The sequence below is a fragment of the Miscanthus floridulus genome, chromosome 18 (genome assembly GCF_019320115.1).
Source record: "Miscanthus floridulus cultivar M001 chromosome 18, ASM1932011v1, whole genome shotgun sequence".
NCBI classification, from domain to species: Eukaryota; Viridiplantae; Streptophyta; class Magnoliopsida; order Poales; family Poaceae; genus Miscanthus; species Miscanthus floridulus.
In genome coordinates this window covers 118,346,648-118,405,652 of record NC_089597.1, presented here as the reverse complement: position 1 = coordinate 118,405,652, position 59,005 = coordinate 118,346,648, and the positions used below count along the sequence as shown (strand labels likewise).

General features: G+C 42.4%; 1 non-coding gene and 1 pseudogene across 1 annotated transcript; both read right to left on the bottom strand.

The window, feature by feature from the left end:
• Positions 1-14,670: 14,670 nt before the first annotated feature.
• Positions 14,671-14,777, bottom strand: LOC136525092 (small nucleolar RNA R71). Its single transcript, XR_010776418.1, has one exon. It is a non-coding gene; the product is annotated as a small nucleolar RNA R71 (small nucleolar RNA).
• A 19,449-nt stretch (positions 14,778-34,226) lies between these two features.
• On the bottom strand, positions 34,227-35,332 carry LOC136520735 (cysteine endopeptidase RepA-like; annotated as a pseudogene).
• Between the last annotated feature and the right edge of the window lie 23,673 nt (positions 35,333-59,005).

Here is a 59,005-nt window from a genome sequence, read left to right as displayed (position 1 = left end):
TCTTTAACCATGGGGCTTCTTAGCCTTCACTTGGGTCTTAGGCAATTGAAAGACAGAAGGATCAAGTCAAGCACCATGTCTCAAGTTCTTTGCTCAACTATTATTATTCTAGAGTTTTTATAAGTTTTCAAAAATAAAAGTCAGCGCTTCCATTGTATGACACTCTCGGGTCTCTCAATATATGTGGTATTTGTGGATCCTCACCAAGGCAATAGTGATGTTATGCTTTTCTCTTCCTACAACTAAGGCTGATGTGGAGCTCATAGGAGTGGAGAAAGCATGTAAGAGCATACTTGCAATGCATATATTGTAAAGTCAAACCTTGGATCCAAAGAGAGTTGAGTCATACAATCAAATCAAGATGTGCATGTGTGTGGATGTATGGTATATATATATATATATGTGTGTGTGTGTGTGTGTGTGGTAGCTAACCTAATTCTACTATGTTTTTTGAAAACATGTCTCTCTTTTGAAACTTGAAAACAGCTTTGCAAGAAAACATGGGGTATCTTATTTATCTCTCCTTTTTTCAGGCGAGCATCTAAGTATCTATTATTTTAGATATCTCGGTCACTTGTCCAATTTTTTTCAACTCTTTTTATTTCATGAATAACTTTTGCATAGCCCGTGCCTTTTTTCTACAACAAAACTCTTTAGAGATAGCAACAAGAACTTAGAACATTTATTTGGTGAATATCCTGTCAAACATATTTTTGGTATTTTCTCTCAGTGTAGGAGTAAAACATTTTTTGGGTAGATTTAAATGGAATGACATGTTTTTGCGCCTACCCTGGTGTAGGAATAGTGCATATGTGGGTGGTGTGTACGTGATCTTGATTTTAAGAGGATGACAAACCTCTCATAAGGGTCAACAAAGCTTGACTAAACTCAAGACAAAACAAGCAACATATATGAGTGGAAGTTTTCCTAGTCTAAATATCATATTTGGCTCTGATAGGAATTCAAGCTATCATACAGAAAGTCATCATGTAGCATTTTTATGTTTTTCAAAAGATAAATCTACAAAACTTTTGTATCACTTGGAACAAGATAAACAACAGCTCAGACCTTCTCATATCATATCCGTCAACTACCTAGATTTAGATCAAGCATATGCTACCCACGAGTTTAAAGTTCAGAGTAAATTCTTGTATCAAAATAGTCTTATCCAAAACTCGAGAGAATTAAAGGTTGAAAACTAGATACTTGAAAGGAATTATAATAGAGCAACTATTCATCATTTCCATTTAGGAGATTACCTCAGAGTCCTTTTATTTATTCAGCTCTCAAAAATTAAACTTAAATAAATCTAGATATATGGTTTTATTTTGTTTTCATTTTTAAATCGCACCATACTTATATATAGTTATCACAAAGACGACATTTTTATTTTGCTTTTAGTTATGCATTTTTCATTTTTTTCAACTAGCAAACTTAAGAATAACAAAAGGAAAGAAATACTTAGCTAGATACATGGGGAATGCTCTTCCCCCAAGCTGGATGTTGTCATGGTCGAATGTTAAAGTTGAGTGATCCTTCTCAAAGCAGTCTTGTCAGCTGATGGCCTTCTCATTCATCGGGTGAAGTGAGATGGATACGATTGCGTAAAGTTGCTCTTAATCTTGTGCATCATCCTACAAAATGTTAATAAGAACACCAAAACTCGTGGAACGGATTAGGATAAAAGGGTTAGTGGTCTGCCGTTCAGAGATTAGTTGTTCTTGGAATTGGAAATATTCTAGCAGGAAGTCTATCTAATATTTTTTGGATTTTCTGATATAATTGAATGCATGTTTTTTTAATTTTATGCCACCACAGTAAATATTCTTGCGGGTTTTTATACACCGTAGGATTATTCACATGGAGCTTAATATTTTATAATGCATCAATGAATTTTTTTTATTTTCTAAGTGCATTGCAAATGTAAAAAAGTCAATATGCTAAAGTGAAAATAATTCATGCAATGCTAAAAAAAGTAAATATAGATAACTGTTGGTATAAATTAATGCACACAGAATAATCTGCAGATGCACGGATATTATACCGATGTAGCACTTCACCGGGAGTACCCAGTTTTATATCGAACTCGAGGAAACATGTGTGAGAATAACCAAATCTAACTTATCACAACTTCACAACCAAGGCTAGATAATAGGAGCATAGAGGAGACTGCTAAGGTCTTCTAGTTCTAACTTCGGTAAGCTTTGTCTTCTATTATTCAATTTTGGAGATATTACTAAAGAAAACACATGTAGAGTATGTTTTCTATAGCAATAAAGTCCTGCTAGGCCTACTACTCGAAGGTGGACTACAAAGGATTCAACGAGGCTATAAGAGTCACCCTCGCGAGCTACCACCGATCTAGAAAATAGGGTACATCCATGAGTAACCGAGTCTAAGCACCATGCTTACACTACGAATACTACTTTAACCTAGGAGCTACAAGTATTAAAGTACTCAAAAGAGAGTCACAAACCTAAAGAATAATATGAACAAGATGTTTACTTAAATTAGAAGTCGATTACCAGAGAAATCTTAGAAACAAGCTCAAGAAGAACTTGATTCCGCTAGGGTACAAGCCGTAGAGTGAGCACTGATAGGCCAGGACTCCTCTAAAACTCTTCCCTCTCACTCTATCTCTCTATCTCTAATATAAGACTAGATCCTATTGATGACTAATCTTCTCTTGATTGCTAGCTCTGATCCTAGTAGACATATGTATTAGGGTTTCTGACCTTAGGCTCTTAGGACCAAATGCCGATGCCCTAGAGGAGGGGGTGCAGGTAGGTATATAGGCCAAAGCATTAATCCTAAGCCCTCGGATCAAACCGACTTGAATAAACGGCAGAGATGCAATCCTTAAGGCGGTGGAGAACCGACGTAACAATGAGGGACTGCTAGGTGGACCCCATAGGCCGACCGGCCTACAGGTGGGGCTGGCCAGCCCTACATGTCCGGGGCATGAGCTCCATTTCAGTGGAGAGCCTCCTGGAGTCTTCTATAGTCTTCCCACGCTGTTTAAGCTATGGAATTCCATGATTTCCTTTGACGAATAGGTCCTCCTTGGCAGTTTTCTGATTAAATGCTGCTAGAAACACATATTCACCAAAACTCATAAAAATTGTCAGTTAAACCCCCTAAGTCTATGTTGGTGATCCATTTTAGCCATTTATTCAAGTTATATTGATGGTTTATGATGAATGTTAACTACCATCAACAAGCTCCCCCACACTTAGGCTTTTACTCGTCCTCGATAAAAAGGATGGATTACTCAAGACATAACCTTAGGATAAGTCATCAACATAAAATAATTCCTAGTCATACATGCACTGCAGGATTCAAAATGTCTACCATGAAACTTTGGGCGGTTGAAGAATGGAACAGCTTGAAACATATCACCTTTTTCTTTCAATCAAGTCAATTGGAGATACATTTTTTGATTTTGATTAAACAAAACATAGCTTACCTTCTACTCTTGTAGTACTCTCAAATCACTCTGTATATATGGTATTTTTGGATCCTCACCAAGGCAATGATGACTTTGCCTTCTTTTTACCTATTTCTAAAAGCTTATGTGGAGCTTAGGTAGGGATATATATGAGAACATACTTGCATTGCATATATTGTAAAGTCAAAACAAGGATCCAAGGAGAAAGATGTCATACTCTTAGATCAAAATGTGCATGTGTATATATATATATATATATATATATATATATATATATATGGTGGCTAATCTAATTCTAGTATGCTCCTTGAAACCTATCTCTCTTGTTTAAAACTTGAAAAATACTTCGCAAGTAAACATGGGCTATCTTATTCGTCTCTCTTCTTTTTTTTCTTCTTTTTTCAGGCGGGCATCTGAGTACCCATTGTTTTAGATATCTTGGGCACTTGTCCATTTTTTCAATACTTTTTCTCTTTTTCTTTCTTTTATGAATAACTTTTGCATAGCCCATGTCTCTTTTTCTGCAATTAAAACTTTTCAAGAGAGATATTTAAAAGAACTTGGAGCATTTATCCTAACAAACTTATTTTTGTGTGTATTCCCAATGTAGGAGTAGAACATTCTTATGTGGATGGAAAACATATTGCTGTATAGCCCTTGTGTAGGACCAGCACATATATATGGAGTGTACATGATCTTGATCTTGAGAGCATGATAAGTTTCTCAACAAGGGTCTCAAGGTTTGATCAAAACTCAACACAATAGCTAGTAGCATATGTAGAAGGTTTCTCTAATCTATCCTATCATGTTTGGCTCTGGTGAGATGTTGCTTACCACAAAAGAGAGGTGTATCTATTCTTTTTACTTTTTGAAATAAAATTCTCCAATAACAAGACATCAAGAATCAAGTTCTCATTATTCTACTATGTCTCATTCCACAACAACTTAAGTAACATGGGGTCACTAATAATAAGTTTCCAACAGTAACATGACTTCTAGGAAAAGTATTATGTGAGTCTATCCTTTAGTCATGACTAAAATAATCGTTCTTAAGGTTTTAAAATTGTTTTATCAAAGGATTTTCAATTTGGTTCGAAACATAAAGCATAACATATGAAAATAGAGTGTATTGTGCTCAAACCTGACTGAGGACAAAGCTCGGGGCGAGGTGGCACCGTGATGGGCTAGCCGACCCAAAGAGAAGGCCGGGCAGCCTGCTCTAGGGGCTGCTCAAGGCCCGCTTCGTTGTACGTGGTCCTTGATCTATTGCTTTCTGAATTTCATGATTTTCGCTATTAAATTCTGTCTTGTTGTCGCATTGTGTCTCCCCTACACTTGTTTTCCTATATACCTTTATGCACATGTGGAGATAAAACACATATCCAAAAGAAATAGTGTTGATACCAAAATTTGGCAAGTTTACCCTAACATGAACGAGTCAGCTGATGGCGTCAAAGGTAGGAAAGTCTCCTAATTTAAAGATATTTATGAAATGGGGCCAAAAATATTCTTTAATACATTTGGAGGTGTATTTGGGAAAGCTTGACGTCTAGGAGCTCTTCATCAGCCAAGAAACATTGTTTAATATATTCGGGAGAAGCAGATGTCCAGAAGCTCATCACGTGAAGGCAAAGGAAAGACAGGAAAGCCAAAAGATTGTTTAAGCTGAATCATCTCCATTGTCGAGTAAGAAAAGATATGATAATCTAGAGCTGAAGCAAGGCAAATTCTCTCTCGGTGGTTGGATGTTGGCGCCTGGTATGTAAATCAAAGTTCAAGTTCAGCATGCCTTACGTAGGTGCCATATTCTGGAGTCATCAAATTTAATATGGTACGAAATCAAATAATCAATGCAAGTTTAGGCCTAGTGCATGGACTTGTCAGCTTATATACATGGACATGCAGCCAGCTGACCACCTGGTGTACGTCATACATGGTTTGCTTTTGGAGCAAATGTGTTCAGGACGTGTTAAGCCGAGTTAGATTGGATTTGATTCGGCTATCTACGGAAAGAAGCTGATAAATATTATTGGAAGATGGCGGACTCTAGGATATATATCAAGGAAGAATACATCAGCCAAGAAGTTTTATTAGCAAGGATTCTAGAAAAGGGAAATTAGAGTCCATGTACTTTAGTATTTCTTTTTTATTGCTAGGCAAGTTAGGTACATGGCTTGTTAGGAGTTATTAGCCCAGGGTATAATATAAACCCCTGGCTATTATATCAAGGACATCCACACATTAATCAAAATCAGTCTTTACTTTTTGGCTTCACACCAACCCTTAAGAGTAGGAGCAATGTAGCTTTTTGGTAAGTTCTTCAGCAAACAGGGCTGCATCGACTGATCGACCTCCAGCTTGCTTGTGAGTACCGTCACAACTTGTATTGTGCTTGTAAAGCTGCATCAACTGATTGATCTTTTATGAGCCACAATATACGTTAGTTATCGATTTGTATCGTAGTTTGTAAGGCTACATCAACTGATTGATCTCTTATGAATCATAATATAGATCAAAGTTATCGATCTTGTGTTAAATAACTTGTTGTTTAATACAATATCACTAGTTATTGAATCTGCTAAGATTAGTAAGATTTGTCTTGCTGTTTTTGGTTGATTCACCAGTTATCGATCTTGTTATAATTAATATTTTATTAATTATAGCAAATCATCTGATTGAGATAGAGATAGATCGACATCATATCATCTTAATTAGTTGTCCTTTGATCTAGTCACGCTTTAAATCTCATAATTGATGACTTAATTCCGCTAGATCGGCTGTTTTCTCTATTCAAATCAAACATAGTATGTATCCAAAGACATATTTCAATATTGAATAAACTCACTAGTTAATAAGATCTAATTTAATGACACTACCATAGCTGCATCGATCCAGTCGAACCTCACTAGTAAGACTTTAGATTAGAAATTATTGATTAGTGGTTTTGTTCATGATCGAGATATGTACTTTGTTTGTTTGCTATGCCTGCATCGGTTGTTTTAGTCGATTTCCTATGCCCTCACACATATAGCATGTTTTCATGAATCTGTTAACATATAGATGGTTTTATAGATTCTTTGGCTTTAGTTTGCTATCATTATCATAGCTGCATCGATCTGGTCGAACCTCACTGTTGATGATAATAGATTAGATTCAGATTATTTATGGATTCATTTATGGTAAACAGTTGACTGTTCGTGTGTTATACTCTTTTCATCAAACTTATCGGCTCAATGTTTTATATCGATCATGTTGTATTTAGCCAATGATATTTCCTGATTCAAAGATCTTCATTCCATGAATATGCTGGATATCGACTATTTAGTCGATAGCCTCATTGAATCGGCTATTTGACCACAAATTGGAAGTGTCTGGTGGAACACCAACATATTCCACCTTAACTACTGATTATTCTCTCCTTGTCAATTGCAGGGTCAAATTGACTGGCACGCCTTTGGTCCTGAAATCGACCATTCTTGTGTTGAAGCTAAGTAGATCTTTTGGTTTACTTCATCAAGATCATTCGGCTTGCTATGTGTTGATCACATCGCCACATTTTTGTGTTAACAAATAGAGAGCAGATAATAATAATAAGACTCCTTTAATATTATAAGGCACTTTATTACACAAACCAAACTAAGCATAAACTTCTAACAATCTGAGCTAGCAAGTAACCTAAACATACTATTTTTAAACACATGACCTAACCACTTGTGCCTTATTATCAACTACCTAATTCTCACTTCCTCATCTTAGCAACAAAATGATTTGAAGCGTTTAAATCTTGTTGCAAGCTCTTACGATAAACGTGTTCTTCATCGATTCTCTGTTCTAAGGTATAGATAACATCGCTTAGATCTTTAATATTCTTCTCTAAGAGGGCAATGGTCATCCATGGACACTTATCCTCATTCTCTAGAACAGCTGGTGGTGCCTTCCTTTTCTTAGAGGGAACAACCTTGATCTGCTCTAGCATAGCTCGGACTCCATCAATGGTTGTATGTGGGTTGACCGACGCATACTTTGTGCATGTAACATATCCAAACTTATTGGTCTTTACCCTGGTCAGCATCTCATTCACCCTTGGAGGAAGGAGGTTGATCTCCTTCAGGACCTTGATTGTCGGTGGCATGTCGGGTTGACGGGACTTGTCTTTAAGAAGTAGACGTGGTGGCGACGGAGCAAGGACCGGATGATGGATGGTTTGGGCAAAGTAGGATTGGTTGGAGGAAACATGAGCTACTCCTCGTGGTAGGATGATGCTTAGTGGTATGGCTTCATTGACTCTGTAGGGAACGATCTGCTTGTTGGCCATGGGGACTAGAGAGGAGGAGAGCTTTGCTACTATTGGAGAGAGAAGGCTTTGATGGGATGGCTATGGAGGCAGGTAGGGGCTCACTTATATAGTGGGAACAACTTTCAGCAGGGGTCAAGATCTATCCATTAGATGTCTCGTAACGAAAGAAAAATGAATGCATCGAAAAACTATGGGATTGTGGGGAGGAAAGATCTAGAAGGCACGAGAGAATCAATCGGGCATGAGAGGGCTGACAGGTGGGCCAGCTAGCCTGTAGGTGGGGCCAGCTGGCCCCACACATCATCTTCTTACCTGGTTTTTCTTGGGGTGGTTTCTAATCCCAAAAAGTATATTTATGCATTACGAAATGTAAAGAGGATGGCAGAGGTGTAAATCTATGGTAAAATCAGAAAATCTACCTCATCCAAATCCTTAGGTGGCTTTTTAGGTTCTAGAAAGATCTTGAGATGGTGGCCATTTACCCTGAATAACATACCTTCATCATTTTGAAGCGTTGCTGCTCCATGCGACGAGGTGCTTATCACCTTGAATGGTCCTTCCCATTTGCTTTAAAGTTTTTCGTGCCCGAATAATTTCACCCTGGAATTAAAAAGTAATACCTTATCTCTTGGGGCGAACTCCTTCTTGATCCTCTTGTCATGCCATCTCTTTGTTCTCTCCATATATATCTTAGCGTTATGATATGCTTTTTCACGCCATTCATTAAGCTCAGAGAGTTGCATCTTCCTCTTGGTTCCTATGACTTCAAAGTCCATGTTCCATCGCTTGATGGCCCAATGAGCCTTGAATTCTAGCTCAACAGGTAGATGATAGGTCTTTCAGTAGACAAGTTCATATGGTGACATACCAAGTGGTGTTTTATAGGCTATTCTATAAGCCTATAGTGCATCAGGTAGCCTATCCTTCCATGTAGTCTCCATCTCATTGACTGTCTTCTGCAGAATATTCTTGATTTGTTTATTTGATATTTCTGCTTGGCCACTTGTCTGAGGGTGGTATTGAGTAGTGACATTATGATGGATCCCATGTTTTGACAAGTAGTTGTGAAAGTTGTTGTTAGTGAAATGAGTGCCTCCATCACTAATCACCATCCTTGGAACTCCGAATCTTGGAAATATTGTCTCTTCAAACATCTTCTTAGAGTTCTTAGCATCAGCAGCTCTGCATGGCATGGCTTCAGCCCACTTAGAGACATAGTCAACTGCCACCAAGATGTATTCACAATTCTTTGACTTTGGAAAAGGTCCCATGTAGTCGATTCCCCAGACATCAAAGAGCTCGATCTAGAGGTTGTTGGTGAGTGGCATGGCATCTCTTGAATTGATATTCCCGTGCCTCTGACACGCTCCACATCTTCGAATGAAGTCCTTCGTGTCTTCATATATGGTTGCCAAAAAGAATCCACTTTGCTAGATCTTTGAATGAGTGTGGAATGCGCCATAATGTCCTCCATATGGTGATAAGTGGTATCGCTCGATGATCTTGATGTCTTCTTCCATCGGTACACATCTTTTAAGCAGGCCATCGGAGCAGACTTTGAAGAGGTATGATTCATCCCATATGTGGAGATGACTTTCATAGATGAGCTTCCATTTGTTCTCCCCTGGTGGTACATAATCTGCAACCATAAAGTTAACAATATTTATGTACCAGGGGTCGGATTTCGTGACTTTGAAGAGCATGTCGTCCCATAGTGAATCATTGATGGGCAATTTATGTGAATTCTCAAACTGCATTCTAGACAAGCGATCAGCAACAAAATTTTCTACTTCCTTTTTATATTTTATTTGTAAATCAAATTCTTGGAGTAACAAAATCCATCTTATTAATCTGGGTTTAGCATCTTTCTTAGTGAGCAGGTATTTTAAGGCAGCATGATTAGTATAAACAATTACCTTAGCTCCTACTAAGTAAGTTCTAAGCTTATCAATAGCAAAAACAACAGTCAGGAGTTCTTTTTTAGTTGCATAATTAAGTCGAGGTCCTGTCAAAGTTTTGCTAGCATAAGCAATTACATGATGCTTTTTATCTTTTGTTTGCCCCAAAACTGCCCCCACAACATAATCACTAGCATCACACAACGTTTTGCTTTTCCTGTCAAAGTGAAAGGAAAAAGCTTCCATCATAAGGTTTCATCTGTCATGCCTGCAATGCACAAGCATGCATAGGTCTGCTCAAACTCATTTAGGTGGGAATAGGGGTTTTCATCATCTTCACCCGAAAAGGATTGATTTTGAACCATGTTGATTAAACACGGGTGCAGCTCATAGCCAGGTGTTAGGATATGCTTTGAAGACTCTTGTGGCTATAGGCGTGTGCTCGTGGGTGCACCATATTGGTAGATAGGGGTGGATTCTCGATCCATGGTAAAAATAAAAGATAAATGATAAAGGATAATGATACAAGGATAAGCTAGGTTTGAAGTTAACTCAACAATCGTTTCTCCGGCAACGGCGCCAGAAATGTTTGTTGGTATAAATTAACGCATATAGAAGAATCTACAAGCACATGGATATTATACTGATGTAGCACTTCACCAGGAGTACCTAGTTTCATATCGAACTCGAGGAAACGTGTGTGAGAATAATTAAATTTAACTTATCCCAACTTCACAACCAAGGCTAGATAATAGGAGCATAGAGAAGACTGCTAAGGTCTTCTAATTCTAACTTCGGTAAGCTTTGTCTTCTATTGTTCAATTCTAGGAATATTACTAAAGAAAACACAGGCAGAGTATATTTTCTATAGCAATAAAGTCCTGCTAGGCCTACTAATGGGAGGTGGACTACTGAGAATTCAATGAGGCTATAAGAGTCACCCTCGTGAGCTACCACTAATCCAGAAAATAGGGTACATCCATGAGTAACCGAGTCTAAGCACCACTCTTACACTATGAATACTACTTTAACCTAAGAGCTACAAGGATTAAAGTACTCAAAAGAGAGTCACAAACCTGAAGAACAATATGAACAAGTTGCTTACTTGAATTAGAAGTCAATTACCAGAGAAATCTCAGAAACAAGCTCAAGAAGAACTTGATTCCGCCAGGGTACAAGCCGTAGAGTGAGCACTGATAGGATGGAACTCCTCCAAAACTCTTTCCTCTCACTCTTTCTCTCTATCTCTAATATAAGGCTAGATCCTATTGAGAACTAATCTTCTCTTGATTGCTAGCTCTGATCCTAGTAAACATATGTGTTAGGGTTTATGGCCTCAGGCTCTCAGGATCAAATACCAATGCCCTAGAGGTAGGGGGTGTAGGCAGGTATATATAGGCCAGAGCGTCAATCCTGAGCCCTCAGATCAAACCGATTTGAATAAACGGTGGAGATACAATCCTTAAGGTGGTGGAGAACCACGTAACAATGAGGGGCTGCCAGGTGGACCCCATAGGCTAGCTAGCCTGTAGGTGGGGATGACCAGTGCTACATGTCAAGGGCATGGGCTCTACTTCAATGGAGAGCCTCCTAGAGTCTTCTAGAGTCTTCCCACGCTGTTTACGTGACAGAATTCCATGATTTCTTTTAACAAATAGGCTCTCCTTGGTAATTTTCTGATTAAATCCTATTGGAAACACAGATTCACTAAAACTCATAGAATTTGTCACTTAAAACCCCTAAGTCTATGTTTGTGATCCATTTTAGCCATTTATTCAAGTTATATTTATGGTTTATGATGAATGTTAACTACCATCAACAATAACTTCCAATTTTACCTCTTGGCGAGGGTTCGGATTTTTAAGTCCTTTGGATAGGACTTTTCCAGTCTTGATCATTCCTTGGGTGCATCGGTTGGTCCTGAAGATGGAGACCTTGATGGTGGCACCTCTTGTGATGGTGACTCCAATGACGATGCCACCTTTTCCTTCCACACCTATTTGGTCTATGGATTCAAATTTGGCGGAATAGGTTCATCTTCCACAGGTTCTTCATCTTCTTCATTCTCATTCTTTGGGGATTGATTCCTTCGGTGTCGAGTTGATCGACGTCTCCTCTTGGAGCAGATCTTCTTTGGCTGCTCATAATGGTATAACTATTGAAATAGCAGCGTATCTTTTCTCCTAGAAATTAGAAGTGGACTTGTCCAGATCCAACGTAGATGATCGCATTTGTAGTGTTGAGGAATGGTCTTCCAAGGATGATGGGTACGTCGTCTTCTTCTTCTCCCATGTCTAGAACCATGAAATCGACCGAGACATAGTGATAATGTATTCTTACCATGATATCTTTCGGTATTCCCTCTAGAAATTGGATTGATTAATCCACCATCTGTAATTGCATATATGTAGGGAACAAAGATTCATCACCAAATAAGTACTCATATGTTACCTTGGACATTATGTTAACACCTGACCTGATGTTGTAGAAGGTCTTGTGGAATATTCTTTATCCAATGGTACACTCGATTGTTGGCACACCTAGATCGTCCTTCTTAGTAAGGAATGGTGAAGCGAGTAGGTGGTCGTACTTCGATCGAAGTGTGTTTATCATGTTGACTATTTCTTCTTCTGGCTGCCTGGCCTTGTTCTTCTTCTCCGGTTGTTTTTCTTCTTGCTCACTATTGTCTCTTCGGGTAGGTACGGTGTTTGTGGATGACCAGGAGATTGTAAGATACGATTCTTAAAAGTGAACTTCTCCTTTCTATCATTAATAGTGAAACAAATCTTGGCACTGTCCGCATAGATGATGGCTTTTATGGTGCTCAGGAAAGGTTGGCCCAAGATAATGGGTGTCCTTATATCTCCACCTGTTTCTAAAACCACAAAGTCTATAGGAACATAGGATTGTCCCACTCAAACAATGTCGTCTTCAAGAACTCCCTTGGGGTTGCAGAGTGACTGATTTGCAAGCTACAAATGTATGTTTGTGTACAACAAAGTATCTCCATTAATTTTATCATAAATTACGTTAGGCATTGTTGATGGTAGTTGCCATCCATGATGAACCATCAATATAACTTGAAATCATGCATGAAAATGATCACCAACATAGACTTAGGGGTTTAAATTAACAATTTCCATAAGTTTTGGTGAATCTGTGTTTTCAGCAGGGTTTATCCAGAAACCGTCAAGGTGGATCAAAACGACAAATAAAATCACGCTTATACGTGGCGTAAACAACTCTAGAAGGTTCCAGAGGACACCAGAAGACACTCCACCAAAGCAGGGACCGAGAGGCTTCCAAGTGGGGTCGATCAGCCCCACCTGCAGGCCGGCCGACCCCTTGGGCCCACATGTCAGCCTCCGCTCCGATGTCGGTTCCTCCACTACCCCCTAGATTGCGTCTATGTCGTTTATTCAAGTTGGTTTGATCAAAGGCTCAGAATTGTTGCTCTGGCCTATATATACCAGCCCCTGCCCCCTCCTTGAGGCATTCGATCATAAGTCAAGATCAAATCAGAGATTAGGGTTTCTAGAGGGAAGAGAATAGAGCTCCAATTCTTCAAAGTTCTAGTATAGGCTAGCTAGCAAGATTTAAGTAGAGTTTGGGCTATTTCTTAGGATCTCGGATTCGCTGTTTGGAGACTGGTAAAGCCATTGTATCCCTTTATATTTCGACTTTGTGCTACTTCAATACTATGTTTCTATTCATTATGTTCCTAGTTTGCTCTGGTTATATGCTTGATATAGTCATGATTGATGATGAATTTATGCATATGTTCACAAAGTGCTTAGCTCAGTACTTGAGTGGATTAAGTGGTCGACATTATGTAAGCGTGGTGCTTAAATATTGTTTACCTGCAGATGCACTCTACACTCCTCGTTTGTAGAACAAGTAGAACCTGGTTGCGAAGGGAGTCAAGCTCTATTCTTGATCTTTCTTAGTAATATTCCTTATGCATAGATACAAAGTTGGTTATGCTATAGATGAAAGTGTATATACTATAGTGTACAAGAGACTTAGTAAATAAGAAATGACTTAGGAATCTTTTTTCTCTTAATTAATCTCCTACCTAGCCATACTACATTTATGAGTATCTATTTCTATCTCTGGATTACTATCAATGTCTTACACTTATCATTTATTTATCATTTGACTTACCCCTGCTATAGCATGAGAGTTAATGATCTTGTCATAAGTATGCATATTTGTCAATATCTCTGCCACCCCATAGCTCCTACTTGTGGAAAATATAAATAACGATACCTGGCATACTCCTGGGTGAAATGCTACAATGGTATATTATCTGTGTGCTTGCGGATTTCTTAATATATATAAATTTACAAGTGTTCTCAATAATTACCAACAATGCATTTCTGACATCATTGCTAGGGTGACAACTTAGTAAAGAGTGATGCTAAGAAATACCAATAAGCATTTCTAGCGTCATTGCCGGGGAGGGGCACAAGGCTAAGAGAATTGATTAAATAAATACTTATTGATGAAATCATAACTATGCACCTCTGCTTTAGTAGGCTTACCCTTGGTTGTATTTGTTTATATCTTATATAGGGTATTACAAAATTGGTTCTGATTCATCAACAAATTCCATCAGAATCAAATCAATCAAGAGGAAGCTTAACACTAGTTTCTAAAGCTATGGCTGAAAAGACTCTGCACGAATTCTCTGCTCCAAGCACTGAGAACATTCACACTAGACCAACACTCAAAACCAACAACCTTAAGTTCGAACTGAAGCCAAGCCTCATCAACATGGTGCAAGCTACTCCATTTAGCGAAAGGCACATGATGATGCTAGTGTTCATCTTTAGAATTTCCTAGAGATTAGCAACACAATCACCATCAAGGACATTGCTCAAGACTTCATACTACTCTGCCTATTTCCATTCTCATTAGGGGGAAGGGTGAAACAGTGGTTCTACACCAACAAAGATGACATCAACACATGGGCAAAATGTTCAAAGGCCTTCCTAGCAAAGTTCTTCCCTATAGGCAAGACCAATGCCTTAAGAGGAAAGATTTCCAACTTCCAACAACAGAAGGGAGAAACCATTCTAGAAGCATGGGAACATTTTCAAGAATACATTTTTGATTGTCCTCATCATGGGATGGAACATTGGTTGTTCATGCAAAGTTTCTACCATGGGTTAACTCAGAAAGCTCATGAACAACTGGATGCTATTGTTGTTGGATCATTTATGTCACTCACCCTTGGAAAAGCTAAAACTCTCATGGAGAAGATAGCCTCTAACCAAGGCTAGTCTCAATGCAACATCCAAACATGCAATAAGATGTGTGTGCATTGTCAACCAAGATGGACGTACTGTTGAATTAGCTTGAACAATGAGCCAATTACAAGAAAGATCGTCAGGCCATTCAAGATGCTTTTAATTCCAAGAATATATGTGGATAATATTTAGGGGTTGATTTCCCCGAATATCAAGAAGACACAAATATTGTCATCAACAATCCCATTCCACAACAACAGAAACAAGGATGGGGGCAACATCAACAACAACGGTCAAATTCCCAAGGTAAGTACCTAGGTAATTACTATAATTCTTCTAATCCTAAACAACCATCCTTGAGAGATATGCTCTTAAAACAAGCTAAGATTAATGAGAATATTTCTAAGAAGTTTGCTTTTAATGATAAGGTCCTAGAAAACATAAACACTAAAATAGATAGTTTTTCTTCTACTATAAAAGACCAACTTAGCTATAATAAAAAGATAGAATCACAATTAGCTCCATTGATCGCTGCTATGCCTTTTGCCACTAACCTTGAAAAGGTCAACGCCATAACCACAAGAGGTGGTAAATCTACTCGTGATCCTCCATATCTAACAAGGATAGGTAAGACACCGGTAGTAGTACAAGAGGAGAAGAAGGACGATGAAGTTGAACAAGTTGAGCCACAAGCACAGGAAATGATGCAAGATTTTTATGACACTACCTTCCTACTGTTTCCATGCAGAAATTGAAAAGCCAAAATGGATGAGCAATTTGGTAAGTTTATAGAGGTAATTCAAAAGTTATATATCAATATTCCTCTGCTAGATGCCATACAGGTCCCTACCTATGCAAAGTATCTCAGAGACATTTTGAATAACAAGAGACCACTACCTACCACTAAAGTAATCAAGTTAACAGAGGAGTGTAGTGTGGCCATCCTAAACACATCACCTGTCAAGAAGAAGGATCCAGAATGTCCCACTATCAATTGTTCGATCGGAAACCAGAATTTTGAGCATGCGCTATGCGATATTGGAGCAAGTGTTAGTGTCATACCCAAGAAGGTTTTCAACAAGCTCAATTATTCAACACTCATGGCAACATCAATGTGCCTACAACTAGCCGACCAATCGGTTCGCTATTCTACAGGAATCGCCAAGAATAGTCTAGTAAAAATAAGAAACTTCTTTGTTCCAGTGGATTTTGTGGTGCTTGATATGCAGGAGGACATGAAGACACCTCTCATTCTTGGGAGGCCCTTTCTGAGCACTACAAATGCACACACTGATGTCGGAGCTAGAGAAATTAAATTCCATATCAATGGCAAGGAAGAGCGATTCGCCTTTAAGCCAAGACCGGAACAATGTTCTAATTTGGAGTGGCATGAGAAGCAAATGCAACCATCAGGGTCTCCATTTCTAAGACCGACTGATGCACCCACGGAATAAACACGGTCGGAGAAGTCTAGTTCGGTGGATTTCAAATCCCGAACCCTCGCCAGAAGATAAAATTGGTAGTTATTCATATTTACTTTTTACATTGCATTAATCATTTTATCTTAGCATATTTACTTTTCTGCATCTGCATTGCATTTAGAAAAAGTAAATAAAAATTCTCATCATGGCATTATAAAATTCAAGCCCCATGTAAATAATTTTTACGAAGCGTAAAAACCCGTAAGAAATATTTACCGTGGAGGCATAAAAATTTAAAAATGCCATTCATTTATCTTCTTATATTCCATAGTATCATAAAATATTTTAGCATTGCATACATTACATGTGTATACAATAAAAAAACATACAACCAAGACCCACAAGAAACATGGAGGACCCACTCAACCACCACCCATCACCTCCATTTCCACCTCCATCTCCACTCAGGTCATTCCTCCACCAAATTTTCACCGACCGGCCATCCATTCTTCCTTAAGTGTGAAGCAAAGAAATATCTAGAGGAAGAGGAGGCCATTTGGCCACTATATGGGGCTGGCTAGCCCCACCACTTGGCCGGCTAGCCTGCTGCTACGTGGCCTATAAATGGCACTCCTCCTGCTTGCTCTCGGCCTCACACATACTCGCAATCCAGCATCCAAGTTTGAAATTTTGAATCCTTAAGTTTGTAGTTAAAAATCCACTTAATAGAAGTGTTGTTGGGGTTGGGAAAGTTGAGAAGGAGTAAGAGTAAAATTGCTGTCAAAAATTTGAAAAAGAGTGAGAGAGGTTAAGAGTGGAAGTGTTGTTAAAATTAAGAGGAAAATAAAAAAGATTAGGGTGAAAGTTCTGCCAAAATCTTGCTTAGAAAATTCATTTCAAGAATGACTAACCCTCGAATGATTAACCCTCGGACAACTAACCCTCGAACAACTAACTTTTGGATGGCTAACCGCTGTCATTTTATTTTCTAATCCATTCCACGAGTTTTGTTGTTTGCAATTCTGCAGGAAGATGAGCAAGTTTGTGAGCAAGCTCAAGCACGCATCATCGTCTTGTTTAACAAGAAGCTCTTCTTCTAGAACAAGTGCCGACATGCAGATCGACATTCCATCTCCCGCTGTCGAAGCGCCACCGCAGTCATCCTCATCCAAAAAGAACATTCTCCTAGAAGAGAAGCACCTAAAGTTCCAAAACAAGACGGAGAAAGATGCCTTCAAGCAACTGAGGACACAAAGGTTCATTCTTACTCCTGCATATGACCCAGCCCTCCTGCACGCAACAGGTATGGACACTGAATTTGAAATCATATTTAGAACTATTGGATGGGAAATGTTTGGCAAATTGATGAGCCGGGGTCTAAACTCTTAACACTGGAATTTCTATGCACCTTGCAACCCACTGATTCTGAAGTTTCATTTAGACTGTTTGGGAAAGATTTTTCTATCCCTTGGAAGCAGTTTAGTGAGCTTCTAGGATTTATTGCACAGTGCGTAGTTGATGTAGACTCTGCTATGCAAGATTATCATAGAGTAAAATTCTAGAGAGAAATATCCAAAGAACCCAATTGCATCGTCCTCACACTAGTGATATCCATCACCCTACCCTGTGCTTCATACATAAGTGGCTTGGATTTTTTTTATTTCCTAGAAATGACTTTCACACCGTAAGGATGGATGAACTTAAGTTACTTTATGCCATGGTTAAGAGATGAAAAGTTTCACCTATTAAGTTCATGATGAATCAATGGAAGGATGTTTTTGAGCTCAAGGGAGATGTTGGGTGTACCTCTTTGGTCACTCGCATTGCCCAAAATTTAGGTTTATTGAGAAATGCTTAACTTTCTTACATTGATGACATTGATTGCTGGTACATTGATTATGAATACTTTTTCAAGGCTCACATGCTGAAAAAGAACAATAATGGTCAACTTGTCATGATGTATCTAGGATATACAACTAAGATTCTATTACCAGATTGGAACCTCGGTTTGTATGCGGTGAATTCTTTTGTCTTTGATTTATAGGTTAAGGAAGCAGCACCGTGCAGAAGTGCTTGTGTGAGAATAACTCGCAACCCACAGCCTAGGTACCGCGGTGATGACCCGATTCCGGAGAGACCGTCTTTCACCAGCTATGCAAACTGGGATCAGCCGGGATCTTCCCGCATGTACCAGCCCGAGCATGCTGGTTGGGAGTAGCCCGCTCCTCAGCACTCTGAGAGCTCCTAGCAGCAGGGCGCAAGTGAGTAATGACAGTATGACAACTTTGACTACTATCAACAGCAGCCCTATGAAGAAGTTTCAAGCGGCCGCCAGGGAGGACGTATGTCCTCCTCTGCTCGTGGCTATCATGATCAGCTAATGGGCTACCATGACAAGCAGATGGAGCATTCCTTCCTCAACACCTAGTTGACAACCATAGAAGAAACACATCAAGACATTCAGAACACGCTTCACCAGCACTCCTAGTGGCAAGTAGAAGTGGGAGACCGCATCACCAACATCTAGCAGCAGGAGAATGAGAACTGGAACTACCTATTCTAGAAGCTCAACTTCGACCCACCATTCTGATCGACTACAACAACACCCAGCTTGGGGGAGGAGGATCCCCCATTATCTAAGGTAAGTTTTCTTTCCTAGTATTTTATTCCTTTTCTTTATTTATTTTTGAGTTTGTCTTATATATATTTAAAAAATGCATAACTCAAAAACAAAATAAAAATCTGTCTTTAGCTTTTATTTATAGTAAGGTGTGATCTAAAAAATGATGAAAATCAAATAAAAAGAGTGTGTATAAAGTTTGCTTTAATTTCTATTTTTAAGAGTTGAATAAATAAAAAGAACTTGAAGATGATGACTCATAATGGAAATGATGAATAATTGCTCTATTGTAATTCCTTTCAAGTACCTAGTTTTTAGCCTTGAATTCTCTTGAGTTTTGGATGTGACTGTTTTGATATGAGAATTTGCTCTGAACTTGAAACTCGTGGGTAGCATATGCTTGATCTAAGTGTAGGTAATTGATGGATATGATATGAGAAGGTCTGAGCTGCTATTTATCTTGTTCCAAGTAATACTAAATTCTAGAGATTTCTTTTGAAAAACATAAAAGGCAACATGATGAGTTTCTGTATGACAAAGCTTGAATTCCTACCAAAGCCAAACATACTGATATTTAGGCTAGGAAAGCTACCACTCATATATGCTACTTGTTTTGTATTGAGTTTGGTCAAGCTTTGTTGATTCTTATGAGAGGTTTGTCATGCTCTTAAAATCAAGATCACGTACACACCACCACATATGCACTACTCCTACACTAGGGGTAGGCGCAAAAGCATGCTATTCCAACTAGATCCACCCAAAAATGTTTGACTCCTACACTGGGAGTGAACACCAAAAAATATGTTTTATAGGTTTTCCACCAAATAAAATGCTCCAAGTTATTGTTACTATCTCTCAAAAGTTTTGATAAGAGGCATGGGCTGTGCAAAAGTTATTCATAAAAAAAAGAGAAGAAAAAAAAGAAAATATTGGAAAAAATGGACAAGTGTCCGAATTATCCAAACAATGGGTACTTAGATGCCCACCTAAAAAATAAAGAGATGAATACGATAGCCCATGTTTTCTTGCAAATATTTCTAAGTGCCAAAAGAGAGATAAGTTTTCAAGGAGCATAGTAGAATTAGGCTAGCCACTATATATATCCACCATATATCCACACACATGCACATCTTGATTTGATTGTATGACTCAACTCTCTTTAGATCCGTTGTTTGACTTTACAATATATGTATTACAAGTATGCTCTTTCATGTTATCACCATTCCTATGAGCTCCACATAAGCCTTAGTTGTAGGAAGAAAGGCATAACATCATTGTTGCCTTGGTGAGGATCCACAAATACCACATATTTGAGAGACTTGAGAGTGTCATATAATAGAATCTCTGAGTTTTATTTTGAAAACTTATAAAACACACTCTAGAATAATGGTTGAGCAAAGAACTTAAGACATAGTGCTTGACTTGATCGTTCTGTCTTTCAATTGCTCAAGACCCAAGTGAAAGCTACAAGTCCCATGGATGAAGGTAACATGGGTAAGTTGGAAAGTCAAATCAGTTTGTTCTAATCTAGAGGAGAATTCTTGTTTGAACGCATGTGCACTTTTGAGGAGTGAAAATATTGATGCAACTCCTGATCCATTGCTAAATTTGGCATTGCTCAAGGATGAGCAAAGCTTAAGCTTGGGGGAGTTTGTTGACGGTAGTTACCTCCATCATGAACTATCAATATAACTTGAAATCATGCATGAAAATGATCACCAACATAGACTTTGGGGTTTAAACTGACAATTTCCATAAGTTTTGGTGAATCTGTGTTTTTAGCAGGGTTTATCTAGAAAATCATCAAGGTGGATAAAAACGACAAATAAAATTGCGCTTATTAGCGGCGTAAACAACTTTAGAAGGTTCTAGAGGACACCAATAGACACTCCACCAAAGTGGGGATCGAGAGTCCTCTAGGTGGGGCCAACCGGCCCCACCTACAGGACAGTCGGCCCCCTAGGCCCACATGTCAGCCTCCGCTTCAATGTCGGTTCCTCCACCGCCTCCTAGATTGTATCTATGCCATTTATTCAAGTCGGTTTGATCCAAGGGCCTAGAATTGATGCTCTAGACTATATATACCAGCCCCATCCCTCTCCCTGAGGCATTCGATTATAAGTCAAGATCAAATCAGAAATTAGGGTTTTCAGAGAGAAGAGAGTAGAGCTCTAATTCTTTAAAGTTCTAGTATAGGCTAGCTAGCAAGATTTAAGTAGAGTTTGGGCTATTGCTCAGGATTCCGGATTCACCGTCTGGAGGCTGGTAAAGCCATTATATCCCTTTATATTTCGACTTTGTGCTACTTCAATACTATGTTTCTACTCACTATGTTCCTAGTTTGCTCTGGTTATATGCTTGATATAGTCATGATTGATGATGAATTTATACATATGTTCACAAAGCGCTTAGCTCAATACTCAAGTGGGTTAAGTGGTCGATATTATGTAAGCGTGGTGCTTAAATATTGTTTACCTGCGGATGCACTCTACACTATAGGTCATGTGGTAGATCACGAGTGTGACACTCTCATTGAGTCTTTTGTAGTCCACTCCCCATTTGTAGAACAAGTAGAACCCGATTGCGAAGGGAGTCAACCTCTGTTCTTGATCTTCCTTAGTATTGTTCCTTATGCATAGATATGTTGGTTATGCTATAGATCAAAGTTTATATACTAGAGTGTACAAGAGACTTAGTAAATAAGAAATGACTTAGGAATATTTTCTCTTAATTAATCTCCTGCCTAGCCATACTACATTTATGAGTATCTATTTCTATCTCTGGATTACTATCAATGCTTTACACTTATTATTTATTTATCATTTGACTTACCCCTGCTATAGCATGAGAGTTAATGATCTTGTCATAAGTATGCATATTTGTCAATATCTCTAGCCACCCCATAGCTCCTCCCTGTAGAAAATATAAATAAAGATACATGGCATACTCCCGGTAGAAATGCTACAATGGTATATTATATGTGCGCTTGTGGATTACTTAATATATATAAATTTATAAGTGTTCTCAATAATTACCAACAATACATTTTTGTCATCATTGCTAGGGATGACAACTTAGTAAAGAGTGATGCTAAGAAATGCCAACATGCATGATGTTGACACTTGCTCCGAAGTCACAGACAACATCTTGGAAAATATATGGTCCAATGGCGATAGGGATGATAGGTCTTCTGGAATCACCTTTCTTTTCTGGCAAGGAATAATCTATCCACCTTCCCGTCGATGGCTCCATGTAGTAGTATGCTACATTGTGAATATCTACAAGATTTGTAGTTTCTAGATCTTTTGGTTGCCTCAGAATCTTACCTTTGTTAGTCGGAGGAACAGCGGCCAACAGTTGAGCTATTTGTGATTCTATCATTTTATTAAAGCTATGCTGGTTTTTAATGCCAGAGGAGAAACTATACATTCTATTGTTTATGCTTTATAAGATTTTATCAGTGGAAGCTAATTTTCTAGATAAGCCCTCCATAATTTTAGCTTGGCTAGAAATTAACTCTCTCAAGGGTGGTTGATTATTGAAATTATTAAAATTATTACCTTGATAGTTACCTTGGTAATTACCTTGGAAGTTTAGCCTTTGTTGCTAGTTCCATCCTTGATTCTATTGAGGACGATAGTTGTTGTTGTTGATGAAGTTCACATCCTCATGGGTTTTAAGACAATTGTTCCCTGAATGCCTGGTGTTTTCACATTCTTCACAGGTCATGTGGGAATCATGGATGTGCATGACTTCTTGCTTCTCATTAGCTCAATCTTCAAGCTTCTTCATGAGTATATCCATCTTGGCAGACAACATGTCTACCTCTTTAAGTTGATGCATACACCCCCTCTTTTGCGAGTCTAAAGACGTTCTTCATTCTAACCTTGGTTGGAGGCGATCTTCGCCACGAGAGCTGTTGCACCTAGGATTGTGAGTGACAGGAACGCACCTCCTGCAACAACATCCATATTCTCATGGCTACTATTTGTCAACCCATGGTAGAAAGTCTACATGAGCAGCCAATTCTCCATCCCATGATGAGGACATTCTGATATGTAATCTTAAAAGCGTTCTCCCATGTAGAGCATTGGTCTTGCTCATGGGAAGGAACTTTGCTAGGAAAACAGTGGAGCAGTTATCCCATGTAATATTTCTATCTTTATTGGCGTAGAACTATTGCTTCAACTTCCCCAAAAGTGAGAATGGGAAGAGGCGGAGTAATATGGTGTCTCTAGATACTCCTTTGATGGTGAAAGTGCTGCAGATCTCTAGGAAGTGTTAGAGATGAGCACTCTTATCTTCATAGGCCTTTCCACAAAACTGGCTAGCTTGCACCATGTTTATGAGAGTTGGATTGAGCTCAAATCCATTGTCTCTGACATTGATTGCCGGTCTAGTATGGATGTTGGCTGTAGTTGGAGCAGAGAACTCATAGAGAGTCTTATCAGCCATGGCTTCGAAAACTGGTGTTAAGCTATGCCTGGTCTGGTTGTCTTTCAATTCTAAAGCTAAAACTTTCTTGAGTTTAGCTCTAGTTCTCCTGATTAATGCTTCTAGATCTTCAATGTAGTTTGTTAGAAGGTCAAAACCGGTCATACATTACCCTACATAAGATATAAAAAGTAGATAGAACAACGGTAAGCCTATTTGAGCAGAGGTTAATGGTTTTCTCGATCACATCAATAGTGTTGGGGTTGTAACCCCGGGGTGTCTCAAGGCACCGATTAGTTAGCAGGCCATGTGGCCTGCAACGTAATAGTTAGCAAGGGCCCAAATGACCGAGGCCCAACAAAAGCCAAGTGGAGCGGGCCAGACACTAAGGCCAGGGCTAGCTATGACCCCTTCCTCCCGCCTTAGTCGCACGATGCTCAAAGGGTGCACGTCCTCTCCCTAGTCACGACCCCAAGAAGGAACGAGAAGGGTTGAGCCTAGACAAGTGTGCCTACTCTGATAAGAATGAGCACGCCGCACTGACCCTACAAGGACCAAGGGGATGGCAGTCACCTTGGCCCGGTCAGACACCATCCCTGTGCCATGCCGCACCGATGAGAAAACACTGCACAATGGTGGCAATGTGTACAACACCCATCGTCCAAATACAGACGGACTAGACGCTTATACGATCACATCCACTACGGGATAGAGATCCATGACAAGGGGCTCGCCGAAAAGTCCATCTAGACCGGCAGAGTGCCCCGACCTCGATGATCGGGGTCATGGCCCTTATCCCCACAAAGTGACCAAGCAAATGACGACCTGGGGCAGCTACCTACTTTGGGTACGATACCCCTAGGAACCAAGAGATTATGACGAAGTCCATGGCGGACACCGCGTTGCACAGGACGGCTGACGAACCACCGTCGAGGCTATAGTGCCACCATGGTTGGCACAGTAGCGCAATGCTACACCCTATCGCAACGCAACTAGAAGACCATGATGATAGCCATGACTGGACATGCACCAGAAGACGGCATAGCTTGCAAGCCAAGTTAGCTAGGCCCTCCCTCAAGCTCTTGACCCTTCGATCAGGAGAACCTCCACTTTGTATAAGCCCTAGTCCCGAACTTATATAAGGGAAGCTAGGGCACCCATCTTGGGGAAGATTCTAAATCCTCTACCATTCCATTCATTCACCATTGTAGTGGGGCTCCTGGATCTTCACTTCGAGCAGCCCTTCGCCTAGCATAGGACCTTCTACCATTCTTGCACCCCCCATTGTAAGAACTTCAGAGCATTTAAGCGAGGAACACGCACTCGATCATTTCTAAGACTAGACGTAGGGCTCTGGCCTAAACCAATATAAATCCTCATGTCTATTGGATGCTACCATCATCTTCCTAGAGCAGCAAGACAATCATATAAATTTACTAGTTTGGTTTACAAAACACCAACGAATAGGTATAAGTTTATCAATATTTCCTGATGCCCAGCTACCTTCTCCAGCAACGGCGCCAGAAATGCTTGTTGGTATTTATTAACTTATCACTTATTTAAGTAGCCACCAAATGTTGTTGACATTTCTTAGCATCACTTTTACTAAGTTATCATCCCTAGTGATGATGACAGATATGCTTATAGGTACTAGCTAGTGCCACCTCTAGAATGACACTAAGAAGTACTTTAGTATTTTATGTGACTAGAAAGAATGTATATATATGAAAGGTATCAACAAGCGCACAGATAATATACCATTGTAGCACTTCTCCCGGGAGTATTTCAGGTATCGTTATTTATATTTTTACCATAGAGAAGGACGGGCAATTGGAATATATTGATAACTTATACTTTTGATGGAGAAATAAACCATAACCATTACTCTACTCATAACAGGGGTAAGTCAAGAAATAAATATATATGAATGGTAAATGATAACTGATCATTGATTACTCAGAGTACTCATTTCTATGGCATTAGCATGGCTAAGTAGAATATTAGAGGAATAATTCATCATTCTTAATTACAAGTCAAAGCATACGTTGATTAGTGTAATTACACTTAGTAGTCATGGCTAAGATCAACTTCATATCTACACATAAAGGATATTACTAGGGAAGATTGAGAACAGAGCTTGTCTTCCTTCATAACTAGATCCTACTTGTCCTATATTCGGGGAGTGGACTACAAAGGACTCAATGGGAGTGTCACATCCATGATCTACCACATGGCCTAGAATATAAGGTGTATCCATAGGTAGACAACGTATAAGCACCACGCTTACACAATGTTGACCACTCACCCATGGTACCTTAGAGCGAGCACTATACAAACTTATGCTTGAACATGATGATAATCTAACTATACTAAGCATATAATCAAAGTAGATGATGAACATGATAACTAGGAACATGAATAATATTAAGAACAATGTCAATTTAATTGTAGCAAATATATGAATAATGAAGGATACAAAATAAGATACAAGGGGCTATACCAAGCCACGCTCTTGACAAGATCTGGAATCCAAGTGAAGCTTGCCTTTCTCTAGACCTAGCCTACTAGCTATACCCTAGAAGATGGTGGAGCTCTAAGGATGATTAGGGTTTATGTCTTCTTGATTGAATGACTTATGCCTAAGGGAGGGGGGTAGGGGCTGGTATATATAGGCTGTAGCATCAATTCTGAGCCCTCGGATCAAACCGACTTTAAAGGACAACGTAGATGCAAACCCTAAGGTGGTGGAGAACTGACGTTCAAAGGAGGAGGCTAACAGTGGGGCCCATAGGCTAGTCGGCTTATAGGTGGGGCCGGCACGCCCCACCTGGCGGTGTCTTGTGGTCTTCGGTGGTTTGGCTTCTGATGTCCTCTGGAACCTTCTAGAGTTGTTTTCGCCATGGATAAGCGCGATTACTTCTGACATCTAGGTCCACCTTGATAGTTTTCTTGATAAACTCTATAGAAAGCATAGATTGACCAAAACTCATAGAATTTATTAGTTTAAACCCCTAAACCTATGTTGATGATTATTTTCATGCCCTTATTCAAGTTCTATTGATGGTTTATAATGTTTGTTAACTACCGTTAACAATGAGCAATACAAGATTGAGAAGGCAAGACATGCCAAGGCTAGTTAGACCATTGCCTCAATCTTCTCGAAGTGTAAAGAAGAAGAAGAAGAACAAGATGGTGCAATGGGTCAAGGCCATCTTTGGCAAGTGCACCTATGTAGCTGAGAGGTCATATGAGACACAGATGGAGCAGTGAGAGATGCGTGTAGCCACAAATCCCCCACCTCTTCCTCCACCACCACCTCCTCCACATTATGACTTGCCTAGTTTATCAGATTCTATGGAGACTGAAGAAGAGTTTGACTACCAGACGACCTTGCGCTCTATGCGTAGCTCGCATCACACTTTGACCACCCATTGCTAAGGGAGGGTTGTGGTGTCCTCAGACGACGATGACGACAATGATGGCAGTGATGGTCGTGTTGCTAGTGGTGATGATGTTGATTGGGACAACATCGATGAGGATGAGGAGTGAGTGGTTGGCTTCTCTAATTTTCTTCTCTTTTTGGTGCTTAATGCGAAAGGGGGAGAAATTAGAGGAGTCGATTCTTTTTGATGCCATGTTGGTCGTGCTGCAGCAGGAGCTTCATGTCATATTCGTTGAGAGTAGCTTGTTAGGTGTGAGTTTGAGGGTCGCTCAAAACTCTATTTTGTTGCAATAATGCTACCTAAGTACTCTATTTGTATCAATATGGGCATCTATCGTTGTGTGCTATAGCTTGTCATTTACCTATGCTAGTTTGTTGATCTTTTTATATATTATTATTTGTTGTGTGGTGCTTGCCTTAACCTGTGCTATTGTAGCTAGTGCGGCAGTGCCACTTTCTACCTGGTAGTGCCGCTCTATGGTAGAAGAGCGACAGTGCTGCACCCTGTTGCATCAGAAATTCCTTGAGTGCATGAACTGTCATTTGCCTCATGATTATATACGTGACACAGTGTGTAGCACCCCACAGAGCAGGGATGTAGGGGGAGCCCCATCACATTCACTAAAAGTGTTGACCTTGGCCTCTTATGCCAATTTGAGAATTCAGCTCTCCATTCACACATTTAGGGGTAGGCTCTACACCATGGCTCGATAAAATCTCAGCTACATTTCATATCTTTTGTAAGCTCTAAATGGGTTGTCATCAATCACTAAAAATGGGGAGATTGAAAGTGCAATCAATCCCTAATTGTGGCTTTTGGTGATATTGACCACGCAATTAGAGAACTAATGAGATCTATCGATGACAAATAGGAGAATCATAAGAGAGAATGTTGTACATAATGGAGGAGCCCCCAATTACAAAAGATGATGTCATCAAGCTCAAAAGGAGGTTTATCTCATTTTATATTTTGAATTTGAGTATAGGAAAAGTCATACTATAAAGGGGGACACAATGCTTAAGTCAACATATGCAACCAAGTGCTTAATCTTACATAAAAGCATCCTCAAAGCCCAGCCAGACAACCAGCTTAACTCCCTTCTATCCCTTGGTGTCTGGCTTGGTGCGGTAGTGCCGCACCTGAGGCACAGCTATGCTGCATAGTGGTCCGCCGTAGATAAGCCGTGGCACTGCCGCGACTATCTACCATTGGGATCAGGGGAGGTATTTATTCCTCTCTTTTCCCTCACAATGGTCTTCTTCCTCGCCTAGCTCATTTAGACTGGCAGGAACAGACTTGTGCTCACTCTCTCTCTTCTCTATTGGTGACCTTGATCTCCCAAGCTTTCCCTTTGATTTCCCCATCAATCCTTGAGAGAAAAAGGTCCCAAACTCGATTAGAGAGCAGATCCACTGATTTCCCAACCCTAAAGAGCACTTGGTTCACATTTTAGCTAGTGGTTGTATTTGTTACCCTTGGAATGTGCTCCTAGCCGGCTAGAGCGTCGCCCGTCGAGCTTGCCAACTTGTGTGGCAGCCCCGGGAGGTTTGTGACCATCTCTTGAAGCTAGTAACTCACCCATCATCTCAAGAGTTAAGTCTCTTGATGGAGAAATAAACCATAACCATTACTCTACTCATAACAGGGGTAAGTTCAAGAAATAAATTTATATATGAATGGTAAATGATAATTGATCATTGATTACTTAGAGTACTCCTTTCTATGGCATTAGCATGGCTAAGATAGAATATTAGAGGAATAATTCATCATTCTTAATTACAAGTCAAAGCATACATTGATTAGTGTAATTACACTTTGTAGTCATGGCTAAGATCAACTTTATATCTATACATAAGGGATATTACTAAGGAAGATTAAGAATAGAGCTTGTCTTCCGCGTAACTGGATCCTACTTATCCTATATTCAGGGAATGGACTACAAAGGACTCAACGGGAGCGTCACATCCACGATCTACCACATGGCCTAGAATATAAGGGTGTATCCGCAGGTAGACAACGTATAAGCACCATGCTTACAACAATGTTGACCACTCACCCATGGTACCTTGGAGCGAGCGCTATACAAACTTATGCTTGAATATGATGATAATCTAACTATACTAAGCATATAATCAAAGTAGATGATGAACATGATAACTAGGAACGTGAATAATATTAAGAACAATGTCAATTCAATTGTAGAAAATATATGAATAATGAAGGATACAAAAGAAGATACAAGGGGCTATACCAAGCCACGCTCTTGACAAGATCTGGAATCCAAGTGAAGCTTGCCTTTCTCTAGACCTAGCCTAGCTAGCTATACCCTAGAATATGGTGAGCTCTGAGGATGATTAGGGGTTTCTATCTTCTTGACCGAATGACTTATGTCTGAGGGAGGGGGGTCGGGGATGGTATATATAGGCTATAGCATCAATTCTGAGCCTTAGGATCAAATTGACTTTAATGGACGACATAGATGCAAACCCTAAGGCAGTGGAGAAGTGACGTTCAAAGGAGGAGGCTGACAATGGGGCCCATAGGCTGACCGCCCTGTAGTGGGGCCATCTAGCCTCACCTGGCGGTGTCTCACGGTCTCGGTGGTTTGGCTTCTGGTGTCCTCTAGATCTTCTGGAGTTGTTTTTCGCTGTGGATAAGCAAGATTACTTCTGACATCTAGGTCCACCTTGATAGTTTTCTGGATAAACCCTTTAGAAAGCATAGATTGACAAAAACTCATGGAATTTATTAGTTTAAACCCCTAAACCTATGTTGGTGATTATTTTCATGTCCTTATTCAAGTTCTATTGATGGTTTATAATGTTTGTTAACTACCGTTAATAATGAGCAATACAAGATTGAGAAGGCAAGACATGCCAACGCCAGTGAGACCATTGCCTCTCCCTCTAATGTGCCTGAATCTTCTTGAAGTGTAAAGAAGAAGAAGAAGAAGAAGATGGTGCAATGGGTCAAGGCCATCTTTGGAAAGTGCACCTATGCAACTGAGAGGTCATATGAGACACAGATGGAGCAACGGGAGATGCGTGCAGCCGCAAATCTCCCACCTCTTCTTCCACCACTGCCTCCACATTATGACTTGCCCAGTTTATCAGATTCAATGGAGGAGACTGAGGAAGAGTTCGACTACCAGACGACCTTGGGGTCGACCTTGTGCTCTATGCACAGCTCGTGTCACACTTTGACCACCCATCGCCAATGGAGAGCTGTGGTGTCCTTGGATGACGACGACGACGATGATGGCGGTGATGGTCATGTTGCTAGTGGTGGTGATGTTGATTGGGACAACATCGACGCGGATGAGGAGTGAGTGGTTGGCTTCTCTAATTTTCTTCTCTTTTTGGTGCTTAAAGCCAAAGGGGGAGAAATTAGAGGAGTCAATTCTTTTCGCCGCCATGTTGGTCATGCTATAGCAGGAGCTTCATGTCATATTCATTGAGTGTAGCTTGTTAGGTGTGAGTTTGAGGGTCGCTCAAAACTCTATTTATTGTAATAATGCTACCTATGTACTCTATTTGTATCGGATATGGACATGTATCGTTGTGTGGTGTAACTTATCATTTACCTATGCTAGTTTGTTGATCTTTTTATATATTATTATTTGTTCTGTGGTGCTTGGCTTAACCTGTGTTGTTGCAGCCAGTGTGGCAGTGCCACACTTTTTGTCTGACAGTGACGCTCTGTGGTAGAAGAGTGACAGTGCTGCATCTTGTTGCATCAGAAATTCCATGAGTGCATGAACTATCATTTGCCTCATGATTATATACCTGATACAGTGTGCAGCACCCCACAGGAGCTTGGAAATAGGGGGAGCCCCATCACATTCACTAAAAGTGTGAACCTTGGCCTCTTATGCCAATTTGAGAATTCAGCTCTCCATTCACACATTTAGGGGGAGGCTCTACACCCATGGCTCGACAAAATCTCAGCTACAGTTCATATCTTTTGTAAGCTCTAATTGGGTTGTCATCAATCATAAAAAAATAGAGAGATTGGAAGTGCAATCAATCCCTAATTGTGGGTTTTTTGTGATAATGACCACGCAATTAGAGAACTAATGAGATCTATCGAGATGACAAACAGGAGAATCATAAGAGAGGATGTTGTACATAACGGAGGAGCCCCCAATTACAAAAGATGATGGCATCAAGCTCAAAAGGAGGTTTATTTCATTTTATATTTTGAATTTGAGTATAGAAAAAGCCATACTATAAAGGGAACACAATGCTTAAGTCAACATATGCAACAAAGCGCTTAATCTTACATAAAAGCATCCTCAAAGGTCAGCCATGACAGCCAGCTTAACTCCCTTCTATCCCTTGCTATCTGGCTTGGTGCGGCAGTGCCGCACCGGAGGCGCGGCTATGCCGCATAGCGGTACTACCGTAGATAAGTCGTGGTACTACCACGGCTTATCTGCCTGTTGGGATCAGGGGATGTATTTATATCTCTCTCTTTCCCTTACAACGGTCTTCTTCCATGCCTAGCTCATTCAGACCGACAGGAACAGACTTGTGCTCACTCTCTCTCTTCTTTATTGGTGACCTTGAGCTCCCAAGCTTCCCCCTTTGATTTTTCTATCAATCCTTGAGAGAAAAAGATCCCAAACTTGATTAGAGAGCAGATCCACTTATTCCCCAACACTAAAGAGCACTTGGTTCACGTTTTAGTCGACAGTTGTGTTTGTTACTCTTGGAACTTGGCTCCTAGCCGGTTAGAGCGTCACCCGTGGAGCTTGCCAACTTGTGTGGCAGCCCCGGAAGGTTTGTGACCATCTCTTAAAGCTAGTAAACTCACCCCTCATCTCAAGAGTTAAGTCTCTTGACTTGAGAACGAGAAAGGGTTGCAAAGCCCTAAGCCTTGGTGGCTAACCTCAACAAGGTGGACTTAGGCAAGCCTTAGTGGTGAGCTGAACTACGGGATAAATCTTCGTGTCACCGTGTGTTTGATTTACTTCACTTGCATTTCATATTGTGTTTAGGTGATTTCTAGGGTTTGTGGCCGATCTACTTGTGGGTGATATTACTATCACTTCTAGCTGTCGATCTGTGATCTTCATACCTGCAGGAAGCTCAGTAATTTCTCCAATCTAAGTTTTCATACATAGTTTTTGAGTTGTGCTTCGAAGTTGTCTGCAGGTGCGGCAGTGCTGTTGTTCTAGCCCGGCAGTGCCGTGGGCTCAGAGCGGCAGTGTCGCGGGTCGAATTTGATAATTGTACAAGTTTTGTTTTAACAGGCCTATTTACCCCCTCTAGGCTAACCAGAAATCCTACAGTGGGTGCGCGACACGAGGCGCAAGGGTAGGCACATCCGTCTCATCCTTTAGCATGAGGCATGAGGTGTGCGACGCGAGGTCAGACACGTCCGTCCCGTCTTTTAGCGTGAGGCACAAGACGTGGGGTGCGCAACGCGAGGCGCGAGGGTAGGCGCCTCCGTCATGTTCAAAAATGACAGACGTCCCGAGGATATCATTATCAATAAAATTATGATGTATAAACGCAGGTTCATATAAGATACTATATGCGCCATTGTTTACTATATATATATATATATATATATATATATATATATATATCATTACTAGATAGATATATGTGTGTTGCACAAAAACATAATAATCATATAGTACTTAAGTATGAGCGTTATGATGTATAAATGCAGGTTCATATAAGGTACTATATACATCATTGTTTACTATGAATATATTTTTTTATTACTAGATGCATGCCCGTGCGTTGTACGGAAATATAACAATGATATAGTATAAGCATGTGTTGTATTTTTTTAAAAAAATAGTATGAACGTGTTAAAAAATACAATTCTTTAACGTGATTTTTGGAACATTAATCTTCTTTTCATTTGCACGCGTTGACACAACGACGTTGAAATCGGACGCGGAAAGAGTTCGTGTCGGATCGAGTCTTCATGGGAAGGAGATCGCGAAGTCAGATCTGGACTTCCTATCCGTTAAATATTCTACCAGGCGATCCTGGTACGTGTGCCATGTAGCCTGCAGCCCGTTGGTCCAGCCTGAAGCCCGCTTTTTTGGCCCGGCCCAAACCCGGCCCAGCCCGGTGGCCTGCGGGCCCGTGCCAGCCCGGCCCGATGGAGCAGGCCATGTCTGGCCCACTCCCTAGGCACGTCGGGCGGCCTGGCCCGGCCCGCTATTCAACAGGATGCCCGTTAGCGGCCTGCCTCCCCACTCGGCCTCCCTGTCCTAACAGGCTAACCCTAGAAGCATTCCCCTGGCGCCACACTCACACTCGCCTCTCTATCTCTCCTCTCGCAAGTCGCTACCGCCGCTTCCACTCCTCCGCCTCCGCGCCGCATTCAGCTCCTCCCACGGGCCATGGCTCCAGCCCCGCCGCCTCCTCGCTGCCCTCCTCCTCCACGCCCCAGAACTGATGGCCCTGCTCCGTCCCCCGTGCGGTCGCTCTTAGCTCCTCCCTCTCGGATCTCGCAGTCGCGCTCGTGAAGTCACGAACCTTTTGCAACTCCTCCATGGCGGCGTCAAGCAGCGGCGGCCGGCTTCGAGTGCAGCAGCGTCGAGCGCCTCCTCCACGCCCCAACCCCTGTGCGGCCTCGTCCTATTGCGGCCTGTCGGGTGCGAGCGCGCCGTCGGCCACCGCCGGGCGGCTCGCGCAGCTGCCCCTGCCTTCCCTTCCACACCTCTCTCAGTGGGCCTTGGACTGGCACGGCCCGTTAGCCGTGGCGTGCTTTTTGGGTCAGCCTGGCACGAGAAACGGCCCGACAGACCGTGCCTGGGCCGAAAGCCAGACCCGTGGCCCTAAGAGGCACGTCCCGGGAGGCCCGGCGTGCCGTGCCGGCCTGACCCCTATCGGGCCGTGCTTTCACGGGCCCGTGCCGTGCCGGGCCGGGCCGGCACGTTGGCCATCTATAGGTACGTGTGTGGGGAGAGCAAAGCGGATTATTCCTGGCATATGGTCGGACACGGTCACACGGAGTCACGGACTCAGTGCGCCGTAGGCTTCCGAACGGGTGTATCTGGAACTCATCCGTATAGGTAGCTAGGGCCGGACTTATTAGCCCGATCGAAGGCTCGTAATCCGGCCGTATACACTTACGTGTCTTGTTATACTTGGACGCTATATATGGATCCGTGTATATATCTATCTATCCGTCCCAATCTAGGCTTGCCCCAACGAGTAACTAATAGTCCTACTCATCCTAACATGTCTCTAATCTATGTTGAAGGGGAACTGAAGTGGAGTCGGATGTGATTTGGTATCACCGGTAGATAATTACTTTAGAGTTTTTTTTAGGTGTAGATAGATTATGGAACGGGTCACTTGTATCATCCGATAACGAAACTTTTTATTCCCAACGAACAAACCGGAACAGCTACTGAAATGAAATGGGTATCGGCAAGTTTGCCTAACGCTTCACAGGGTACGACGATTCTGTGAGGATGCCGCAGACCCCCTGCCTGACGGGCGCGTTGCGGCTGATGCGGACGTACCCGCCCTCGCCCCACCCGGGACCCCACGAATTCTTGACGATCCAGAACGGGCCGCCGGCGTCGGCGCCGTACCCCACCGCCGTCGCCGCGTGACCCAGCCTGCCCCCGCAGTTCCCACTGAAGACGCCCCCACGGTAGTGGCGGAACTCCCACGCGTCGGCCTCGATCGCCACGGCCACAGGCTGCGCCGCGACCGCGGACATGAGCGCGTTCGCGTCGAACGGCTGCACTTTCCGGTACCCGTCGATGGTCACCGGCGGGGCCGTGGCGTGCTGGCACCGGCCCTGCCTGCCCATGTACTGGTACGCGCCCTCCGGCACGATGCCGCGGTTGCTCACGATGAAGTTGAACGCCGTGGTCATCAAGCCGCCGTTGCAGCCGTGGTCCGCCCTGTCGCAGTCCACCAGCTGCTGCTCTGACAGCGGCACCAGGCTCCTCGTCCGGATGGCGTTGATGCCCTCCACCGCCGCGACCGCCGAGAACGCCCAGCAGCTCCCGCAGCCTAGCCCCTGATCCTTCACGCGCGTCACCGCCCTCCCGCGCCAGTCCACTGCCGGCGGGGCGCCGAGCGCGGCGGTGGCGCCGCCGCCGCCGTGCGTGAGGTTGAACGACGCGTCGTCCTCCTGCTGGTGGAGCTCCTCGTTCTCGCCATCGGCGGACATGCGCTGGACCACAGGGGCAGTCAAGCAACGTCCGTACGGGGAGAGGCTGAACTCCTCGTCGGTCATGTCGCTGAAGCGATTGAGGCCCAGCGTGTACGTCGTGTTGCCTTGGTGGTTGTGCTCGTAGATGCGGCGCGCGTTCTCCTTGAACAGGTCGAACCGCCGGGTCTTCTCGCCGACGTCGCGCGCCATGTCGTAGTGCGCGCACCAGCGCTCGTACAGTGCCCTCAGGGACGCCTCCGACGCCAGGTCGTGCTCGGTGTAGTCGATGGAGCTTGCCGCTGGCGCAGCGGACAGCGCCATGGCCACGACGAGTAGCGCCGCCGCCATGGTCGTGCCACCTCAGCAGCTCCCACCATTGTAGCTTCAAGTGATGTCGTAGTGTTAGCAACGGAACTGGATGCTGATTATGGGAAGCGTGCAAAGATTAGGCAGCAAGAACTATTGGTGGAAGATATTGATTAAGCTATAGGTTTAACTTGTTCATACAACATCATATGCCTCTGTTCTTATTTTATACTACTCCACCATCAAGCAATATGGGATAGAAGCAGGATCCATAAGATTTTCTTTTATGAAGTAAATCTATGTATTTATTATTGTAATCATGCATGCATCTCACTAACTATCATATATTTTTTTAACATAATTATCATATATTTTGAAGATATGGAGTAGAGCAATTCTATAGCCACAAACACCAAGAACAATAATGATAATGATGGCATGGTACTTCCCTTTAAAAACTAGCATGAGTTATGAAGAAGCCACTTCATTAATCACTTCAATTAATATTCATTTGACCCATGGGTTAGATCTAGAGATGGAACCCATGTTTAAACATATCCAATATTCGTATTTGTTTTAGTCTCAGTATGGATATCCATATTCATATTAATTTTATTATGGAGCAGAGGAGTTCTATATTAATTTTATTATGGAGCAGAGGAATTCTAGTCTAACAACAACAATAATGATAATGATAGCACAATACTCATCTTCTAAAATTTATCATGAATCCTGAAAAAAAACCATTTCATTAATCAATTCAATTAATACTCATTTGACTCATGGATTAGATGTTCAAAATCTAGATCTAACCCATGAGTCAAATGAATATTGGTTGAACTGATTAATGAAGTGGCTTCTTCAGGAGTCACGCTAAATTTTAAAAGAGGAGTATCGTACTATCTTTATCATTATTGTTGTAGGTGTTGATGTTTTACTGGAATTTCTCTAGTCCCTATTAAAGTTGATACGAATACAAATATCCATATTGATGCTAAAACATATACGAATATCAGATTTTTCAGACGTTTCGACATTCGGATCAATCCCTAAAAGAAGCCACTTCATTAACCAATTCAATTAATATTCATTTGACTTATGGGTTAGGCCTATGGATGGATCCGGCTGTCGAAACATATGAAAGATCTGATATTCATATCTGTTTTAGTGTCAACATGGATATCTGTATGACTGTATCCATATCAATTTTAATATGGACATGAGGAATTCTAGTAAAACAACACCAATAACAATAATGATAATGATGTCGCAATACTCTTTTCAAATTTAGCATGAATTTAAAGAAAGCCATTTCATTAATCAATTCAATAAATATTCATTTGACTCATTGGTTAGATCTAGGGATATATCTGGATGTCTAAACATCTACAACGTCAGATTTTCGTATTTGTTTTAGCGTCAATATGGATATTCTTATTCGTATAAATATGAATATGGGCCCGAGGAATTCTAGTACACCATCAATATTTTAATTTAACAATGATTCATGTTTGTAATTAGAAATATAAATAAACAACATACTTTATACTTATTGAATTACTTTGTATAACCACTTAATACATAGATTTGAAGAACATTTTAGTTTACTTTTAATAATTAACTAACAAATATGTTTGTGGGTTGCTACAGTCAAATATCTGTTTAGAGGTTACCTAGGGTGCCGGGTGCCACCACACGCTTTGTCTATCTCCCGTATATATATCCCACCTCTCCATCTTTGCACCATCTCCCTCATTGTTGACTCCTTCGGCTCCACTCGTCTTAGGTCCACAAAAAAGGCAACGAGAAAAACATGTGAATTGACGTAATAAAAACTAAAACATGAGACACGTGTATGCATTTTAAATCATATATAAAAATTTTGTGTTGTACAAAATTGACCGTGAAAGTGATGGAACTTCTTTCCGAAAACCTACAAGTTGGTCAAATATTGGAAGCTCTAAAACCTAGTTATAATAAAGGAAAAAACTAAGAGATGCACCTTGCTCGAGCCTTGCGTCTTTGGGTCATCTTAGATTAATTAACTAATATGATATACAAGTTGCTTCGATCTGCTTTTGGATAGAGCCTAACTGGGTGTTTGGTTTATAGTATAAAGTGGTCCATCATCATTTCACTCTCTAATTTTTTTTGTTTGATTTGTTCAATAGAATGAGTTGATCCATCCACTGGCGGCGCAATTGGTAGGGCTAGGTGTGGCAGTTGCCCTACCTCAATTTTGTTTTACTCTTCTTTATTCTGGCTGCATCATGTGTTTTTTTCTTAATGTTTGTGCCATTAATCAAGCTCTGTCAACTCTACGCCATACCTTGGTTTTTATCTGTCCCCCCGCCACTGGATCCATCTTCATCTCATTCCTCACAAGTTCATGATCAGTACTAGTACTAGGAATGGGGTCATTGCACTAAATTTAAGGAATGGACCCATGATGCATCATCCCATCTAGAATTTGTTGGCTCCTCAAACCAAACATTCCATAAACATTTCAGATGAGTCATTCCATCACTACGTGAAAAAAACGGTTTGTAGCAACGGGGCAATTTTTTTGTAGGGGCGGCTGGTGATGGAGCCGCCCCTACAGTGACGTGCTCGAGAGCCCAGAAATCAGCTGCCCCTCCAAATAGAACAGCAGGGGAGACTGGTGATATGAGCCGCCCCTACAAATAGGCCGGATTTGTAGGAGCGGCCCACTCACCAGCCACCCCCGGTGTTGAGATTTATAGGGGCGGCTCAATAACCAGCCGCCCCTACAAATGTTGCACGGAAGCCATCAAATAGCCCAACAAATGAATACTCGGCTTCAGTCGTTCCAGAGGCTTCTTCGCTTTCTCCCTCCCTCGCTCTCCCGACGCCGACAGGGCGATGGCCGCTGGCGCGCGCGGCGCGACAGCTGCGCCCCCCTCCCCTCCTCTTCTCCCCTCTCACGTCGTCCCGGCCGGCCCCCCACCGCTGGCTCCCCGTGCGAGGCGCTAGTGGCACGACGGTGCCCCCCCCGGCCACTGCGCTCGAGAGCGTTGACCACCGTCGTCGCCCCCCGGCGAGGTCACCTCCACCGAACGCCATGGCCTCCTCCGAACGCACGTCGACCTAGGTGGATGGCCACCGGCGCGGCCACGCCATCCTAGGGTTTGGCCGCCCATCGACGTGTATGCCACGCCGCCGCCATGGTGACCAGTTCTTCATCATGCCCTTCACCAGCAATAAGCACCCAGGTATGCCGACCCCTTCATTTCCCTTCCTGCTGCGCGAAACCGAGCACCCAAACCCTGACTACGGAGGCCGAATCCGATGAGCAGTCAACCCGCGCGGGGGGAGCAGACACTCGGCATGGCCCTTGGTAGATCTGCATGGTGTTGTCTCGGCCTGGTGAATGCACTGCCTGACGCCAGATCTGGCAAGTTGGTGGCTCGACCAGGTGAAGGCCTTGGCCGATGACATATCTGGGTGGAGGCTTGCCACCGCCTTCCTAGATTGACCGCGTGGCATGGCACTCCATGCCCAGTGGTCGCTGCCGCCCTAGATCGACCATGCGTGTAGCACCCCTATACCCAGAGGTATGCGCATCTGTGCTAGCTCATCCCTCCCCACTCTCGCATCGGATAACTAGAGCTTGTGCTTGCGTAGCGGGTTTGTCAGCAGGACCCTAGCTTGGGATGTGATGCCATGCTGGCAGCCGTAGAGGTACTAACGGCAAGGTTGGTGGTGGCATAATTCTAGATGAGGTCGCGAATAGACCTAGCGGAACTGCAGGAGTGGTAGCGGAACAGCAGGAGTGGTATGTATTACTCTCTCCTCATCAATCTGGATTAACAGTTTTGCCTAGAGGAATCCTACCTATTTGCCAATGGAATTGAGATAGGATTCATGACTAATTTCTATGTAAAATAATGGCAATTGGAATTACAAGATACCACTGCAGTAGTCTTTCTAAATTAAACTAGCAGGGCTCTTATGTCTCTAGTTTCAGTATGATGTAATCAATACATGTCATCTAGTTTTTACTCGTTTGACTTGGGTTTTTAGTAAAATTTACAATGAAAAGGGTTGGATGTGTGATTATCAGTATAGAAGCTTATAGTTTGGTAGTCCCAGGGAATCAAACTTGAATAGAGAAGCTGTGATCCTTGGATCAATTCTTACTGAACAACAAACTCATAGAGTAGTTCTTTTTCTCTGAAGTGGTGCTTGGTTAGAGACAACAGTGACAGTAAAGCAATAACTTCTCTAGGTTTTGCTGTTTTTTTTACTTTTTGTCTAGATGACATCGGACGTAGTAGTGACTTTGAAAGTCTTATCCTGATCATACAAGAAAGAAGATCCAAATACTGGTTGCCCTCTAGCACATCTATTCCAGCTTTGTTCGATGGTGAGTTGAATTTATTTTCAACTTCTGCTAGTTGAATTGCTCCAAGCATATTGTACTTGTGGATATATAGTAGAACAACTTCTTTTCAATTGTACATGACAAATTGATTATCATGTAGGTATCCTGTAGCCTGAACAGAATGTGATATGTGTAGGCATCATAGGACCTGGTGTCCTGGTCTCCTGGACCAATGGATCAGTTGTTGTATTGGTCAGTTTGCTTATTTCGCCTTTCTTTTGTTTTATTATGGATTTCACGGCCTATTCGGCGAGCAACTTTGGATAAAGTTTATGCTGTCTGTCGTAGTGCATAGGGCATAGCCTTGTTCAGCCAAGTGCCATGGAGCCGGTTGGTGCATGTGCAGGCGTATCATGGTCCTCGCTGGCATGCTGCAATTGTATATGTTCTGGGGTTTTGGCTCCTTGACTTTTCCAACAATACTGTGCAAGTGAGTGCATTTCTATCAATAATTCAGATTAAGCAGTTTGGAAAGCACACTATTGTAAATCTGAGACATTTTCCATCCAACTGTTAGGGTCCAGCGCATGCTACGATGGCTGATTTGTGCGATAACTTTCTCGCTAATTCATTTTAGAGATTATTTAACAGTTTGTTGATTAGCCGATGCTAGTACTTGTTGTGACATAACACAATAAGTGGACTTTGTGACCTGATTTGTAATTACTTTTCTTTGCTCAACAGGTCATCATGGGCCTAGTGCAGCTAACTCAATCTTCTGTTCTTGGATGGCTCTGGGAAACATCCTAGGCTATTCCTCTGGTTCCACAAACAATTGGCATAAGTAAGTCCACCACCACTCCTACATAAACTTTATCTGATTTTCTATTATGAACATTGGTTTACTGAAAAATGTGCATTCTGAATTATTACTGATATCATCACATACAGGTGGTTTCCCTTCCTCAAAACAAATGCCTGTTGTGAGGCCTGTGCAAACCTGAAAGGTGCATTTCTGGTGGTTGTGGTAAGTTTTACCATTCCTTCAAAACATTTGTGCAATATTTTTCTTTCCCCATGCCGCAAATAGAGACACATTTTATGTCTTTCAACAACTGTTCCTAGTCATATGCTTGGCTGTAACCCTGATCTTCGCCAAGGAAGTACCATACAGAGGAAATGAGAACCTCCCAACAAAAGCAAATGGCGAGGTTGAAGCTGAGCCTACCAGGCCACTTGCAGTGTTGAAGGGCTTCAAGAATTTGCACCCGCGAGATGCCGTCCATGCTTCTCGTAACTGGTCTCATCTAGGTATGCCATTGCCATACAGAGCTATCTAGTCACTAGTTTTATAGTGTTTTTGAATGGATCAAACATATGAATGTAGGTCATGCTCCACTAGAGATGATTCCACTGGAGACTGAATGTAAGACTGAATGTGGCGTGTTTCTTTGCAGATCAAGGAAGAAGAGGAAGCGACGAAGCTCATGGAGAGCACAGACGAAGCTCATGGCGTGTTTAGTCACCCTAATTATTTTAGTTTTCTGATTTATGTTTGTATACATACTTGTAACATTCACTTAGGTAGAAATCCTTAGGACCAACACCTTGTGCTCTTGTGCTTGTGGTTAGATTTGAATTATATATGTTTTGGTCAAATTTGAATTTTTTTGTTGGAAAAATATACTGTAGGGGCGGTTCTAGACTGAACCGCCTCTACAAATAGGTATTATAGGGGTGGCTGGTACTATAGCCGCCCCTACAATTTGATTTGTAGGGACCGCCCCTACAAATGATATCTGTAGTAGTGCATGTCAGAGGGTATGGAACCAATGAATTGAGTGAGGTGTATTGAAGCTATTGTATACTCGACATGGTTTGTTAGCTTTGAGACGATGGAGAGGGGTGTGCCTGGATACAATTGCATCCCTGCTTCTAACTTTTTCCGAAGCTTTATGTCCATTAAAGGTCTTGTTTGGATGTGCATGTATTCATCTCAATCCACATGTGTTGAAGTAAATTGGACTATAATTAAACTAAGTTCCATTCCAATCTACTTCAACACATATGGATTGAGGTAGATACACATGCATCCAAACAAAGCCAAAGTTGGATTGGTTTCCTATTGTCGGTGTTTTATAAACTAAACTAGTAAATTTATATGATTGCTGCCTGTCGACACAGAATTTTCACCACCGTGCCGAGGACACACGCAGCAAGCCGGAAGGGTCCACTCAATTTGAGCAGATCTGCCTGGCTTCAGCGCAAGGGTGGTCGATCCTGCGCAATCCTCTCGAGACGTGCTAGTCAATTTGACCCTGCAATTGACAAGGAGAGAAAGCTTATCAGTAATTAAGGGCGGAACGTGCCGGTGTTGCTAGACAGTCCTAAATGTGCGGCTCTGAGAGCCGGTATGAGAGAAAATCGACTAAAAAGTCGATTCCAGCATATTCACATGAATGAATCGATTAAAGCTCATGGGGTTGTATAAGAAGGATCGGTTGTCATTCAGGATAAATGTTATTTAAGCACATATTAATCTATGGCAATAAGATATCAATGATAATTGGTTTATACTGAGCCAATGATTACAAGTAACCAAACCCCTTTTATTTAAAGAAACAATTCAACACCTCTTAACCATTTAATAAAGATAAATCTAATGAACATGTTAGATCTCATCTATCGCCATGACCAGTGGGGCATGAGGCAGAATCATACAGGCCATAGAAACAACAATAGACTTGACGACCCTAACTCATTACTAATATCAGTGGGGCATGAGGCAGAATCATGCAGGCCATAATACAATAACAAGATCATGGGGCTAACACATCTTTCAACTTATCTCTACTTCAATGATCTCGTAATACGAACTGTTCGTGGAAGCATTCGATATTGGCTAAACAGTCAATTCAGGTATAGTGCACAGTTAAGGTCATGCCTTCTCAGGAACGGGTCTACTAACCAACGATCCCCACTCCACGGTGCCAACAGTGGGGCGAGAGGCAGAATCCCACAGGCCATGATGATGGGCCATGGAACGGTTTTCATTAACTAATGGATCTACTCAAGATCGGACATGCCTTAACCGCACGCTATGCACGATTAAGATTGATGCAAAGCAGCAGATGAAAAACATAACTCATCGCTTAAGATGTAGATTAGATTAGTTTTAGATTAGCAAACGATGAGTTAAACAAGATATAAGGCTGATTCAAATCAATCTCAATCGGGCAAAGTGATATTGCTGTAATTAGATAAACAATGAAAGCAATAAGCAATATCGGTAACTTAATGAATCTACCAAAGACTGCCATACAAAGGTAGAGTCGATAACTTGACCTTGATCTAATTCAAGTAGTGGGGTGTGAGGTAGAATCACATAGGTCATACTTGAATTAGACAAGAATCGATAACTAGCTTATACCAGAGTCACAGTGGGGGTCGACCGAATCGATGCAGCCATACGAAAAGAGGTATAAACCATGATGGTACTTACAGACAAGCAATGGAGGTCGACCGGATCGATGCAGTCGTACTCACTGAAGAACTCGTCGAGATCTACTCTATCCTACTCCTAAGGGGTAGCCGGAGCCAAAAAAGTAATTGACTTTGTATTTGATTGATTGATGTCCTTTATAATAGCCGGGGTTTGGTATTTATATCTGGAGCCTAAAAACGAACCTTGCTCAAGTACAACTCAATACAATCTTTGGCATAATGAAAACATTCCTAATTTAAGATAACTTGGACTCTAATCTTTCCCTTTTTGTAGAGTCTAGCATGTCTCGTCCTAGTGCCAATCATAGCCTCTGTTGTTGCCTGCTGGCGCTATCGGAAGGAAGCCAACTCTAGCGCTGCATCCGAATTAGCTGGTTCCGATCTGCACGCAATCTATCCCTTGCTGACATGATTTTGGGAGTTCTCGAGCTCTTGAGATCCTCCTTCCAAATTCTGGTGTAAACACATGCCCCCCCCAATTTTGGGATAAAAGTAATTTTATTCCAAAATTATCCTGTCTGCATCATTGATTGGTCCATAGTCATGGGTAGAGAACCTTGATCTAGAGTCCACCATTTGTCGCCGCTTACATCCACTCACGAGCCCATGCCTCAAAACCTTTGCAAGAGCACCACTATTTCACGGGCATTTGGATTCACCTTCCCAAACTGGCTATAAAACGCTCGTCTGACCCTGGTGAGAGCAACTCAATACTTTAGCCATGTTTTTCTTCCATCTGTCTTTTCGAGTGCTCCCAACCCCGCTAGACCCTCCATGGCCTATCTCCTTGCGATAAAGATCTTGAGCGATTAGAAAAATTCTTGTGCATAGGGTGATTGTGTCGCCCATTCTAGCACCTTGTTGGGCAAGAGGATCAACTGCTGCGGCTAGAAGAAGTCTTGTGACGCACCTGCGTCTTCTCACCGTGCTCGTAGAGCTATTTCAGTGTTTGCAAGGGCAAGAATGTGTGGACACTTTTCCCTTGTTTGTTCCATCAAATGCCTATCGGGAGGCTTCTTTCTAGCGGCTTCCCCGGTCACCTAGAAACCTATGGGTATCTGCTAGTCAGGCGGGCTTTCCTTTTCTTGTCGCAATTTTACCGATGGGCCAATGTGACTTGGTTCATGATGACTTTTGGTCTTGTGGGGATTCGAACTCCCTTCACTCCAAAGAGGCCTTGGTGTGTTGATCGCTAAATCCTTGGAGCGTCGACCCCTTTTCGTATCTGATTTCAAATTCATAAAGTTGGCGAGATCTACCCCTACGGGTTATATATGTAAGGCCATGGCTAGGGATCAAAAAATTGTAACACCTCGGGTGTTGGCCTCGCATAACTTGACTTGCATAACATGAGCATGAGCATCAAGCATTCATAAATCATCATTTACAATTGAAACATCTGATCGAAACATATGAAACATTGCTAGTTATTTCGTGTTTCTTGTAACATATGCATATGATCATGTGCAAATAAATGCTAGTGTGTAATGTTGGTCACTACAACACCTTAGCTACACTTAGATTAACAAAAGGAACCTTGTTCATGAAGGCCACATTTCATGATCAAGCACTTAAGCGATATTTCATGTGTTGACCTGAATAGCTATATGAGTGACTACTACATGAAATGCTTAAATAACCTTGCAAATTGTTTAAACATGCTTAGAGTATCATCATGAACAACTTTGGTATTTAAGGTTAGGGCTAGTTTGGTCATTTAGCCATGGTTTGAATGTGTATCATGATTTCAAAGTGACACGTTTGACTAAAGTTGAACTAGGTGTTAGGGACCTTGCATGGAGGAGTTCACTAAAGCAAAGTTGTAGTGTTTGACATAAGGAACAACTTTTATTTTTATGACATGGACTGATTTAGCTTCTAACATGCTTGAATGGGTCCCACAAAAACCAGCTTTTCACTGTTTTCAACACTTCAAAATTTTTCTAAGTGTTGGCTCACTAACAGCCTGACGGCCGATCTTTGGGATGACATTGCTCCTTAACCGTTGCGAATTGGGTCTTGATTGTTTAAGACGAATTGCAGCTGGTACATAGGGCTATAAATTTTGTTTAGACATCTTATGCTTTGGAGCGACGGATTAGCGGGAAAATCAGCGGCAAATCTCGTCGTCAGGCTCGGCCATCACGTTCTGACGAAACTGAATCGCGGCGTCATGGCCGACCGGCTTCAGACACCGCGCGCCGCGTGGAGGTCTCCATGGCCGCGCGTCGCCGTTGCTCTGTCCGCGCAGGCCACGCCGCGTCTGGGCGTGCCTTCAAGTCGCCCGCACCCGCCCGCACTCCACCGCGCACCCCATTTGCGTCGCCTCGGCCCTCCTTCCTCGCAGCAGCAGCCCAGCTCTTCCGCGCCGAGAGCCGCCGTCGCCATAGCCAACGCCAGTCACCCTCGTCGGTTCTCCTCCACAGCAACTGCTCCACCAGCACCCCCACGTCTCACCGCCTCCACCCGCGCTCGTCAATCGCGCTTGGTAAGCCTCCGCAGCGCGCACATGCTCGCCGGAGCTCCGCCACCACCCTCCGTCGCCGTGGCTAGGCCTAACCAGACCACCCCAGGCCACGAGAGCGCGCGCACTAGCTTCCTTGTAGTCTGTAGATGCTCGGCGTAGCGTTTGTTTGAGCCGCCGTAGCCTTCACCGGCAGTCCCGCCGACGTCCCGCCTCGCCGAGCCGCCATGGCCGCCGCCGTCGTCCTTACCGTCGACAATAGGGTCGGCCAAGGGGTTCAATAGAAGCGCTAGGTTGAGTAGGTCACGCCGTGAAGACGTTACCGCCGGCGGACTCGCCGTCGACGAGCCGTGGCCGCGCAAGCTTGCTCAGCGCCGCCGGCTCTATTTCGGTTTCACTGACAGGCGGGCCCTGCTGACCAGCGGGTCCCACCGGTCAGCGACAGCAGTGTTGTAGGCTAGTTCAAATATTCCAGTTTTTGATTTGTTTGGTTATTTTTGTATCTTTAGTTTGGTAGCTCCTAAAATTGTGAAATAAATATGATTGTGTTGCTTAGGAAGTGTAGTATTTAAGAAAAATATGTTCTTGGGTTCAACAGTAGAAATTTCTGGAGATTTAAATAGGGATTTCAAATGTGCTTTTGAATGCATTCAAATTTGTTTATTTTATATCTAGAGTTCCTGTGCTCCAAAAATTATGAAATTTTTGTGGTAAGCTAGTCTTAGCATACATGAGCTTGGATAAAAATTTGAGAATCAGTGCATGTGTAGATCTATAGTTATAGATTTTTCTTTAATAAATAGTTAATCCTTGCATGAATTTTTATAAATTAATTATAAGTCCAAAATTCATGAGATTTGTTGGAGGTGATACTAGTACCATATGGATGTTAGAAAAAATAAGAAATCTGTTGCTTGACACTTTTCAATAGGATTTTCCATTTATGCTATTTCAAGCCTTGCTTCTTATCATTTTTGTATAGGATGTTCTACTTAGCAAAATGACATGAAATTTTTATAGTAGTCCTTTGATAGCATTAGTAAGGCTCTGTAAAATTTTGAGAATTTATTAAGCACATCTGATATATATTTATTATTTAACCTAGATATCTAAATAAAATAATAAAGGCAATTTAATAAATAGTTTGGGCTTTGCCATTATATTATCTTAACTATGTTGGTATGCTTAAACTGTTGGTAGGTTCTAGGTTGTCAATTTGTGGATGATTACATAAAGTAGAGGTGCTATTACTTTATATTGCATGATAAATCATTTCCGGACTGATTCTAGAGTATGAGGAGTTACATGTTGAAACTGATGTGGACTGTAAAAATGGTTAATAACAAAGTTGTAGAAAATTTGATAAGCTTTCCAGAAAGTCTAGGATCACTAGATTTGGAATTGTAGAACTCCAGTTATGAGTGAAACAAGTAGATACTGTTTATGGCATAGTCGATGCGTTGTAGAAGTAGTTAAGTAGTAAGCGAGAAGAGATATGCACCTACTCAAACAACGTGATGCACTTGTTAACATATATGCATTCGTAATACTTATACCATACTCATGCATCTAGGATCGGAGGAAGAGATCACGTTGCTGGAATTCGAAGAAGCAGAGGAAGGGAACCCGCAGGAGGATCCGCAAGCCGTAGCTCCCGAAGGCGTGGAGCAGAACCCTGAAGAGCTTCCGGAGTGCCCTGACCATCGCCCTACTTCCTTTCTGCGAGGCAAGCCCCGGAGCATTATAAGTCTCCCAGTAATTTACGAATGTTTACTTACGTATTTATGATTGATGCATTAGGTTATAAGAGTTGAATGAAACCACTTGATGCATGTACAATCCTTGTCCAGATATTATCCCTTTAACCGGTATAGGTCCAGGATCGAATATATATGCTTAGCCATGCTTAGACCGGTAGAAGTCGGGTGATGTCCTATCACCTACGAGATATAGGTGGATACCGGAGCACGGTTGGCTATATCTGCTATCGTGGAACAGAACCATGAGGTAAAAGTAAATTGAGACCGGACGGGAGGTCGATAGAAAAGCAACAAGGCATGGAGGTCTTGGGTGTGGATCTATCCCCGTCTGTGTCGATCAAGGACCGTACCATTGTTGGAACTTCTGACAAGATTGAACGCATGCCTCTCACTTAGCTGGCCGGATAATTCGTTCCGACCGCGAAGCCGAGTAATTCAACTCAGGCCGGGAATCGTTCTGTTGTGCGCTCCTTCCGAGGAACGATCAGACTGAGCCCAAGGGCAGGCTTGGCCTGAGCATCCTGGCATCTGGTGTTCCAGATTGTGCGGCGCAGTACGAACCCGCGAAATGTGTACCGGAGTTGTACCAAAGGTGACCTAAGACTATCGTGGCTGATAGATCTGGGTTTGTGTTAGGAATAAACTCCTAGCTGGTGAAAATCGATTCGAATCGCCGTCTCTCCCGGATAGTGAGAAACTTGGCTAGCTCCAACATCGTAGTAACTGTGTTATGAAACATGATGGTTCAGATGAATATGGAATTAAAATACCTGCTATGGTTACTATTGTATGATTCTAAATAATATACCACATGTTTGGCACAGGGTAGTTGCTAATCTAGAAATGGATAGTTATAATTAACTTGATAAAGGAATCACAAGTGTACCAAGATTAATTGCCTTTTTCGCAAAAATGTTGTCAAGTTACGTCCACTTATACAGCCTTGCATAATCCTTGGAGTCATTTTATTTTTGGTTCATGACGGGTAAGTCTAGCTGAGTACCTTCTCGTACTCAGGGTTTATTTTCCCATTGTTGCAGATGGCACTGTGTATCATGGTTATTGCAAGAGTTGCTTCTATCCCGCTGTGGATGAGGAGTAAGCCTTGGGCAGGCTTCCTTAGTAATTCCTATCTTTGCTTTTGTGGATCGTGATCTGGCATGGCACTATATCAAACTACGTTGGAAACTTATCTTCGAACTTAATTGCTTTCGCTTTAATTATCAAACTTGATTTGTAATAACTTTCTATTCGTACTCTGATGATGAAAAGTATCTGTGAACTTTATGTAATATGTGGCATGTATGTTGAATCCTGTACGATCTTGGTTGTTGTAAATCGTTTATCGAGACCCGTCGCGGTACTCGACGGACTACCGGGTTTATATGGGTTCAGAGTATGACAGTGCGAACCGCTTGCGGATTGCCATTGTACTTGTATTCTTATAAATTGGTCGGTTCTGCGACAGCTGGCATCAGAGCAAGATTCAACGTTAATTGTTACAAGTGTATTTAAAACAAAAGTTTTTGTTTTCCAAAAACTCTTCTCTAGCAACTATTAGTTATATAATAGGTATTTGAAATCTAAAGTGTGCCAATTGATCACTTTCCTTATGCCCAAATTAAGGACTATTAGGTGGCTATTTAAGTACTAACATGGGGGTTTTTACTTCGTCGTCCATACGGCGTGCTATAGTATGGATGCCATTCACTTGAGTGGTAATGTATGGATCAAATGCCTCTACGTCAAGGTAAGATGAGTGTATGACCGCAAGATGTGAGTGTGCGGTCGGGAAGAGTTAGCTTTGGTACGGCTATGTATACATGCTTGCATGTGTATATGGTACGTATTTAATTGTGGGTTTAAATTCTTATCGGGTAGATTGATACGGAAGTATACGTATGGGTATGCATATATGAAAGTATTTACAATTCCATTCTGCATATTTCATTATGGGTTTAGGGCTGAAATGAAATTTTATGCAGGTACACTAACAACGAAACGTGTAGCTCGACTAGTTATGCTATTTATGAGAGAACGTGTGTATGCCACCGTGTCTACCGTTAGAAGCAAATTTTTCCTAAGTTTGTGAGGACGTACGGAACGAGCATGCATCATGTTAAATTACCATTCACATAATTACAATTGTTCCTCCCCTTATAAAGATTCTTACTCGGTTATGTAACTCTTATCCAGTATGGCATTGTCTCACCAAGGGTACATGTTAATGGTGCAGATGGCACGCACTAAGCAGACTGCTCGCAAGTCCACCGGAGGAAGAGCTCCTAGCCGTCAGCTTGCTCCACGTACCCGTCAACGTCACACGTTCCTTGGAGAGTTTGGGATGCCTACACTTTTGTGGAGAGTGCTCAGCTATGTAGGTTATCCTAATGGAATGGAACCCCGCTACTTCTGGGCGAATGAGCGGTTGGGAGAAGGTCTCTTAGTTACTGTGGAGGCCGTTGTTCGTCCCCGAGGTGATGATTCTGAGTGGACAGGCTGGTGTTATGAGTCAACTGGTAGGACTGCTGAAGAAGCAGCTGGCAGGGCAGCCTTTGGGATCTTGAGGGATATCATGGATCGTTTTCCTCAAGAGCTGGCAGCCGCATTGGTGGGAGTCTTTCCAAGAGGTAACCCATCCACTGACTCATGGCAGCAGGCAAGAGGAAGATCTTTGGAAATTGGTGCAGCAGAAGGGCAGAACAGCGATAACCCTGCAATGAGCGCCATGTTCGCAACGATGAGAGTGTTAGATGGAGTTGAGGGTAGCCTCAGACGTGTGTCTGGTGCTCTTGGTCATGCCCACGAAGACCGACGTCAGCTTCAGAGGGAGCACGACATCGAGATTGAGAGGCTCACCGAAGAGATGACTCAGTTAACTCACCAATGGAATGCAGCCTGGTCCAGGGAAGATGTCCTGAGAACTCGACAGTTTGAGCTGGGACAGCAGCTGGCCAATGCTGAAGAATACAATGATAATCTGCATGAAGAGGTTCATCTACTGCACAATCAGCTCCACCCTTATGTACCACCTGGAGCCGCAGAAATGGATCTAGAGGGGTACGAGGAAGAAGAAGAAGTGGCACCTGAAGAAGAAGTAGAACCTGGGGAAGGAGATGATTCTGCGTCTGACCTCGATAGTGATCATGATGAGGATTAGATCGCTTCGCATTTAGTGGAAAGACTAATGTATCACTTTTATTTATGTAATGGACCTGTAGTTCCAAGTTGGCATTAGTAATCAGACTATCATGTAATGTTAATCGCACGTTTGGGTAAACGTTAATGCAATTTTGGTTCCTTGTCGGTAATTACGCTTTAAATTGCATGCGTTATGAGCACGATAAGTGGTTAGATTGGCGATGTCATGTTGCAAGAAATGAATTATTATGCCTCTGTTTTTATTGTGCTTTAGAGAAATTTCTCCAGTAATTTTAGTTTGGCATGAGTACCTAATTCATCTGTAATCTCTTGGCATCGACCAATAATCGCTTATTGTTGCAACTTCGCAGATGATGCGCACCCATGCTGGAGCTGGTGGTAGCCAGGATGGCAACCAGGATGACTTGCCACCCCCACCCCCACCGTCTGCTCAGGAGTTCTTTGCCCAGTTCCTAGGGAGCCAGAGGACAATGGAAGAAGCTTTGCGCCTCATCGCGCAAAACACTGCTCGTGGCCACCCACAGCAACCAGGGGCCGAGCCAAATCAGCACAGTTCATTCAAGGAGTTTCTGGACACGAAGCCGCCGATCTTCAAGGTGGCTGAGGAACCACTGCAGGCCGATGAGTGGCTGAATACCATCGAGCAGAAATTTCGTCTGCTAAGGGTCACAGAGCACCTAAAGGCAGAATATGCTTCTCATCAATTGCAAGGACCAGCAGGAATCTGGTGGACGCACTTTCTGTCGTCTCTACCTGCTAATGCGAGAGTGACCTGGGATCAATTCAAGTTGGCTTTTAGGGGACACCATATTCCCCCAGGCCTGATGCGCATGAAAGCAGCAGAATTTATGAGGCTCACTCAGGGAACCAAGTCACTCACAGAATATATGCACGCATTCAACAACTTGTCAAGATATGCTCCCAGTTTCGTGGATACAGAAGAGAAAAAGATTGAGAGTTTCAAGCGAGGTCTAGGTACCAAATTAATGAAGACTATGGCAAACTCCCGATGTGCCACGTACAATGAATTCATTAGTGATGCCTTGACCCAAGAAAATCACAACAACATGCATGCAGTTGCTAAAGGTCGCAAGAGGGCCTATGAGGCCGGTGCATCCGGATCTTTCCAGTCGAAAGCGCCTATCAGCAGCTAGGCCACAATTCCATCCACCTGCACCCAAGTTCAGGCCTCCACCACCGAAAGCTCAGAATAACAGGCCACAGAAACCATTTCGTAAGGCGTTCACTATTGCCTTACCAAAAGGAAATGGCAATCAGGACAGCTCCACAGGATTCAGAAGTAATCAACCATGTTTCAACTGCAACCAACTGGGTCATTGGTCCAAGGAATGCCCCCACCCCAAGAGGAATGGCAACCCAAACCAGAACAATCAGAGGCAGGTGAATGCCAGGGCACGTCAGGGACAAGTGCATTATACCGCTGTGGAGGAAGTGCCCGCCGGAGAAGTTGTCACGGCTGGTATGTTTCTTGTCAACAAGCATCCCGCTGTTGTTTTATTTGATTCGGGAGCTTCTCATTCATTCATGAGTCAAGCATTTGCATCTAGACATGATCAAGAAATAATAGAAGTAAGTAAAGGGGGTTTTAACATAAGTTCAGCAGGGGGTACGGTTACTACCAGAAAGATAGTCAAAAACGTACTCATTTGATACAAGGGAGGGAGTACACAACAGATTTGATAATATTGCCGGGATTGTCGATAAGTGTAATCTTAGGCATGAATTGGATGAAGGATCATGGTGTTCTTATCGACACTAGCACCCGTACCATCATGTTGAGAGAACCCACGGGAGGGAATGCTTTTCTAGTTCCACTCTCCCGCGATTTCGAACCCCAACATTTAGCCTGTGCTATCCAAGCCACCACCACATGTGATATTCCAGTGGTTTGTGAGTTTCCGGATGTATTTCCAGAGGAATTACTAGGTCTACCACCGGATAGGGACGTGGAATTTAAGATCGAATTAGTGCCAGGTACCGCACCCATATCCAGAAGGCCATATAGAATGCCACCCAATGAGTTAGCAGAACTTAAGGTTCAATTGCAAGATCTATTGGACAAGGGTCTTATCCAACCTAGCTCCTCTCCGTGGGGATGCCCAGCATTGTTTCGTGAAAAAGAAGGATAAGTCACTGAGGATGTGTGTAGATTACAGACCACTCAATGCTGTGACCATCAAGAACAAATATCCGTTACCCCGCATCGACATCTTGTTCGATCAGTTAGCGAAGGCAAAGGTATTCTCCAAAATTGACTTGAGATCAGGTTACCATCAGATAAAGATCAGATCGGAGGATATACCCAAAACTGCTTTCTCTACTAGGTACGGCTTATACGAGTACTTGGTTATGTCTTTCGGACTAACAAATGCTCCAGCCTACTTTATGTACCTAATGAACTCGGTATTCATGCCCGAACTTGATAAGTTCGTGGTCGTATTTATCGATGACATATTGATTTATTCAGAAACTGAGTCAGATCATGAAGAGCATTTGAGGATTGTCCTATCCAGATTGAGGGAACATAAGCTATATGCCAAGTTTAGCAAATGTGAATTTTGGATGAGCAAAGTGCCTTTCTTAGGTCATATTTTATCGAGAGATGGAATCTCAGTGGACCCATCAAAAGTGCAAGAGGTCATGGATTGGAAAGCCCCAACTTTGGTGCATGAAGTTCGGAGTTTTCTAGGGTTAGCAGGATACTATCGTCGGTTTATTCCAGACTTCTCAAAGATAGCTAAGCCTATGACCAGACTACTTCAGAAAGATGAGAAGTACAAATGGACACCAGAATGTGAAACAGCTTTTCACACCCTCAGAACTTTGTTGACTACAGCGCCAGTGCTAGCACAACCAGACATTGAAAAGCCTTTTTATGTATTTTGTGATGCATTAGGAATAGGTTTGGGATGTGTACTTATGCAAGAAGGGAGAGTAATTGCATATGCCTCTCGGCAACTGAGAAAACATGAAGTCAACTACCCTACACATGATTTGGAACTTGCAGCCGTTGTCCATGCATTGAAGATATGGAGACATTACTTGTTGGGCAATGTATGTCATATCTATACTGACCATAAAAGCCTCAAGTATATCTTTACCCAGCCAGAACTGAACATGAGACAACGTAGATGGTTGGAATTGATTAAGGACTATAATTTGGAAGTGCATTACCATCCGGGTAAAGCTAATGTAGTAGCCGATGCGCTTAGTCGAAAGTCCCATTGCAACACAGTGGAAGCGCTATTGGAAGATGGATTCAACTTGCTACATCCTGCTGTACTACACAATATCACAATCAGTTGTTCGCTTGAGGGCAAAATCATAGAGCTATAGCAGACAGATGTAGGAATAAGTCACATCAAAAGAAAAATGCAAGAGCAAGAAACCAAACATTTTAGATTGGACGAAAGAGGTGTATTATGGTTTAAGGACCGCTAGTGGTACCAAAAGACCGTGAGCTAAGAAATCAAATCTTAGATGAAGCTCACTCGTCCAAATTGTCTATCCACCCAGGTAGTAGTAAAATGTATCAAGATTTGAAAACCCGTTTTTGGTGGACTAAGATGAAGAAAGAGATCGCAGCCTATGTTGCTAGGTGTGATAACTGCAGCAGAGTGAAAGCCGTCCATATGAAAACCGCTGGATTACTTCAGCCATTGCCTATTCCAGGATTTAAATGGGAGGAAATCAGCATGGACTTTATCACAGGCCTTCCAACAACGCCCCAAGGTCACGATTCAATCTGGGTCATTGTTGATCGTCTCACCAAGTCAGCACATTTTGTACCAGTTCACACAACATATCACGCGGGTAAATACTCCGAGTTATATGTTTCCCAGATCGTGAAACTACATGGAGTGCCCAGGACCATAATCTCAGATAGAGGACCACAGTTTATAGCTCGTTTCTGGGAGCACTTGCACCAAGCTTTGGGAACCAAGCTAATCAGAAGTTCAGCTTATCATCCGCAAACTTCAGGATAGACAGAGCGAGTGAACCAAATCCTAGAAGATTTACTTAGGGCTTGTGTTATATCTTCAAAAGGTTCATGGGAGAAATGGTTACCTTTAGCTAAATTCTCCTATAACAACAGTTATCAAGCGAGTATCAAAATGGCTCCATTTGAAGCCTTATATGGCAGAAAATGCAGAACTCCATTGAATTGGATTGAGCCCGGTGAAAGGAGATATTTTGGTATTGATTTTGTCAATGAAGCCGAAGAACAAGTACGTATCATCCAACAACACATGAAGGCAGCTCAATCAAGACAGAAGAGTTATGCCGATAGAAGAAGAAGACCACTAACTTTTGAGGTAGGTGACTATGTGTACTTGAGAGTATCACCCATGAAAGGTGTGAAGAGATTTGGGATGAAAAGAAGCTTTCACCAGATATGTAGGGCCATACAAAATTTTGGAACGAAAAGGAAATGTTGCGTACAAGCTACAACTACCACCAGAGATGAGTGTAATCTTTGATGTGTTCCATGTTTCTCAGCTAAAGAAATGTCTTCGAGTACCAGAAGAAGCTATTGCACCCATCAACGTGCAACTGCAATCGGATTTGACCTATGAGAAAAGCCAATTCGAGTATTAGAAGAGATGGAGAGAGTAACAAGGAGTAAGATTATTAAGTTCTATAAGGTAGTGTGGAACAATCACAGTGAACAAGATGCTACATGGGAAAGAGAAGATTATCTGCAAGAAGTTTATCCCGCCTTTTTCCAAGAATGGTAGGTCTTGCAAATCTCGGGACGAGATTTTTATAAGGGGGAGGGGCTATAACACCTTGGGTGTTAGCCTCGCATAACTTGACTTGCATAACATGAGCATGAGCATCAAGCATTCATAAATCATCATTTACAATTGAAACATCTGATCGAAACATATGAAACATTGCTAGTTATTTCGTGTTTCTTGTAACATATGCATATGATCATGTGCAAATAAATGCTAGTGTGTAATGTTGGTCACTACAACACCTTAGCTACACTTAGATTAACAAAAGGAACCTTGTTCATGAAGGCCACATTTCATGATCAAGCACTTAAGCGATATTTCATGTGTTGACCTGAATAGCTATATGAGTGACTACTACATGAAATGCTTAAATAACCTTGCAAATTGTTTAAACATGCTTAGAGTATCATCATGAACAACTTTGGTATTTAAGGTTAGGGCTAGTTTGGTCATTTAGCCATGGTTTGAATGTGTATCATGATTTCAAAGTGACACGTTTGACTAAAGTTGAACTAGGTGTTAGGGACCTTGCATGGAGGAGTTCACTAAAGCAAAGTTGTAGTGTTTGACATAAGGAACAACTTTTATTTTTATGACATGGACTGATTTAGCTTCTAACATGCTTGAATGGGGTCCCACAAAAACCAGCTTTTCACTGTTTTCAACACTTCAAAAAATTTTCTAAGTGTTGGCTCACTAACAGCCTGACGGCCGATCTTTGGGATGACATTGCTCCTTAACCATTGCGAATTGGGTCTTGATCGTTTAAGACGAATTGCAGCTGGTACATAGGGCTATAAATTTTGTTTAGACGTCTTATGCTTTGGAGCGACGGATTAGCAGGAAAATCAGCGGCAAATCTCGTCGTCAGGCTCGGCCATCACGTTCTGACGAAACTAAATCGCGGCGTCATGGCCGACCGGCTTCAGACACCGCGCGCCGCGTGGAGGTCTCCATGGCCGCATGTCGCCGTTGCTCTGTCCGCGCGGGCCACGCCGCGTCTGGGCGCGCCTTCAAGTCGCCCGCACCCGCCCGCACTCCACCGCGCACCCCATTTGCGTCGCCTCGGCCCTCCTTCCTCGCAGCAGCAGCCCAGCTCTTCCGCGTCGAGAGCCGCCGTCGCCATAGCCAACGCCAGTCACCCTCGTCGGTTCTCCTCCACAGCAACTGCTCCACCAGCACCCCCACGTCTCACCACCTCCACCCGCGCTCGTCAATCGCGCTTGGTAAGCCTCTGCAGCGCGCACATGCTCGCCGGAGCTCCGCCACCACCCTCCGTCGCCGTGGCCAGGCCTAACCAGACCACCCCAGGCCACGAGAGCGCGCGCACTAGCTTCCTTGTAGTCTGTAGATGCTCGGCGTAGCGTTTGTTTGAGCCGCCGTAGCCTTCACCGGCGTCCCGCCGACGTCCCGCCTCGCCGAGCCGCCATGGCTGCCGCCGTCGTCCTTACCGTCGACAATAGGGTCGGCCAAGGGGTTCAATAGAAGCGCTAGGTTGAGTAGGTCACGCCGTGAAGACATTACCGCCGGCGGACTCGCCGTCGACGAGCCGTGGCCGCGCAAGCTTGCTCAGCGCCGCCGGCTCTGTTTCGGTTTCACTGACAGGCGGGCCACTCGATGACCAGCGGGTCCCACCGGGTCAGCGACAGGCAGTGTTGTAGGCTAGTTCAAATATTCCAGTTTTTGATTTGTTTGGTTATTTTTGTATCTTTAGTTTGGTAGCTCCTAAAATGGTGAAATAAAATATGATTGTTGTTGCTTAGGAAGTGTAGTATTTAGGAAAAATATGTTCTTGGGTTCAATAGTAGAAAATTTCTGGAGATTTAAATAGGGATTTCAAATGTGCTTTTGATGCATTCAAATTTGTTTATTTTAATCTAAGAGTTCCTGGCTCCAAAAATTATGAAATTTTTGTGGTAAGCTAGTCTTTTAGCATACATGAGCTTGGATAAAAATTTGAGAATCAGTGCATGTGTAGATCTATAGTTATAGATTTTTCTTTAATAAATAGTTAATCCTTGCATGAATTTTTATAAATTATTATAAGTCCAAAATTCCATGAGATTTGTTGGAGGTGATACTAGTACCATATGGATGTTAGAAAAAAATAAGAAATCTGTTGCTTGACACTTTTCAATAGGATTTCATTTAATGCTATTTCAAGCCTTGCTTCCTTAGCATTTTTGTATAGGATGTTCTACTTAGCAAAATGACATGAAATTTTATAGTAGTCCTTTGAATAGCATTAGTAAGACTCTGTAAAATTTTTGAGAATTTATTAAGCACATCTGATATATATATTATTATTTACCCTAGATATCTAAATAAAATAATAAAGGCAATTTAATAAATAGTTTGGGCTTTGCCATTATATTATCTTAACTATGTTGGTATGCTTAAACTGTTTGGTAGGTTCTAGGTTGTCCAATTTGTGGATGAGTACATAAAGTAGAGGTGCTATTACTTATTATATTGCATGATAAATCATTTCCGGACTGATTCTAGAGTATGAGGAGTTACATGTTGAAACTGATGTGGACTGTAAAAATGGTTAATAACAAAGTTGTAGAAAATTTGATAAGCTTTCCAGAAAGTCTAGGATCACTAGATTTGGAATTGTAGAACTCCAGTTATGAGTGAAACAAGTAGATACTGTTTATGGCATAGTCGATGCGTTGTAGAAGTAGTTAAGTAGTAAGCGAGAAGAGATATGCACCTACTCAAACAACGTGATGCACTTGTTAACATATATGCATTCGTAATACTTATACCATACTCATGCATCTAGGATCGGAGGAAGAGATCACGTTGCTGGAATTCGAAGAAGCAGAGGAAGGGAACCCGCAGGAGGATCCGCAAGCCGCAGCTCCCGAAGGCGTGGAGCAGAACCCTGAAGAGCTTCCGGAGTGCCCTGACCATCGCCCTACTTCCTTTCTGCGAGGCAAGCCCCGGAGCATTATAAGTCTCCCAGTAATTTACGAATGTTTACTTACGTATTTATGATTGATGCATTAGGTTATAAGAGTTGAATGAAACCACTTGATGCATGTACAATCCTTGTCCAGATATTATCCCTTTAACCGGTATAGGTCCAGGATCGAATATATATGCTTAGCCATGCTTAGACCGGTAGAAGTCGGGTGATGTCCTGTCACCTGCGAGATATAGGTGGATACCGGAGCACGGTTGGCTATATCTGCTATCGTGGAACAGAACCATGAGGTAAAAGTAAATTGAGACCGGACGGGAGGTCGATAGAAAAGCAACAAGGCATGGAGGTCTTGGGTGTGGATCTATCCCCATCTGTGTCGATCAAGGACCGTACCATTGTTGGAACTTCTGACAAGATTGAACGCATGCCTCTCACTTAGCTGGCCGGATAATTCGTTCCGACCGCGAAGCCGAGTAATTCAACTCAGGCCGGGAATCGTTCTGTTGTGCGCTCCTTCCGGGGAACGATCAGACTGAGCCCAAGGGCAGGCTTGGCCTGAGCATCCTGGCATCTGGTGTTCCAGATTGTGCGGCGCAGTACGAACCCGCGAAATGTGTACCGGAGTTGTACCAAAGGTGACCTAAGACTATCGTGGCTGATAGATCTGGGTTTGTGTTAGGAATAAACTCCTAGCTGGTGAAAATCGATTCGAATCGCCGTCTCTCCCGGATAGTGAGAAACTTGGCTAGCTCCAACATCGTAGTAACTGTGTTATGAAACATGATGGTTCAGATGAATATGGAATTAAAATACC